The sequence below is a fragment of the Schistocerca nitens genome, chromosome 1 (genome assembly GCF_023898315.1).
Source record: "Schistocerca nitens isolate TAMUIC-IGC-003100 chromosome 1, iqSchNite1.1, whole genome shotgun sequence".
Classification (NCBI taxonomy): domain Eukaryota; kingdom Metazoa; phylum Arthropoda; class Insecta; order Orthoptera; family Acrididae; genus Schistocerca; species Schistocerca nitens.
Genome location: NC_064614.1, coordinates 188,044,507 through 188,116,595, shown reverse-complemented (window position 1 = coordinate 188,116,595; position 72,089 = coordinate 188,044,507). Strand labels below are relative to the sequence as shown.

The following is a 72,089-nucleotide window of genomic DNA, read 5'->3' as shown; positions in this document are numbered from 1 at the left end:
TAGGAAATTTGTTTCTCGTATGTTACCGAATAAATATGTCGAATAACACTAACAATTGAGTAGCTCATGTTACTTATCAACGAAAACATGTTACCAATTACTTAATACTAATTATCAAGTAGCATCCACTACTTTTTACATTTTCACATTTCACATTATAGTTTTAAATGAGTTAATTTTCTTATCTGTTCGCCTTATTCAGATTGATTCTCTCTCTCTCTCTCTCTCTCTCTCTCTGTGTGTGTGTGTGTGTGTGTATGTGTGAGTGTGTGTGTGTGTGTGTGTGTGTGTGTTTGTGTGGGGCGCACGCGTGCGTGTTCTGTGTGCCTGGCTTGTGCGTCACACGTCATGAACGTCCTTGTTTGCGTAAGACTGAGTGTTTATGTCCGTATATTTCAAAATTCAATTGAAACATTATTTATTTGACGGGTTCCGCACGTCATCACCTCCAGGACTGTCGTTTCAGAGAGCTCACTACTACTGCTAGTAAGCTTGCTCGAAGGAGACAGAATTAGAGGCGTATGAATTAGAGTCTTATAAGCGACAGACCGTTTTATGCGACAAATATTATTTATGAAGCAAGACTGTCCCTAGATCAGTTGGATGTTAATTATGTAAGTTCACGCTATAGACAGTGACTTACCTTCAGCATGGACCTTTTCTGCAGTCGGCAAGTGTTATAATCTCTGGTTCATGTGTTGTATATCTGGAATCACTGCACGGACTGAAAGGACATGTAAATATTATAAAAGTACACAGTCTAGCATCAAAAATATTTTAAATTATTAAACATATTGTAGCAAAATTAATTAACTAGAAAACTGACAACCATTGATGCCTATGTAAATATAATGCTTTAGCAATAATTTGGTAACATCGTCTTCGTGTTACACAATACCTTAGCGCTCGCTACTTCACTCGCTTTTGCGTTGTAATTACTACTAAAATATTTTTATAAACACATATAAGGCCAATTGAAAAATTAATGTATTAAAGAGCCGTTTCCTTTTCTATGCAATTCTGACAAAGCCGATTTGTCCTGGCGACTGTTAAACAGCTTTCTTTTATTTAGTTCGCAAAGTGTAACACCTTCTAAACCTTTCACACTAATTAAGGCCATAGAAGCACGGTCTTTTCTGAATGCTGTAGTTGGAGGTTTTAAATAATCCTGCCTTTTGAGTTCTTGTGGAGATGTTTCCATCGAAAGCTTCATTCCAAACACATATTTCTTTATTTCTAAACGAGAAGTAAAGTACCTATAGATTTACTTTAAAAATTTGTAATATAACGAGATACGAGGGGAGTTCAAAATAAGTACTGCAACACTTTTTTTGTGGCCAGCTTCGGTTGAAAAAATGCAGAATTTGTTGTGAGACGTGGTGGAATATTTCGGCTTCACCCTAGATAGTTTCATGAAGTTCCGACAAGTGGCGATGCTATACGTAACCTACAAAATGGCATCTGTAACGGAAATGTGCTTCAAGGAGAAGGCTGTCATTCTGTTTCTCTTGGCGCGAAACTAGAGCATCTCAGACATTCATAGCCATTTGCAGAATTTTTTCGCAGATCTGGCCGTGAACAAACGTATGGAGAGTCGTTGGGCGGGACGTCTGTCATCACTGTAACAAGATCGCGCAAACCTGTCCAACCTCCCGCGTGCCAGCCGGCCGCACACAGCTGTGACTACTGCAGTGTTGGAACGTGCGGACACTCTCATTCGAGGTGGTAGACAGATCGCAATCAACTGGACGCCTCTGTGGGTAGTGGTGACACACTCGTCGACCAGCTGGGGTACTCAAAGGTATGTGCTGATGGGTTCGGTGATTCCTAACCAGCAGACCATAAACAGCAATGTAGTACACTCTGTGGGGAATTACTTGCACATTACGAGGTTTATCGTAACAATTTTTTGTCGAATATGGTCACAAACACGGCTTCATAATTTCGAAGCGGAAACAAAACGACAATCCATTGAGTGGCGTCACACCACCTCTCCTCCGAAGAAAAAGTTTAAAGCCGCACCCTCTTCCGGAAAAGTCATGACGTTCTTTTGGGAGATTGAAGGGGTTATTCTGTTTGATGACCTGCCTCATAGTACAACGATCAACTCAGGAAATCGAAAAAACGAGTTCAGCGTGTTCGTCGCCACAGAAATACACTACTGGCCATGAAAATTGCTACACCTAGAAGAAATGCAGATGATAAACGGGTATAAATTGGACAAATATATTATACTAGAACTGACATGTGATTGCATTTTCACGCAACTTGGGTGCATAGATCCTGAGAAATAAGTACCCAGAACAACCACCTCTGGCCATAATAACGGCCTTGATACGCCTGGGCATTGAGTCAAACAGAGCTTGGATGGCGTGTACAGGTACAGCTGCCCATGCAGCCTCAACACGATACCACAGTTCATCAAGAGTAGTGACTGGCATATTGTGACGAGCCAGTTGCTCGGCCACCATTGACCAGACGTTTTCAATTGGTGAGAGAACTGGAGAATGTGCAGGCAAGGGCAGCAGTCGAACATTTTCTGTATCCAGAAAGGCCCGTACAGGACCTGCAACATGCGGTCGTGCATTATCCTGCTGAAATGTGGGGTTTCGCAGGGATCGAATGAAGGGTAGAGCCACGGGTCGTAACACATCTGAAATGCAACGTCCACTGTTCAAAGTGCCGTCAATGCGAACAAGAGGTCACCGATACATGTAACCAATACACCCCATACCATCACGCCGGGTGACACGCCAGTATGGCGATGACGAGGACAAGCTTCCAATGTGCGTTGACCGCGATGTCACCAAAGACGGATGCGAGCATCATGATGCTGTAAACAGAACGTGGATTTATCCGAAAAAATGACGTTTTGCCATTCATGCACCCAGGTTCGTCGCTGAGTACACCATCGCAAGCGCTCCTGTCTGTGATGCAGCGTCAAGGGTAACCGCATCCATGGTCTCCGAGCTGCTGCAAACGTCGTCGAACTGTTCGTGCAGATGGTTGTTGCCTTACAAACGTCCCCATCTGTTAACTCAGGGATCGAGACGTGGCTGCACGATCCGTTACAGCCATGTTGATAAGATGCCTGTCATCTCGACTGATAGTGATACGAGGCCGTTGGGATCCAGCACGGCGATCCGTATTACCCTCCTGAACCCACGATTCCATATTGTGCTAACAGTAATTGGATCTCGACCAACGCGAGTAGCAATGTCGCGATACGATAAACCACAATCGCGATAGGCTACAATCCGACCTTTATCAAAGTCGGAGACGTGATGGTACGCATTTCTCCTTCTTACACGTGCATCACAACAACGTTTCACCAGGCAACGCCGGTCAACTGCTGTTTGTGTGTGAGAAATCGGTTGGAAACTTTTCTCATGTCAGCACGTTGTAGGTGTCGCCACCGGCGCCAACCTTGTGTGAACGCTCTGAAAAGCAAATCATTTGCACATCACAGCACCTTCTTCCTGTCGGTTAAATTTTGCATCTGCAGCACGTCATCTTAGCGGTGTAGCAATTTTAATGGCCAGTAATGTACAACTGAACGTCTACTTCTCCATGACAACGCAAGGCCTCACACAAGTCTGCGCTCGCGAGAGGAACTCACAAGACTTCACTGGACTGTTCTTCCTGAGTCTGGAACTCTCATCTTCCGACCTCCATCGGTTTGGCCCAATGAAAGATGTACTCCGCGGGAAGCAGTACGTGGATAATGCGGGGAGGTTACTGATGCAGCAAGTCGTTGGCTCCGACGTCGACCTGTAGACTAGTACCATGCGGACATACTACCACTCCCAGTGCGGTTGCGCAATGCGTCGCATTGAACTGAGATTATGTTGAAAACTGCGATTTTTGTCGTCAAAAGAGTGAGGAATAATATGGTCTATTTCAATCCTGAATAAAAGTAACCTGGTTTCATGAAAATATAGTGTTGCTTTACTTACTGAATGGCCTTCGTATTTTCATAGACATTTTCATCCTCTCACTCCCTTAAAAGTTAAATTACCAAAAAGACTAGAACACCTATTTTTTCAATTTCAAACCGAGAAGGTAAATACAAATTTTCATGGATTTAGCTCTAGGAATGCTTTCATAATGAAATATTTCCATAAAAACTTTCATCCCTTATTTCACCTCTTTATGAGTTGAATTTCCATGAGAGCTGAATCTTTTTTTTTTTTTATTTAGGACTGAGAAGCCAAATACAAATTTTCACAGATTTAGCTTTAAAAATACTTTCATAATGTAATATTTCCATAAAAACTTTCATGCCTTATTTCACCGCGTTAGGAGTTAAATTTCCAAAAACACTGAAATACGTATTTTTTATTTAGAACTGAGAAGCCAAACACAAGTTTTCTTAGATTCATCTTTAAAAATAATTTTATATTGAAATATTTTCATAAAAATTTTAATCCCCTATTTGACTCTCCCTTAAGGTTGAATTTCCACAAACACCGTAACACATATTTTTGTTATTTCTAAACGAGAAGTTAAATACCACTTTTCATAGACGTTGCTTTAAAAAGGCTTCAGTAGTTCTTTCATAATGGTTTAGTAAAAAATACTTTCACCCGCTATTTCACCTCCTTAGAGGTTTTATTTCCAGAAACGCTGAAACACGTAATTTCTTTTTTTTATTTCTTACCAAATACCAGTTTTCGTAGTTCTAGATTCAAAACTGAATTAATAGTTACGTATTTTCAAACAAACTTTTTTACCCCTATTTTACCAACCTATGGGTGGAATTTTGAAAAATCCCTTCTTAATCGATCCCTACAGTACAAAATCCACATCCTCTCAAAGTTTCAAGTTTGTATCGTTAGCATTTTGGGCTAGGCGATGATGAGTCAGTGAGTCAATCAGGACATTAACTTTCATATATAGAGAAGATTACCAACGGCCTTTCCGCAGTGGTAACACCGGTTCCCGTCAGTTCACGGAAGTTAAGCGCTGTCGGGCTGGGCTAGTACTTGGATGGGTGAGCATCCGGTCTACCGATCGCTGTTGGCAGTCGGGGTGCACTCAGCCCTTGTGAGGAAAACTGAGGAGCTAATTGATTGAGAAGTAGCGGCTCCGGTCTCGGAAACTGACATTCGGCCGGGAGAGCGGTGTGCTGACCACATGCCCCTCCATATCCGCATCCAGTGACGCCTATGGGCTGAGGATGACACGACGGCCAGTTGGTACCGTTAGATCTTCATGGCCTGTTCGGGAGGAGTTTAGTTTTTAGTTTTATATAGAGAAGATTACATTCACGTTAACCGCCTGAAATCATGTAGCTTACTTAATATAGCAGAAATTTCTGGTAAGTTTCAATCTAATTTAGAACGAATATTACATGACATTTCATTAGTGTTTGTTTTTTAAAGCTTTCAGTGGTGAAATGACGAATGACTGCGCGTCTGGCAAACAGCAGGTACATTGTGGGTTTGGCTCTCGATACTCTTACTGTCTCGTCTCAATGAAGGTGCTGACAAAATACTCCATCATTAAGTAAGGCCTACATACCTCAGCACCAGGGCAACACTACTTCTAAAATCTATGGCTGTATATCAGAACCAAACTGAATTTATTTCGATACTCATCTGGTAAGATACGTGAATGGATTCAAATACTCTAATGTTTTAACAGGTAATAGAACTATTCACAGTTGTATGTGTAGTTATTGCAGTATGTTACTAAGACTGGCCTGTGCTCCATGAATGATACTCACAGTCCTATGTTGCAGGGGGTTCTTTGTTCTTCACTGCTGTCGCTGACAACGCCGGGAGCGGCACCTGTGGACAGACTTGCACGTCACACTGAACGGTCGGAAGGACTTAAACTCTGCTTCATAGCCGTGCACACTAAAGTAGCCACCATAAACAAAACATAGTTTACAGTTCGCGAACAAAAGCGATGTCATATGTTGTGATCTTACGGATTGCGCAGCGATACTGAAAAGGAATGTGAAGGTGAAGGAGTAACAGTGGAGCATAAAAGAAGAAGAGAACGATAAGATAATGGACAAATCAATCACACTCACACCAACAGAAAACCTCATCAATGCATGTTGAGATACTAGTTTTACTAAGTAGTCAACTTCAAATTTGATTTCTACACCAAGCAGTGGTCTTACTGTGGGAGATATGCCTCTTTTTTGTGCGTTTAACGTGGTCTAGAGGGAGCTGAAAAGAGTAAAAACTGTAGAGGAAGACAGAGATGGGATACACCCAGCAAATGATTGAGCATGCAGGTTGTAAGTGCTACTCTGAGATTTGAAAATCTGTGCTAAGTTCCTATGGGACCAAACTACTGAGGTCGTCGGTCCCTAGGTTTACACACGACTTAATGTAACTTAAACTAACTTACGCTAAGGGCAACACACACACACACACACGCATACACACACACACACACACACACACACACACACACATGCCGAAGTGAGGACTCGAATCTCCGAAGGGGTGAGCCGCGCGAACCGTGGCAAGGGGCCCTAGACCGCACGGCTGCTACTCTGGGGTGAAAGGGATGGCATAATAGCGGAATTTGTGGCGGGCCTCATCAAACCAGTCAGAAGAAAAAAAAAGTTAGGATAATTATCGTGACCGGCACCCACCGTTTCCCTGAATACTTCGGTTTACTCAGTCTTTAAAATTTTTACTGTTAGCTGGATGGCTCTGTTTCCTATACTCACTTGTCTCACCGATACACTATTTACTTGCAATTCCTTTCTAAGATTGGAACTTTTATTCATTTACGTTCATTATCCTGCTTTTTACGTGTCCTGTTCCGATTTGGCTATTATTTATTTTGCCGTTGAAAACGTTGCCTGCCTAGCAAACAAATTTCTTCTTCGTCCTTCGTCTACTGGATACCAGAAAACATATATTCGAGGAAGAAGAACTAGTTCAAGAAAGGCTTGGAAGGTCACGTTGTATTTATTAAAATTTTAGTGTTAGCTGAAATGTAAATGTCGAAAACACAGAAAAGGAGAGGGGAAAAGGGAAGGAACGGGTTTACCAGGTAGGGAAGAATCCAACTTTAAGTACAAATAGCAGCTCGTTGTCAATAATCTTCACATATAAAACTTTTTTTAGCGACATGAACACTACTAGGTGCTATATACAAAAACAAATCGTTAAACTTGCTGGCCAAAGAATAAATTTTACGTTAATGATTTTTGGGTAAGGACCCTCCGTATGCAACTGAATAAAGGCAGTTTTTGTTTTGTCAGATGCCTTTCTGCCTCAATTTTTAAGACGTCATCAGTGGCCTGAAATACATACATTTTCATTTGGATGCAGCACTTTCAATTTAGATATTCCGGAATTGAGAATTAAGTTACAAACAGTTCTCACCTGGACACCTTTCGCTCAGTACCAGTGTATATGTCATATGTAAATACGTGGGCGTATTGATATTGTTCTACATGTGCTCTTTTTGTACTGTTGGTGAATCTGTTATACAGCCTGAAGCATTAAAAACAATTTTCAGCATAGAACATAAACTACACACACGCGCGCGCACACACACACACACACACACACACACACACACACACACACACACACACAATGCTAACCTGTTTTGCTACGTAACGTTGCCATTTGTAGAATGTCTACGTTCCAGTTTTGTTACACATTGTTATCCACTGTGTGACGTCTATGGTGAAAAATAATATTTGTGTGTGCGTGTGCGTGTGTGTGTGTGTGTGTGTGTGTGTGTGTGTGTGTGAGTGTGTGTGTGTCAGCTCTTTTGTCGTTTTGCAGTTGCATACAAACGGTCATAATTATAATTACCATTTAATTATATCATTAATATAATATTAACAGCAACTGGTGACTGACAGTTCAACAACATGATAGAAGTTATCAATGATGTCAGGAAAAACTCATAAATCATTCCCTTAACAATTTATTTATATTGCTTTTTGCGGGTGCTATACTAAGACGTTTCTGTTGCGAAATTCCCGTGTTAGGCAGTTTATTTATCACTTATTTCGCCTGTTTCTCCATTTCTACGTGCTTCTGTGTAAATTTCATGTTATGTAACAACAGATACGAGATGCTTGTCCCCACATCTGTGTTCCCCTTATAAGAATTAATCATGAAATCAAAATTAAAAGACAATTTGTGCAATTGAAATGAATTTGCCCTTTCCCTCAGTATTACGACACGTTTGATCACCAAACAATAAGTAAGAATCACAAGTGTTCTTCACCACTAAATCTATGAATATCATAGCCTGAAGAAAGCAACAAATAGAATTTACATGGAGCAACGGCAATGACGCAGCATAAGGAAAACATCCTCGAAATTTGACGCCAGGGAAAACTAAATAAAGTAGTTTCCACATGAAAATTCAAGTAATAATCCAGTTCACAATGTGAATACTTGCACTAACAGACTTGGAAGGAAGGGCAAGGGTCATCGTAAAGGATCAATCGCTAATTCATCGGAGAAGTACACTCATCGTGTAAAACATTTCAGCTCTCCAAAAGTTCTCCGAATTTATTTACAGATCTAAACTTTAGCTAGAAGGTAAATGGACTGGAGATCACCGACACTGGAAAGAATTTCTTTTGTGAAATGCAAAATGAAAAATTCATACAAGCTGCGATAACGAAAGTAGAATCATAAACAAAATTACCTCTCAATGTTACAAAATGGCACGAAATGTTTTCGCTCTGTTGCAAGGACGCAGACTTCTTACTTGCAAAATTGCGAGGAAGAACACAGTGTTCACATGTACATATACAAAGCTGGGAAGTTCGTACATATGAATGTGTATGATGTTAAGACATAATCATGATTATTACGCGGAGGCTAAAAAATTTCATAAACTTGTGTCACTCTACGAATTTCACATAAATCAGATACACATGGTTTTCTTATTTTTATATACCAGATACATCTCTCTGTAGGAAACTTTTAATATGAGAAGCACAAGGCAAAAAAGTGACTACGGAATAAACACTTTGCAGCCGGGGATTTCGATCTGTGTTTCTTTTGCTACAATGATTCGCATTGTATTGGAAAAGGTTGGTTTAAATGAAAGACATATTGGTTTATCCTTAAAAACAAATACTTTTGTCTTATCGCTAAGCTGTAGCCGGATCCGTGAGTGAAACAGGGACACTGAGCGTGGGTCACATAAAATTTCAGCAGTACTCGCTACAGACATACATACATAAAACTAGGATCCTCACGCGCTTACCAGCAAGAGTGAAGAGCAGGCTACACAGAACCACAAACAGCGTCCTCAGAAGAAACTTCATGTCGATGGGTGTAAACGGCTTCTGAGCCTACCGATGGACGGCCGAGCTTTTATCGATAATGGATGGCATCCGGGAAGAATCCCCGATGACGTCACAGACTCTAATGCAGTATGTCCTCGTGGCCGTCTGGGATTCACCGCAGCGACCTTGTCTCAAGTGCATAGTAAGAAACGTCTGGCGGCAAAACAAAACAAAGAGATCTTTAACACCATAAACAAAGCACAATACAATTTCTTCTGTCCGATACTGCTGCAAATGACAAGTGAAGAAAGGAAATCAATATTCTACTGCTGACATGGGCTGTTGCATAACAGATATACTCTTACCAGGTCTGTTTCCATGTGCCCAGCGGGTGTATTCATTTCAAGTGGCAAAGGGTGGAGCTACCAGTAGCAACGACCGATTGCTTTCCCCTTTAGAACTTGCGATGTCCTCTTTCCACTGTGTCGAAACACGTTGAGGCAGCTGAAATCTTCAGAAATCTGTATCGATAGTATAGACCAAGAACTTCACTTGACCGACTAGAACTAGAACTAGGCGGACTCTTTAACCTAGCTGTGTTGTTCACCGTGTCGGGAGATAGAGTTAGTAATTGTTATGCTTCTCGATTACACCAGCAATCTGGTTGAAATGGCTCTGAGCACTATGGGAATTAACATCTGAGATCATCAGTCCCCTAGAACTTAGAACTACTTAAATCTAATTAGAACTACTTAAATCTAATTAGAACTACTTAAATCTAACCTAGAACCTAGAACTTAGAACTACTTAAATCTAACCTAAGGACATCACACACATCCATGCCCGAGGCAGGATTCGAACCTGCGACCGTAGCGGTCGCGCGGTTCCAGACTGAAGCGCCTAGAACCGCTCGGCCACACCGGCAGGCACAAGCAATCTCCTCTATCACTTCTACAACAATCAACTACACTGTCTGACAAAAAAAGTGAAATACCCAGAAGGGGATGAGAAAACGCAATGAAACTTCACGGTTTCAAAATGAATGTGATGTTATTCCAGTGATTATAAAATCGAGTCAAATTTACAAAGAACTAGGCGGTATGCTCCCACTGAGCTATATGACGTTGCACTCATTCTGTTGGAAAAGGTGTCATAAAAGAGTTGAAACTTCTCCTGAGTTGGCCCACAACTTTTGTAACTGGACCCTGATATTCTGTGCACCACCATTGGGACAGGGTTGACGTCCGAGCTGGTCCTATACATGTCCTATCGGGGATTGATCTGGGGATCTTGCTAGTCGCAGGGGTACCTCAAAATCAGGCAGACAGTTCATGGAAACGAGCTTCATATGTGGACGACCACTGTTCTGTTGAAAAAGCACTTTGAATAAAATACAGTGACGACAAGGAGGTATGCGACATAAATATAAACATAGTAGGAGTATTTCTACATCTGAAAATTGCTATCTACACTACTTCCCGTTAAAACTGCTGCAGCAAGAAGTAATGCAGATGATAAACGGGTATTCATTGGACAAATATATTATACTAGAACTGACATGTGATTATATTTTCACGCAGTTTGGGTGCATAGATCCTGAGAAGTAAGTACCCAGAACAACCACCTCTGGCAGTAGTAACGGCCTTGATACGCCTAGGCATTGAATCAAACAGAGCTTGGATGGTGTGTACAGGTACAGCTGCCCATGCAGCTTCAACACGATACCACAGTTCATGAAGAGTAGTGACTCGTGTATTGTGACGAGCCAGTTGCTCGGCCACCATTGACCAGAAGTTTTCAGTTGGTGAGAGATCTGGAGATTGTGCTGGCCAGGGCAGTAGTCGCACGTTTTCTGTATCCAGAAAGGCCCGTATAGGACCTGCAACATGCGGTCGTGCATTATCCTGGTGAAATGTAGGGTTTCGCACGGTTCGAATGAAGGGTAGAGCCACGGGTCGTAACACATCTGAAATGTAACGTCCACTGTTCAAAGTGCCGTCAATGCGAACAAGAGGTGACCGAGACGAGCAACCAATGGCACCCCATACCATCACGCTGGGTGATACGCCAGTATGGCGATGACGAATACACGCTTCCAATGTACGTTCACCGCAATGTCGCCAAACACGGATACGACCATCATGATGCTGTAAACAAAACATGGATACATCCGAAAAAATGACGTTTAGACATTCGTGCACCCAGGTTCATCGTTGAGTACACCATCGCAGGCGCTCCAGTCTGTGATGCAGCGTCAAGGATAACCGCAGCCATGGTCTCCGAGCTGATAGTCCATGGTGCTGCAAACGTCGTCGAACTGTTCGTGCAGATGGTTGTTGTCTTGCAAACGTCCCCATCTGTTGACTCAGGGATCGAGACGTGACTGCACGATCCGTTACAGCTATGCGGATAAGATGCCTGTCATCTCGACTGCTAGTGATAAGAGGCCGTTGGGATCCAGCACGGCGCTCCGTATTACCCTCCTGAACCCACGATTCCATATTCTGCTAACAGTCATTGGATCTCGACCAACGCGAGTAGCAATGTCGCGATACGATAAACCGCAATCGCGATTACAATCCGACATTTATCAAAGTCGGAGACGTGATGGTACGCATTTCTCCTCCTTACACGAGGCATCACAACAACGTTTCACCAGGCAACGCCGGTAAACTGTGTTTGTGTATGAGAAATCAGTTGGAAACTTTCCTCATGTCAGCACGTTGTAGGTGTTGCCACCGGCGCCAACCTTGTGTGAATGCTCTGAAAAGCTAATCATTTGCATATCACAGCATCTTCTTCGTGTCGGTTAAATTTCGCGTCTGTAGCAGGTCATCTTCGTGGTTTAACAATTTTAAAGGTCAGTAGTGTATTCAAATTTCGTGCCAGTCGCGTAAGAGAGGCGTTAATGTGCCACTGTGAGGATGCAAATCAGATTTGCTTTAAATACACGCTGTTACGGTCGTGAGCGTTCACGACCTGTGAGACTGGACATGCTGAGTTGATATTAGTCAAGAATGCCTTTAAGGCGACAGTGAGTTTGAACAAGGTTGTGCAATAGGGCTACGAGAAGCCGGATTTTCCTTCTGTGATATTGCAGAGAGATTTGACAAGCATGCTGTACATGATTGCTGGCAGCGGTGGTCACGAGAATGTACGGTCGTAAGAAGACCGGGTTCCAGACGGCCACGAGGTACTACCGAGAGGGAGGACCATTGCGTTCGATATATGACTCTGGACCATCGTACTGAATCTGCAGTAACAATCTGAGCAGCAGTTGTCACCAGCGTGACATAGCGAACTGTTACAAATCAGTTCCTTCAAGGTCAGCTCCGTGCGTGACGCCCTATAGCTTCTATTCCACCGACCCCAAACCACCGCCATTTGCGACTTCAGTGGTGTCAGGAGTGAGCTTATTGGGTGGCAGAATGGAGGTCTGTTGTGTTTTCTATTGCGCTTCTGCGTTGGTGCCAGTAATGGCCATGTGTTGGCTAGAAGGAGGCCAGTCGAGGATCTGTAGTCAACCTGTAATCATGCTAGACGCACTGGACCTGGAGCTATAGTCTGAAGTGAGGTTTTGTATGACAGTTGGAACACTCTCGTAGCTATCCCATACACCCTGACTGCAAAATTGTATATCACTCTCGTGATTGGACCTGTTGTGCTGCCATTCATGAACAGAATTCCAGGAGGTGTTTTCCAGCAGGATAACGCTGGCTCACATATCGCTGTTGTAAGCCAACTTGCACAACAGTGTGTCTACATGTTACCATGACCTGATCGATCATCAGTTCTGCCCCCACTCGAGAACATATGGGACAACATCGAACGACAACTCCACGAAGAGTATTAACAGTCCCTGCGTTGACCGACCAAATGCAACAGGCATGGAACTCCATCCCAAAAACCGACATCTGGCACCTGTACAACACAATGAGTGCACTTTTGCGTTCTTTCATTCAACATTCTGGCGGTTATACCGGCTATTGACGTAACTGCAGTTCAAATTTGCAGTGGTTTATCTCGTGCTTACATTAACTGGTGATCTTGCAATATTAACCACTTTACTGGGTTACACAGACAGATGCACTCCCGAAATTTAATTACTCTAAATTAATTATTTTTTGATATTGCGATTTTTTTCAGTCATTCTATGTTGAAGATGTTTCTATTGTTTCGACCTACGATGAACAACTAAATCAAGACATATTTACGGACCCAAGCATGTAGACGGTACGCTGGTATAAAATTTCTAACACATTATTTCTGCAAACTGGACCGCAGTTCGATTTCGGACCTTTTCTTTTCGCGTTCAACGCTTTAACAACTTCAGCCTCACGAACTCAGATCTATTGTTTGAATATAGCAACCTTCCGTTCTACTATTGCTCACTGCACTGTTATCCGGCACACGAAGCCTGGTGTCAGAGTAAGTATCAATGGGCAGCAATCACTAAACTATAGGATTCACCCAATAAAGCGGAACATTTCCGGATTGGAAAGGAAGCTAGCGGTTACTTATTGTCACTACACCGTACGTAAAAGAAAACTGTCCAGTTATGTCTGACAAGGGTTTCTCTGTTCTCCGTGAAGGAATAAAAGCCTGTAAGAATAAAATCAAGTTATAAAAAAAAATAAAAACATGGAAATTCATAAGGCCTTCAGCGTCAAATTACACTTCTACAAATAGTAACGTGATACCTAACTGTTTTTTATGCTCTGCAATTACTTTAGAGTCCATTGGTAAAGTATTCTGGAAAATTGAAATGTAATACTGTTCCACGTTCCTTAATGTTTACGGTGACCTTCAGCCACGGACTGCAAGTGCGAACAATCCTTGACGAATTATGGTAATATAATACACTCCCGGATACCTGTCAGAAGTCTGTGACATCGATTGAAACGAACCATGAGGATTTCTCTGCAGCACTAGTAGAAGGCAGAGTATGTCCCGATAAGTGAATTTTTGGTATCACTGACAGATAACATGGTTTCACAGCTCCCTAATGTTTCCCCTTCACTGATATTTTAAACAGAATAGCGCAGTGATAAAGGCAGTGGTTTCTATTCGGAATGACTAGAGTTCAGTTCCTACTCGTCTGTCCTAACTTCAGATTTCCATAGTTTCCTTATAGTATCCCGCATGGCAGTACGGTGTTTTCTAAAAAGCAAAGAACAATTTCCTCACTATCCAACATCAACTCCAACCAGTCAACTTAGTCTTCCGTGTCTGTTGGCCTCAATGTCTAAACCATGGAACGTTCTTTTTAAAAATAAAATCTTTAAGATTACGTTGAATAAATGTCTGAACTGTGGGATGGATATCGTATAGCGTGTTGTAACTGCAAGTGGTGTACTTACGCTGTGTTATTGTTAGCAAAACTTTACACGAATTGATTAGGCAATGCAACTCCCAATACCAATAAATAAATACAGTCATTGCGAAGCACATTTAGCCCCTTAAGGAGTGCTGTTCAAAACTGTTAACTTTGGTCCCTGTGCACATAACAAATAAATTAAATTGTCTTACCTCTAAAGCAGCAACGGAGTAATGCGATACATTCTGGTCTCTCGTGAAAAGCAAAAATATGCTAGCTACGGGCTCAGCAGTGTGCAGTGCTGCCCATAATACTTGAAATGCACATGAAATTCTTTTGGCTGATAAACGAGAACTTCTTTAAAAAGTACATGACCTGGACAGGGAGGTGATACTGATTATGGTGAATTACTAACACTGAGGTTTTTTGGCAAAATCATACTGCAAGTTTGGCTTTTCAAAAACATCTGGCAATTGAAGTTACATTACTCACAATTGATTCACAAATAATGAGACTTAAACAGCAAGTATTATCTAATCTCATTAAACCAGTATAAATGCAAATCACCAAATTACGTATAGCTCTGTCAACAAATCTTTAAAAATTACTAAAATGAAATACCTAACTAGCCTTTTTATCAAATCAGTTTACATACACTCTGAGGTTACTCAACAATTACAAATTATCAGCCAACTCATCTGTACTAACAAGTTGGCAAAAACAGATTTTATAATTGTTTAACATCTTTACCTTGCTTGCATGAAGACTTCTGCTTCCAAGTTCAATGATATTGACATATCTAAATTAATCAAACTGTTGGTGCCTGCACACAGCACACCACAAAAACTGCCTCCTCCATCGTCTTTCCCTTGCAGACAGCTACCTATAACTGGGCGCCGAGCGCTCTTTTACTCCGACGCTATAATAATCTCAGACCAGCAGCAATATCTCTGGGTCTGCTGTCTTATTCAAATGTGCCCCAGTATACTCTTTCAAGCTAAATACGTCTCTTCTCCATCTTCCCAGAAATCTCACGTGCTGAATGTACGAACTAGAACATATGCCATTTTAGTCATCTGTGAACTTTCCACTGCATGACCATTCCCCTTATATGTGGCTAGAAGGGCTCTCACGAAGTTACGCACCTCAAGGTCACATCCGCTGCCTACTGTTTACAGGCGCTAAGCCCCAAGATTCGGCAGCCTCATAGCTTTGTTGCCACCTACACACCGTTAACAGAGCTTTAAGTCAGCACCAGCAGTGCGATATTGTGCGTTCACGTGTGGTTTCACTCTTCCGTGGAGCAACGCACTGACGTGTCTTTGGTAATGAGTGAAATGCAGGATTGGTGGCCTACGTATAGTGGTGTTCAGTCGGAGCGCAAAAGGGCGACAAGACGTTTGAAATCAAACTAAAATTATCGCATCGAATACAACGAAGTTTCTTTACTGAAGTGGCGAACAGGAATATATAGATTTTGTAGAAGTTCACTACATCTACATCTACATGGTTAGTCCGCAATTCACACTTAAGTGCCGGGCAGACGGTTCATCGAACCATTTTCATACTACTTCTCTACTATTCCACTCTCGAATGGCGCGTGGGAAAAAGGAACACCTAAATCTTTCTGTTCGAGCTCTGATTTCTCTTATTTTATTATGATGATATTTCTCCCTATATAGGTGGGCTTCAACAAACTATTTTCGCATTCGGAAGAGAAAGATGGTGATTGATATTTCGAAAATAGATTTCACCGCACAGAAAACCGCCCTTGTTTCAGTGACTACCACCCCAACTCACGAATCATATCAGTGACACTCTCACCCCTATTGCGCGATAACACGAAACGAGCTGCCCTTCTTTGCATTCCCTCGATGTCCTCCGTCAATCGTACTTGACAAGGATCCCACATCGCGCAGCAGTATTCTAGCAGAGGACGGACAAGCGTAATGTAGGCTGTCTCTTGGGTGGGTTTGTCGCATCTTCTAAGTGTTCTGCCAACAAAGCGCAGTCTTTGTTTCGCCTTCCCCACAATATTATCTATGTGGTCTTTCCAATTTAAGTTGCTCGTAATTGTAATTCTAGTTATTTAGTCGAACTGACAGCCCTTAGGTTTGTGTGCTGTATCGTATACCCAAAATTTATCCCGTTCCTTTTAGTACCCATGAGGATGACCTCGCACTTTTCTTTGTTTAGTGCCATTTGACAATTTTCGCACTATACAGAAATTCTCTCTAGATCATTTTGTAATTGGAATTGATCGTCTGATGACTTTACTAGACGGTAAATTACAGCGTCATCTGCAGTCTAAGGGGGCTTATCAGATTATCACTTACATCATTTATATAAATCAGGAACAGCAGGGGCCCCACGACACTACCCTGCAGAACGCCAGATATCACTTCTGTTCTACTCGATGATGTGCCGTCTATCACTACGAACTGTGGCCTCTCTCAGAGGAAATCACGAGTCCAGTCGCACAACTGAGACGATACTCCATATGCACGCAATTTGATTAATAGTGGTTTGTGAGGAACGGTATCAAAAGCCTTCTGGAAATCTAGGAATATGGAATCCATCTGAGACCCCTTTTCGACAGCACTCATTACTTCATCGGAGTAAAGATCTAGCTGTGTTGCACAAGAATGATATTTTCTGAATCCGAGTTGGTTATGTGAAAACAAAACCTTGTGATATTTCGTAATCGATTGTATTCCACATTAACTATGCAGTGACATAGTGAGAATCTCTAGATATCAGCATGTGTTTAGTTTCTCCAAGAAAGGAATATAAATAAATGGCAATCTACGGAACTGGACGATTGTGACAAAAAGATTGTGCATAGAACTGTGCTTCGACATTACGGCAGAAGAGAGTATCCAACGGCTATAGAAACACAGTTTGAAAAAATTAAGTATTCTGGGTCAGATATCTCCGTTCTTTGTCTTCTTCACTCACTTGGTATTTTATTCAGAAAGTGTAACGGCGGACTAAAATTTTTAATGGAATGCAGGGACATTGCTGCAGCAAGAACGACGTTTTACGTGCTGACAACAGTCTTGTAGTAAGCTTCGACAAAACGTGAGTTTCACAAAAAAAAAAAAAAAAAAAAAAAAGCCGTACGCACAAATTTATTTTGCTCGACTTCAACGGAAATATTGGGACGAAAGTACCTACAGTTACTTTTGTATAAAGTACACTGGCGATTTAGTTGATGAGTGCACTCACAGAGGGTCAGTAAGAGCTGCAGACAAAAATTTTCGGGTGGCAGGGAGTAGTCTCGGTCGTATTAACGAACTAAAATCCTGGCGGCGGCAAGCAGGTGCTCGTGAGTTGTTGCGCACGGAGTCTCTCGCAAATGAAATGCTTTCGTAAGTGACACTATCCAATAATGACATCTGTGACGTCACTGAAATTAATTTTACTGTTTTCTTACGAACCTTCTCGTTGGAAGCTTCCGCAAGGTCCAACAGAACGCATATTCATCAGCGACGACATTTTCAGTTACACAGTTTCACACCACTTACGGCATTTTATTTTTTGTCTCCGAATATTTCTGTTTTCGCCATAAAACTTGAATAACACGCATCTATAAACTTTCAGAATGTTGATTTTTTCATTTCAAACCTGTCAGTGGTTCTGATTTTTCAACAGGCTGAAGTGAAAAATTATTTTTGTACAAACTTTCTTCCAACGTTAATTTATAACTTTGTTTCATAGCAGTTGTATAGAACTTTCTTTTAGAGATTACTCTGTCATATTCTAAACTAAAATTAGATATGTTTAATATTTTTTTCGGAATTTTTACTAACATTTGAAATTATAACTAATTAGCAATGCTGTTAGACGGCGAGTAGACTTTGAGGTGCTTATCTTCGTGACGACCGCTATAGTCAGTATTTCGAAGAACGAGTTGATAGATTAGGTGCCATCAACGCAGAGGTCTTTGAAAACATAGCACAAGCTTGGATTTGGAAAGGATGGGGGAGGATACCCGCTGTGTCCTTTCAAAGGAACCATCCCAGCGTTCCCCTTAAACACTACAGGAAACTATGGATAGCTAGACAGGAATGGAAAACGTCGTCTCCTTCAAACGAGTCCAATGTCTTTCCACTGGGCTACCTCGCTCGGTGATGACTTCGAAGGAGCTAGCACGAGGGGATCATTTGGTATGAGTTTATTTACTTCCAATATTTATGTGATATTCCTCAGAGTTCCTCCTCATGAACCATGGACCTTGGCGTTGATGGGGAGGCTTGCGTGCCTCAGCGATACAGATAGCCATACCGTGGGTGCAGCCACAACGGAGGGGTATCTATTGAGAGGCCAGACAAGCGTGTGGTTCCTGAAGAGGGGCAGCAGCCTTTTCAGTAGTTGCAGGGGCAATAGTCTGGATGATTGACTGATCTGGCCTTGTAACACTAACCAAAACGGCCTTGCTGTTGTGGTACTGCGAACGTCTGAAAGCAATGGGAAATTACAGACGTAATTTTTCACGAGAGCATGCAGCTTTACTGTATGGTTAAATGATGATGGCGTCCTCTTGGGTAAAATATTCCTGAGATAAAGTAGTCCCCCATTAGGATCTCCGGGCGGGACTCAGGAGGACGTCGTTATCAGGAGAGAGAAAGCTGGCGTTCTACGGATCGGAGCATGGAATGTCAGATCCCTTAATCGGGCAGGTAGGTTAGAAAATTTAAAAATGGAAATGGATAGGTTAAATTTAGATACAGTGGGAACTAGTGAAGGTCGGTGGCAGGAGGAACAAGACTACGGGTAGGTGACTACAGGTTTATAAATACAAAATCAAATAGGGGTAATGCAGGAGTAGGTTTAATAATGATAGCGAAGAGATTGATGAAATGTATGAGGAGATAAAAGAAGTTATTCAGATAGTGAAGGGAGACGAAAATTTAATAGTCATTGGCGACTGGAAATCGATAGTAGGAAAAGGAAGAGATGGAAACGTAATAGGTGAATATAGAATGGGAGTAAGGAATAAAAGAGTAGGCCGCCTGGTAGAATTTTGCACAGAGCATAAATTAATCATAGCTAACACTTCGTTCAAGACTCATAAACGAAGGTTGTATACATGGAAGAGGCCTGCAGATACTGTAAGGTTTCAGATAGATTATATAATGGTAAGACAGAGATTTAGGAACCAGGTTTTAAATTGTAAGACATTTCCAGGGGCAGATGTGGACTCTGACCACAATCTACTGGTTATGAACTGTAGATTAAAACTGAAGAAACTGCAAAAAAGCAGGAATTTAAGGAGATGGCACCTGGATAAACTGACAAAACCAAAGGTTGTAGAGAGTTTCAGTTATTGCTTTAGGGAACGATTGACAGGAATGGGGAAAACAAATAAATTTGATGAAGAATGGGTAGCTTTGAGAGATGAAATACTGAAGGCAGCAGAGGATCAAGTAGGTAAAAAGACGAGGGCTAGCAGAAATCCTTGGGTGACAGAAGATATATTGAAGTTAATTGATGAAAGCAGAAAATACAAAAATGCAGTAAATGAAGCAGACAAAAATGAATATAAACGTCTCAAATCAGATCGAAAGGAAGTGCAAAATGGCTAAGCAGTGATGGCTAGAGGACCAATGTAAGGATGTAGAGGCGTACATCACAATAGGTAAGATAGATACCGCCTACAGGAAAATTAAAGAGACCTCTGGAGAAAAGAGAACCACTTGTATGAATATCAAGAGCTCAGATGGAAACCCAGTTCTAAGCAAAGAAGGGAAAGCAGAAAGGTGGAAGGAGTATATAGAAGGTCTATACAAGGGCGATGTACTTGAGGTCAATATTATGCAAATGGAAGAGCACATAGACAAAGATGAAATGGGAAATATGATATTGCGTGAAGAGTTTGACACAGCACTAAAAGACCTAAGTCGAAACAAGGCCCCGGTAGTAGACGATATTCCATTAGAACTACTGATAGCCTTGGGAGAGCCAGCCCTGAGAAAACTCTGCCATCTGGTGAGCAAGATGTATGAGACAGGCGAAATACCCTCAGACTTCAAGAAGAATATAATAATTCCAATCCCAAAGAAAGCAGGTGTTGACAGATGTGAAAATTACCGAACTATCAGTTTAATAAGTCACGGCTGCAAACTACTAACACGAATTCTTTACAGACGAATTAAAAAACTGGTAGAAGCCGATCTTGGGGAAGATCAGTTTGGAATCCGTAGAATGTTGGATCACGTGAGGCAATACTGACCCTACGACTTACCTTAGAAGAAAGATTAAGGAGAGGCAAACCTACGTTTGTAGCATTTGTAGACTTAGAGAAAGCTTTTACCAATGTTGACTGGAATACTCTCTTTCAAATACTGAAAGTGGCAGGGGTAAATTACAGGGAGCGAAAGGCTATTTACAATTTGTACAGAAACCAGATGGCAGTTACATGAGTCGAGGGGAATGAAAAGGAAGCAGTGGTTGGGAATGGAGTGAGACAGGGTTTAGCCTATCCCCAATGTTAATCAGTCAGTGTATTGAGCAATCAGTAAAGGAAAAAAATGAAAAATTCGGAGTACGAATAAAATTCATGGAGAAGAAATATAAACTTTGAGGTTCGCCAATGACGTATTTCTGTCAGAGTCAGCAAAGGACCTGGAAGAGCAGTTGAACGGAATGGACAGTGTCTTGAAAGGAGGATATAAGATGAACATCAACAAAAGCAAAACGAGGGTAATGGAATGCAGTCAAATTAAATCGGGAGATGCTGAGGGAATTAGATTAGGATATGAGACACTTAAAGTAGTAGATGAGTTTTGCTATCTGTGGAGGAAAATAACTGATGATGGTCGAAGTAGAGAGGATATACAATGTAGACTGGCAATGGCAAGGAAAGCGTTTCTGAAGAAGAGAAATTTGTTAACATCGAGTATAGATTCAAGTGTCAGGAGGTCGTTTCTGAAAGTATTTGTATGGAGTGTAGCCATGAATGGAAGTGAAACATGGACGATAAATAGTTTAGACAAGAAGAGAATAGAAGCTTTCGAAATGTGGTGCTACAGAAAAATGCTGAAGATTAGATGGGTAGATCACGTAACTAATGAGGAGGTATTGAATAGGATTGGGGAGAAGAGAAGTTTGTGGCACAACTTGACTAGAAGAAGGGATCGGCATCAAGGGATCACAAATTTAGCATTGGAGGGCAGCGTGGAGGGTAAAAATCGTAGAGGGAGACCAAGAGATGAATACACTAAGCAGATTCAGAAGGATGTAGGTTGCAGTAGGTACTGGGAGATGAAGGAACTTGCACAGGATAGATTAGCATGGAGAGCTGCATCAAACCAGTCTCAGGACTGAAGACCACAACAACAACAACACCTGTGATCAGTTGAGATGTTATATATCAATATGTTACAGGAAAAAATTAACGAGTATTCAGTTTTTTAAATTTATTTAATAGAATAAGCGAACAGATAAGTAGCTACCTACTCCTAAAACCCAGTAAAATTATGCAGAAAACAAAAGTGCATCGAGGAAATGTACAAATATAGTTGATATGTCGAGTGTATAATTTTGATAAATGAATATATGAATAGCGCTATTATTTCCACAAAATATGAATACGTCTGATATACAAATTTATTTTCGTCGCTTCTACTCCTAAAAGTTCACGTTGAAGTCTCTCATCAGGAGGGTATCTCCCCTACTGTACTGCAAAACATTCCGTGGGCATATCCATGGGTACGACTGTTAGCTCTTTTTTCTCGCCCGTCAGGTTATTTAAAAACAGCTCTCGAAGCTGTTATGTAATGCTCTCTTTTTCCCCATGCTAAAAGACACATACCTGAAAGCGTTCTTCCATTACGGTGAGTTACAGTTTGTGAAGTGCCTGCAGGTCTGGTCGACGTGTGCATTTGTTGGATATATCTTTGTAAAACACCTTTATTCTGCAGAAACTCTGCATCCTTGTACCTATCCGAAACAAGGGCTACGTGCGCTGCTGTAACATCTGCTCAGACAATGACTGAAATGAAAAATTCGGAGTACGAATAAAATTCATGGAGAAGAAATATAAACTTTGAGGTTCGCCAATGACGTATTTCTGTCAGAGTCAGCAAAGGACCTGGAAGAGCAGTTGAACGGAATGGACAGTGTCTTGAAAGGAGGATATAAGATGAACATCAACAAAAGCAAAACGAGGGTAATGGAATGCAGTCAAATTAAATCGGGAGATGCTGAGGGAATTAGATTAGGATATGAGACACTTAAAGTGGTAAAGGAGTTTTGCTATTTGGGGAGCAAAATAACTGATGATGGTCGAAGTAGAGAGGATATAAAATGTAGACTGGCAATGGCAAGAAGAGCGTTTCTGAAGAAGAGAAATTTGTTAACATCGAGTATAGATTTAAATGTCATGAAGTCGTTTCTGAAAGTATTTTTGTGGAGTGTAGCCATGTATGGAAGTGGAACATGGACGATAAATAGTTTAGACAAGAAGAGAATAGAAGCTTTCGAAATGTGGTGCTACAGAAGAATGCTGAAGATTAGATGAATAGACCACATAACTGATGGGGAGGTATTGAACAGAACTGGGGAGAAGAGAGATTTGTGGCACAATTTGACTATAAGAAGGAATCGGTTGGTAGGACATGTTTTGAGGCATCAAGGGAGCACCAGTTTAGTAGTATTGGAGGGCAGCGTGGAGGGTAAAAATGATAGAGGGAGACCAAGAGATGAATACACTAAGGAATTCAGAAGGATGTCGGTTACAGTAGGTACTGGGTGATGAAGAAGCTTGCACAGGATAGAGTATCATGTAGAGCTGCATCAAATCAGTCTCTGGACTAAAGACCACAACAACAACAACAACAACCTCAGAGTTTCAGTATCCCAGGATGCTTTCTTTGCAGCATACAATTTATTCTACACAAGCATTATACGCAGTAGTTTACAACATTTACTCTTTTTTTATCACATAAATTTAAAATGAGCCGAATGTTGGTTTGTATACCACAGTGCTTCAGTGTACGTGGCTCTATTGAAGATGGTATACAGCTGACGTTCTCTAATACCTGAACTGACTTCACAAATCTCTTACAGGGGAAATTCGTTTTAATTTAAAATTCGAATAATGGTCAAGTTGTTATCTTTCATAGAAACAAACGGTGACAGAGTGCAGACTGGGGGAGTTGACTGGGGAAGCCATGCATGGCCTTTAGATCTGCAAACTCGCATTTAGCCACTTTTTCAGTGACAATGAAAATTGTCTTTTGCACATGAAGAATCTCTGACAAAGTGTTAACTGGAGACACTTAAGCACTCTCCATTTTATGGTGAAATTTGTCATTTTTTACAGAACAAGCATTGGCAAAGGGCTGACTGGGGACAAAAGGTGTGGCCTTTGGATCCACAGATTGGCACTTAAACAATCTTCAGTTTAGAGTGCATTGTTTTTCATACATACAAACCTTGGCTGATGGCTGACTTGGGACCAAATCTGTGGCTGCTCTTTCCATAGACTTGCACTTAACCATTCTCTAAATGTCGGTGCAAGTTGTCATTTTTCGCACGAACAAACATTGGCAGGAGGCTAACTGGGGATCAGAGTTGTGGCCACTGGATCCATAGATTGTCATTTAAGGACTTTTCAGTGCGTCATTTTTCACATCAACAACCATGGGCAGCGGGGTGACTGAGTACTAAAGCTGTAGTTTTGGATCCTTAGAGTGCCACTTAACTACTAAGCCAATGAGAGTTGATTCATGCCCCAATATATACAATTTCAGTTACTTCAATTTTGTGTGAGAGACTTTAACAAAATTCAACAGATTCCTTCCTTCTACAAACATCCTGCGAAATTGCAATGAAGATAAAATTATAGAGAGCCAAACTTGTACTGAGGCTCTCAAGAGGCCTTCATTCTGCGCACCATTAGCGACCTTGTGGCGGTGAAAACCCCCGTTACTAGATGAATAGGTGTATTATGCAAGTATTGCTTTGTGGAGAGCGAGCGCGCAACATGGTGCGCCATTCGTGGAAGCGCGTGGCACGCCCGCGCGAGATTTGTAGCGGTCGGCGGGGTACCTCCGCTGCCGGGCGGCCACGTGGCCCACAGCTTGGGGTACTGTTTGGTTTTTCGCGCATTACGCGAAAACTATGTAACTTACGGTGAAGAGCGATGCGGCAGTGGATTGTGGTCAGCAACATGCATCTTCTGAAAGATCGATCTTTATTTCAATTCATGAGTCACAAAATTTATAGTAACCTCAAAATCGGTTAATATCACGAATACTGAAAGATTAATAAAAACAGTAAATAACAACTTACAGGGATGAGCGAGCACTCATTAAAAACGTTTCGTCATAGCGGATCGAGTGCGGTTGTCATATGTTAAGATTCATAAATAATTAAGCATGTAAAGGGCAATAAACAAAGTCTGATGGAAAATTGTTCATAAAATTCAACAGAAAATTCATGACGTAAAGAACGGCACTATATAATATTTTGGGTGGCATCACACATATTGTAAACTAGTTAAGTTATACTATACACTTAACTTGCAATAGTTTTCATTGTATGCAAATTATTATTAATATTTGTCGCCTATAATTAATTAATTATTATAGATATGAAGATTTTTAGCAGCGCAATGTGCAGATCGCTATAGATTACGTCAAAAAACGGTGTTATATGCAGCACTATGTTAAAACTCTCCAGCACAGACGTAAACAAACAAATTTGCGCTAAGTGGTGAAATTTTGGAAAAACTAAAACTTGATTTACGGGCGATAGAATAATCCTAGAAATTAATGTAACGTAGTGAACAAGATGTACTTCTTAGCGCGGTTCCGATGGTGTACTTATTTCTGTCGAGCGATGTATGTATCAAAATCTGTGATCTTAACTGGTGAGATTGGTACTTGCATGACCTGGGGGGTAGACATCCGAGCCTACGAGCGGCCGTCTTGGCCAATGGGCAGTCGTTGGTCTGTCTTTCGGCAGTCGGGAAGTCGGTGGGTGGCGAGCAAGTCCCACTTTTGGGTGGACCATGTGGTCGTTTGAGTAAGAACTTTGTTTTCGCGCCGATTTATTTCGACAAAGAGTATTGTTTAATAGTCCAAGTGTGCATGCATATATTGCTTTCAGTGCGTACCAACTTGCACCGAGCCACGCTCAGGCTATTTTCCTCCGTCCTTCGACTGTGAAGTTACAGTGGTCCAGCGCGCACGCTAATCCCTATTACTGAAATGACATGTGCACTGACCTGCTGCTGCTCTTCTGTCTCTCCTCCCTGCCTCTGCTGTGTGCGACATGCTCTGACCTACAGAGATCCACTACTGCGCTCTGGTTCTGCTAAATGTATTGTGAGCTGACCTGCAGAGGCCCTGCTGCTTTGCTGTGCCTCATCTCTGCCTCTGCTGCGTGCATGTGTGCTGATCTGCACATATTCTGGTGTGTCTCTGTCTCTACTGCGTGCAGTGTTCGCTGAGCCACAGAGTCCCTGATGCTCTGCTGCATACATACTCTGCCTCTGCTTGTGTAGTGTATGTTTACCTGCAGAGACCCTGTTGGATCGCTGCTCTGCCTCTACAGCATCCAGTGTGCACTGACATGCAGAGGCCCAGCTGCTGTGCAATACCTCAGCTCTGCCTGTAGAGGCACTGCTGTTCTTCTCTGTCTCTGCAGCGACAGTGTGTGGTGACCTACAGAGGCCCTGCTCGTCTGTTGCATCTCCTCTCTACCTTAGCTGCGTGTAGTGTATGCTCAATATTGGAGGCCTGCTTCTCTGCCCTGCCTGTGTTGTATGCCATGTTTGGTTAGCCTCCAGCTCCGAGGTTGTGCAGCAAGTCAGCTTTTCACTTCCCTCTGCGCACCTACACTCATGCTCATATATCAAGGATAATGCTGATACATGGTGAAACAACGCTCTGGTGCGCGGTTTGCAGGTTTAAATGGTTCAAATGGCTCTGAGCACTATGGGACTTAACATCTTAGGTCATCAGTCCCCTAGAAAGAACTACTTAAACCTAACTAACCTAAGGACATCACATACATCCATGCCCGAGGCAGGATTCGAACCTGCGACCGTAGCAGTCCCGCGGTTCCGGACTGGAGCGCCCAGAACCGCACGGACACCGCGGCCGGCAGGTTTAAATCACCTTGGGGCACGACCATGCAATGACTCAAGTGACAAAGGTTGAATTGTTATCGAAAACAAACCAGCCGTGAAAGTGTACGTCATGGATAAAATACACTCATGCTCATAAATTAAGGATAATGCTGATACAAGGTGAAACAAGTCTCTGGTGGGCGGTTTGCGGGTTTAAATCACCTCGGGGTATGGCCAAGCGTTGCATTTGACCTGCAGTCGTCGCACGCTGACGCCGGCAGCAGTCCACATACGCAGGTGTTGATACATGTCAGAGTACGGTGCAGCGAGTAAGTGTGCAGACGTTTTCAGACGTGCTAATGGTGACTGTGTGTTGGTTCAAATGGTTCAAATGGCTCTGAGCACTATGGGACTCAACTGCTGTGGTCATAAGTCCCCTAGAACTTAGAACTACTTAAACCTAACTAACCTAAGGACATCACACACATCCATGCCCGAGGCAGGATTCGAACCTGCGACCGTTGCGGTCGTGCGGTTCCAGACTGTAGCGCCTTTAACCGCTCGGCCACTCCGGCCGGCACTGTGTGTTGAAAATGGCTCAAAGAACGCATATTGATGACATTATGAGGGGTAGAATACTAGGGCGACTGGAGGCTGATCAAACACAGCAGGTCGTAGCACATGCCCTCCGTGTGTCACAAAGTGTGGTCTCAAGGTTATAACAACGATTCCAGCAGACAGGAAACGCGTCCAGGCGCTGCATTGCGGGACGTCCACAGTGTACAACCACAAGAAGACCGATATCTCACCATCAGTGCCCGCAGACGGCGAAGGAGTACTGCAGGTAGCCTTGCTCGTGACCTTATCGTAGCCACTGCAACAGTTGTCTCCAGACACACAGTGTACAGACGACTGAACAGACAAATGGCTCTGAGCACTATGGGACTAAACATCTGAGCTCATCAGTCCCCTAGAACTTATAAATACTTAAACCTAACTAACCTAAGGACATCACACACATCCATGCCCTAGCCAGGATTCGAACCTGCGACCGTAGCAGTCGCGCAGTTCCGGACTGAAGCGCCTAGAACTGCTCGGCCACAGCGGCCGGGATATGTTGTGCCGGATAGTGTTCATACATTAGGCACAGTTTGGCAACTGATTTTGTTTAAGTGCTGATATGTTAGATAGCCACATAAATGAGGTTAGTACCGGGGGACGACAAGAGGAAATGTTTTAACGACATGGAGCATACTCAGAAGAGTAAGGAAGATGCGTCCCACGAGAAGCAGATTCACATTCCTCATGGAACAGTCTGGTGAAAGCGTAGACGATATGGAGAGAGGAGCACCAGATTACAGGTACTTGGATGAATCAAATCACGTAAAAGAAAATGGAGACGCAGCCGATTTTCGACACATTGATACCGTGGTAAAAATATGGAACGTTCTAGTAGGGGATTCTGATAGGTTGACCATCACACCGAACTCCGTTCCCACAAAACTGATAAGCGCTTTGACACCAGAATCTATGACAGAAGAATTACGCAGATGGACACTGACCTAGAATTCGTAAACAATCAGAAAAAGAAGAGGCAGAAAGAAACTAAGAACTTAGAGGAGACAGAAGGAAACTAAAGATTTAGAAAAGAGGTTGACAGGATACCTGAACAAAATCAAAGACAAGGTGACAGATATTAGGGAGACGACAGCTGGGTCGAAACTAGTAGTGAAGAAACATGTAAATCCAGCAAAGAATGCATGGAGTCGGAATATGAAAGTTCTGACCACACTGCAAGCACGTCAAAGGATAGCAGAGAAAACTCATGAAAAAATGAGATATCGGGTAGAGCAGATGGAAACTCAAGTAAAAAATGTTCAAAGAGAACGACAACCCTCTAAAATGTGTGGAACAGGAAATAGGAAAAGAAGGATGCCAATCCAGTGTAACAAAACCGATGTGTACGGTAGTCCCCAGTAGGCAGTATGTCAATCTGTACAAGCATGTCCTGCACCAGTCAACGCATCACAAGCCATGAGCAGCAACACAGAAAGCGATCTGTCACACAATAGTGTCCCAGTCAGGAAATGTGGAGTAGGTGACAACGAGGTCATTAGAGACAGGGCACAATCTCAGATTCTGGAAGGATGGAGAAGGAAGTCAGCTGTGTCCTTTGAAAGGAACCATCCGGGGATTTGCCTTAAACGATTTCGGAAAATCACGAAAACCTAACTCAGGATGGCCGGACACAGGTTTGAACCCTCTTCCAGTGGAATGCGAGTCCAGTGTACTAACCATTGCACTACCTCTTTCGGTTAGGAAATGTGACATGCACATTAACTATGAAAATAATGGAGGACAAAGCAGCAGCCACTTACATCACGATGTTATATATCATCTGGAGGAAATCTGGGAATAAGGACGAAGACAAGAGAAGTCATGGAATGTGACTACCAACATTTTATGTCAGTGCTGAACTTCCAAAATTATCGAAGTAGTGGAAATATACTACATCCAAAAGCTTGGATCACTCAGTTCCATAGGCCAATACCATCATCGTGGCCACTGGAATATAAATTAGAGTTTATTTGTGGACACGTGGAATGGCTACTAGTATGTAAGGGACTCTGGCCAACAACACGTGGGCAGACCGTTGGTCACCGTGGAGGGCGTTACCGTCTGCCCACGTGTTGTTGGCCGTTATTTAAGCTCATGCAGAGAACCAACCATGCATAGTTACCAACCGTGCACAGGCAGGGTGACGACTCCAGCGACCGACCAAATGGGTATAAAAATATGTTTATTTATGTAACTTTGACTAATTGCTTGTAGATTACGTACATGATCATTTACAATATTATAACTTTACAGTGTAAATTGCCCTGAAGATGACCCCATCGCTGGTTAAAACCGGTTGGTGGCAAAATAAATAATGCGATTTTGACTGTCATTTTGAATAATTGATTAATTGTGAAGGTGGTTCGATGAACCCTCTGCCAGGCACTTAAATGTGATTTGTAGAGTACCCATGTAGATGTAGATGTGTGCGGTATACTGCACGAACAGTGCGAGGCATTGTGAGAAGCAACTCCACCGGTGGATCTGTTTTTCTGTATTATTTACATTGAACATCATATTCCATACACGTTTCTGTTGTAACAGATCAGTTGTTTCAATGACTACTCTTTCTTACTTCAGTAGAGAACATACTTTGTACATTGAACAATATTTTTTGTTAGGGATATTTTATGTCTGTTGTTGCTTTATCGCAACTTACCAACTTAGGGTTCCCTGCTAGTGCCAGATAACATTAATAAGCGTTCAGAAAACCCGTAGCGTGCAGATTTCACTAGTATTCCTCAAGAATGGTTCTGTGTCGGGAGTCATTTCAGAAATTAAATATATCTAATTCCCACACACCATACAATCGGGCATCTTGTAGTTTATGATGCTTAGCTGAACCTTCCACCAAAATTACCGTCAGTAACATTTTAAGAAATACTCGACATCCCCGAAAGATCGCCTGTCAGCTTCGATTATTTTGTTTTTAGACTGCCGTTATGGGAACTGAATAACTGTTGCAGTTAATTAAGCTTAGTTTGTGGGTAAATCAAGATATCCTGTTAGTTCTGTTTCATGGTGACGGTTCCCTAAGTAATAAGTGTAAGGTATGTTTGACAGGCATCTAATAAACTATGCGGAGTTGGTCCTGTTATTCCGTAGTCTGTCATTCTGTGTAAACGTGATGGCTGACTGTGCTCATGAATGTAAAAACTCTACCGCAAATTATGAAGAAAATTTTTATGATGCAATAAACAGAAGCGCCGGTTACAGAGTAAACAGCAAATTACGGAGATTTTCATTGTCATGGGAAGAGGTGTTGAATGCAAGAAACCGTTTGTTACCTGTAAAACCAAAGAGTGAATTTAAATAGCTGCTAAAGTAGTATAAGTTAGTTTCTCATAGACAAAAAACGTCATTCAGATATAGTGTCTAATTTTTTATGTTCCAGGCAGTTAAAGAGCTTAGCGCACCTTATCACAAAGGAACTTATCATCTAGCATCCAATAACACCTTAGCGATAAACTCTTTGAGAGTAAGAATATGATTTAAATTATTGAAGTATTGACTTTCGCGTCTCATCGGAAACAGTCAGTCTTATTGCGCCGTCAATTGTAATATTCCATCAGGATATATTACGTAATATACTAAGCCTGTGGCGGATAGTCACGATTGTCCGGCTTTTTAGTTCCATCGAATATCGTTTAACCACGAACCGTTTATCTAAACATCGCTATTTGTTTCGTCCACAGGTTTCTTTCCCTTTTGAAAATTCTTTATTTTTAACCATTTTTTAGACTAGGTGCGAAGAAAGAGAATTCGCTTTTGGAACACAAAGTGAGTGTATTTTCAAGCCTGAGAAAAAGTTGGGTATTTCTTTCTCGGATAAATACAACATTACACTCTTACAAAATGGTGCTAAAGGGAGTTTGTGAGAACGTGTGTTCTTCTGCAGAAGAAACTTAGCTCTACCAAATTCACGGCTACGGCGCATAGTTTACAGAACCTAGTGATGCTTAGACATTCCGTTTTTCTACCAATCTGGGCTTCAAAACACGACTATTCACATTCTTTGGTTTATTCGACATTAGAGCGTTTAAAAACTTTCAATGTTCTAAATTTCACCACTGAAGATTGTAGCTCTCAGCTTCCGCCCGCGCAGGCATACGTTCAATCAGGGGCTGGAAGGTTTCCTGGAGAATGACAGCACATTCTTAATGAAGTGCTGCACTGAGGAGAAGTATCGATGTCGGTCGGTGAGGCCTGGCACGAAGTTGGCGTTCCAAAACATCCTAAAGGTGTTCTATAGGATTCAGGTCAGGACTCTGTGCAGGCCAGTCCGTTACAGGGATGTTATAGTCGTGTAACCACTCCGCCAAGGGCCGTGCATTATAAACAGGTGCTCGATTGTGTTGAAAGGTTCAATCGACATCCCCGAAGTGCTCTTCAACAGTGTAAACCAAGAAGTTACTTAAAAAATCAATGTAGGCCTTTGCTGTGATGGTGGCATGCAAAACAAGAAGGGGTGCAAGCCTCCTCCATGAGAAACACGACCACACCATAACACTACCGCCTCCGAATTTTCTATACACGCTGGAAGAAGACTTTCATCGGGCATTCGCCATACGCACGCCCTACCATCGGATTGCCACATTGTGTACCGTGATTCGACACTCCACACAACGTTTTTCCTCTGTTCAATCGTCCATTGTTTACGCTCCTTACATCAAGCGAGGCGTCGCTTGGCATTTACCGGCGTGATGTGTGGCTTATGAGGAGCCGCTCGACCATGAAATTCAAGTTTTCTCACATTTCGCGTAACTGTCATAGTACTTGAAGTGGATCCTGATGCAATTTGGAATTCGTGGATGATGGTCTGAATAGATATCTGCCTATTACACATTACGACCCTCTTCAACTGTCGGCGGCCTCCGTCAGTCAACAGATGAGGCCTGCCTGTACGCTTTCGTGCTTTACGTGTCCCTTCACATTTCCACTTCACTATCACATCGAAAGTGGACCTAGGGATGTTTAGGAGTGTGGAAATTTCGCATGCAGACGTATGACATTAGTGACACCCTATCATCTGACCACGTTCGAAGTCTGTGAGTTCCGCGGAGCGCCCAATTCTGCTCTCTCACGATGTCTAATGACTACTGAGGTCGCTGGTACGGAGTACCTGGCAGTAGGTGGCAGCACAATGTACGTAATATTAAAAACTTATGTTTTTGGGGGTTTCCGGATAATTTTGATCACATAGTGTACATTGCAGAGAAGAGTGGTTCATGCTTTTAGTTTGATACTAATTCAGTCGTAGGCTTTCTAGAGTGAAGACGCTCATTCGAGAGTGCTACTGATTTTAAAAGCCTACCATCGTCTTGAAAAATTAATTAAGCTAATTGTTCCATTAATAATTTGAAACAGTTTTACTCTGATTTTCATCAATTTTCGCGCAAGATTCCCTTGTATTGCAATCCAGCTTGGAAATTTCAATGACAATGATAGTGCTCTTACAATTGCAACGGGAACGTCATTGTAAACTTTCTGAAGGAAACAGATCAGTAAATCATAACCAGGAACCCTCTTGCCTGAAAGATTAGACGTGGAACGATCTTCATACTGTAGGCGAAACGCTTGTAAGATAAAAGAATTTGACATCTGTACGATCTGAAACCAATCATCCAGGGCAAGGACTTTCTAATGACAAAATTTATGTAGTGAAACTGATCTGATGACCTCGCTGCTCCGAACGGCGTACATCAGCAAACTGCGTCACGTCGACTTACCTGATAGCTGTAGATATATTATGAAAGACAGAAGAGTGCGTGTTGAAGAAAGACAAATGCATTTCTCATTAAGCAGGACTATTAAATGGTAAAAGGTGCCTGAAGGACCTAGTATTCATGTTTATGTATAATGCCTCATTTTTGTATCTTCAAAAAAAGGAAACCTTTTAATGCAACGAAAAGAAGAACGTAGATTGGTGTAGAAAGACATTTTAATGTTCAAAACGGTAAATTACATAATAGGAAGCCTCTTGCGGGCGATTTAAATTAACCTCAAGTCCCACAAAATCATCAGTAGTGTAGTTATTTAATAAGACCAAAAAATAATACAATGAAAACATTCTTTTTATTTTCAGTTGAAAGAGAGAAACTTAGAATACCACCGGCACTCACGAATTCGTTAAAGACTAATGGACATATTCTTCTGCTTGGAGACCTGCTTCTGGACTGATCACATATGAATACAGATTTTGTCCTGTACTGTATTTGAACAAATACAGGACCCTAGAATTTAGTCTGTATAAAGATGGCTCGAAAGCGATACCATCCTGCAGAAATACAAGTAATACAGACGTAAAATGCAGACATCAAACCGGGATCCTGCAGCGATGTTACCCAAATACATGCGGCAACATGCTGGAACGGTTGGTTACATCGTCTTCCGTACCATGCGAAACCTAGCACCAGAGCGGCTTCCTGTTGCAACCACGAACTGCGAGGAGCAGTCCGAAGTCGCTGAGCTCCGCAAGACATACCAGACTAGGCAGCTCAGAGATGGTCGCGGCAGTCAACCAGACATATCAGTCTACGCATCTTCAGAGAAACAGTCGACTGCTGGCATATGGCTCACTTGTGCACTTGTGAAACTGTATTTCTCCCTGTGCAGGAAGCTTAGAGAACTGTCAATGACGTTTCCTAAGCGTGGTTGTGAAGTGCTCAACAGTTTTTTGTTTTCGGTATGAGACAGTTGCCATTTAGAGATTGTGTACATCCTCAGTGGGCAAAGTCTTCAAATTACGTAGGGCGTTCAGTAAATAAAGCCAACAGTTTTTCTCTGAAAGCAGGCTGCCTTTATTTAGAATTCCAAAATACCATATTATTCCCCACTCATTCGACTACAGAATCCTATTTTTCAACACAATCTACGTCCAGTGGGACAGCCTTACACCACCTTAGCGAGACGGCCTGTGTGCCTGCATGATAACGCTCTACGGGTCGTCGTTGGAGTCAGCGTCTCGATGCATCAATAACCTCCCCATCATCCGCGTGCTGCTTCCCGCGGGGTGCATCCTTCAATAGACCAAACAGATGGCCTTTCGTTGCTCTTTACGGTCTTCTGTTAGGCAAAAAGAAACCCAATGGGTACACACTTTTGAGTATACCAACTGGTGGACGAATTTGTCAGCACTACCAGTAGAGACGTACAGTTGCTTGTGAACCGTCGATTACCTCGAAAGAGAGTATTCGTACATTCCACACTGCAGGGGTCACAGCTATGTGCTGCTTGCCAGCACGCGGAGATTCGACAGGCTTGTGCAACCTTTTTGCAATGATGACAGACGCCTCGCCCAGCGACTCACCGTGATTTTGTTCACTGCCAGGTCTCCATAGACATTCTACAAGCTCCTATGAATATCTGCGATACTCTGGTTTCCTGTCAAAAGAAATTCAATTACAGCTCTCTACTTGGAATTCAGCTCCATTACAGACGCCATTTTAAAGGCTACGTATAGCGCCGCCACCTATCGGAGCTTCATGAAAATAAAGGAACTAAAGCGGGAATATTCCACGGTGTCCGACAGCAAACTCCGAATTTTCTCTGTCGAAGCTCGCAGAGGAAAAAAAATTGTTGCATTACATATTGAACACTCCTCGTAAGTTGTCACGCCAAAAAGTTAGGTGGACAGATGGTGTTGCAGTAAATGACTTTAAATTGTATTCTTGATCTGCTGTAACGGATATTATAGATGGAAGCTGCTAGAAGGCAGGTGGAGGCGGTGAATTAAAGAAGTTAGTTGGACAGATGGTGTTACAGTAAACCATGCCAACTTGGCGTGATTTCACAGAATCCAATAAATTGTTTCAGTGGAAAATCAAGTGTGACTTTAAATTGTATTCTTGATCTGCTGTAACGGATATTATAGATGGAAGCTGCTAGAAGGCAGGTGGAGGCGGTGAATTAAATTGTTAGTGGTGAACACACTCCGAGCCAGTGGATGAATCTTGGAATCTTTCTGAAAGTGGTAAGAGTTTTGGTTGTTGGCGTTGGAGTAGTGAATAGTTTAACCTTGTCTTGTGGGTCAAGGCGAGGCTGACAACACTTACTGAGACTGATCTGATATGGTAGCAGAGCAGGAACCTAATACGTGTCCGCCCATAGACGTCTACGATTAAGCTGTAGGCCACGTAACGTTGCTTGCCGCGCGCCAAGCACACAAAGCGATAGATTTAAGGTTAGGTTAGTGTTGTTTAACGTCCCGTCGACAACGAGGTCATTAGAGACGGAGCGCAAGCTCGGGTTAGGGAAGGATGGGGAAGGAAATCGGCCGTGCCCTTTCAAAGGAACCATCCCGGCATTTGCCTGAAACGATTTAGGGAAATCACGGAAAACCTAAATCAGGATGGCTGGAGACGGGATTGAACCGTCGTCCTCCCGAATGCGAGTCCAGTGTGCTAACCACTGCGCCACCTCGCTCGGTGATAGATTTAAGGCCGCAACCGTGAGCATCAGCTCGAGCGGCACTCCTGCAGCTCCTAGGTACAAGCAATAGGAACGTTTCGACGTAGCTGGCCAATCAAGAGGGAAAAAATGGAAGAATCAGCTATTGCCGGCCCCTGTGGCCTAGCGGCTCTAGGCGCTTCAGTCCGGAACCGCGCTGCATGTCTCGGGCATGGATGTGTGTGATGTCCTTAGGTTAGTAAGGTTTAAGTAGTTATACGTCTAGGGGACTGATGATCTCAGATGTTAAGTCCCGTAGTGCTTAGAGCAATTTGAGTCAGTTAGCGCATAAATACAAGGTGACCCAAAAGCTCGTTAACGTTTGAAAATGCACCAATTCAAGGAATAATGCAGACAGAGAGATAAAACTTGACACACATGCCTGAAATGATATGGGCTTCTATTGAAACCACAACGGAGTGCAGAAAGTTACCAGTACATGGCACTGGACAGCAACATTTCAGTGACGCCGCATGAGAATCTTGTATAAAAGGAGCTGTAGTGAGAGAGGGCGTCAGATGCGCCAACAGTCTTGTCATGTTCACCTTACCAGAAAAAGCCCCGTTAGTGAGACTTTACTATCAGACTGGGGAATCCACTATTGCAGATTTACGGTTCTATCGCCATAAGAAGGGTTTGCGAACGGGTAAAGGTCCTGTGACAAGCGGTGCTGTGAGGAAAATGACTGCGAAGTTCGAAGCTACAGGTTATTTATAGGATCGGCCCCGTAATGGACGACCGGACGACAGTGTTGCTGCTGCTCGGACATTTCAGGAAGAAATGTAGACTTTAGCTGGATCATCCCGCACGCTGCACCGGCATTCCACACTCTGTTTCTTGGAGAGCACTAAGGCGTACTCCCGACTGCTCTCCGTACAAAATTCTGCGACATTGTGAACTGTTAGCTAACAGTTTCGTGTGCGGAGAGCATCTGCGGTGTGGGTACTTAAAAAAATGGAGGAAGATCATAATTAGTTGTCTGTCTTGTGAACCGGTGAAGCCCGTTTCACGCTCCGAGGGTATTTTAACACACACAATTTGGGGTACCAAAAATACTAGAACTGTCTTTGAAACCCCGTTACATGACGAGAATGTCACGGTGTGGTGTGGATTTGCCACATCAGTCGTGATCAGAACCTTACCCTTCGAGGAAATGAGGGGTTCCGCTTTTCAAACTGTGGTGGGTGCGAGGTACGCTGATATGTTACAGAATCGCATAATCCCATGCCTGATAAACACATACTGAAAGGTACATTTTATGGAGGACGGAGCTCCACCCCCTATTGCGACACCTGTGAAAGATCTCTTGCGCACATAGTTTGGCGAGGATGGCGTGCTTCGTTGCCCCTTCCGACATGGTTGGCCTCCCAGATCCCTAGACCTGAATTCGTGCGATTATTGGTTGTGGAATTACCTGAGGTCTACCACGATCGTCCGACTTCATTAGGGGAGCTAAAAGGCAGCATCCGGCGACAGTTTCTCGTCATAGCTACTGATATGCCATAGAGTGCTTTTCACAACATTGGTCCTCGACAACAGGTATTATTGATGAATGACGGCTGACATGTTGAGCATTTGTTATAAAGAAAACCGTCTTTGTTAAAAATCAATTGTTATTCTAATTATTGTTTTTGTAACATATGTAGCTCCATCTGTTGGCCCTTTTGTGCACTTTTTTCGTTTCAGTAAAAGTCCATGTCATTTCAAGCATGTGTGTCTACTTTTACCTCTCTACTTACATTATTCTGTGAAATATTGAATTTTCAGATGTTAACTGATTTTTGTGTGATCCTGTATATTAAATTCTTTTATGTTAAAGCTTTGTCAGACGTAACAGGTATTGTTAAAAATAGTACCAGATTTGTCTCATCGCTACCTAAAATAGAGGAAAGATCAAGTGGTCAAGAGAGCAACACTTCACACATCTGTGTTCGATAGCCACACAGTCTCACCAATATGTTCTTCTAATGAATTGTACTTTTAAGAATAACTGTAGCCGATTGCAGAGAGGCTTGCTATGGGCCAGCGGTTCGTGCTAGGAGAGATGAAACTGAGGGAGCCAATTAAAAGGCTGTATTGTGGGTGATCAAACACATCCCATCGAAAAGATGCAGGACCATCTTCACTGCTGCCGAGAACTGAAGGAAAGGCATGATAGTTATGGTACGCGGGCTGCACGACGTAAGGCGAAATCTCTCACCAGGCCTCATACTTGGTGGGAGACACTATTTAGCTAGACATCTTTACGTGCTCACTGTGCACTCAGAACTGAAAAGCGTGTCGCGACGCGATCAGCGGGCGTACTGGAGACACCGCCCAACACATCTGCGCAAAGCTTCATCGCATTTTCGCTTTCACTTCGCACCCGATCGCACCTTACTTTCCAAATAGACCCCGAAGATATCAATACAAAGAAGAACGTTTCAGGAAGCTTCTTGCGATTTATTTCGAAAGAAGGCATAACGCACAGTACCACATCACTATGTTTACATCTTCTACACGATTCCTTTTGTTTTTTGTTTTTTGCTGCACATGAAGGATTTCCTTACAGGTCCGTGATGTGTTACGATTCAATGGTGCCTTTTTCGAAACGGGACGTCCGAGAGTGGTCTGTGGATCAATGAAAAATGGTGTCTCCTGATCGGATGAGGCACGCCTCTCGTTACAACAGGTCTACAGCCATGTCTGGATACGCCGTCATCCACGCGACCAGCTGCTCTCAACGTGCGGCGCACCTCGGCCTGAGGTCGACGGGGGCAATCTTATGCTACAGAGGACAGTAACCGGGGCTTCCGTGGGAACTTTGGTAGTAGTCGAAGGAACTATGGCAGCTGTGGACTACCTGAAGATTACTGCATACAACCTGCTTGTATCCCCCGAAGAGTGATGGAATTCGTATCACAAGGCCAGAATCGTGCCAGAGTGGTTTGAAGACCATGTCAATAAACTCACGTTGATGTATTGGCCACCGAATTCGCCTGAACTGAATCCAATGGAACATATCTTGCCCACAAACCAACACCCACATAGCAGTGGTTCAAAAAATGGTTCAAATGGCTCTGAGCACTATGGGACTTAACATCTGAGGTCATCGGTCCCCTAGAACTTATTTGAACCTAACTAACCTAAGGACATCACACACATCCATGCCCGAGGATGGATTCGAATCTGCGACTGTAGCAGTCGCACGGTTCCGGTCTGAAGCGCCTAGAACCGCTCGGCCACAGCGGCCGGCTATAACAGTGGTATTTGTATGAGCAGTGCGTAAACACCTGGTGTTACATACCCTCGGAAACCTACCAATTATTTGTCGGATCCATTCACGCAGTTGTGTTCCATATTTGACTAACAAGCAGTTAAGCAGATATTCCTAACGATTTGGCTCATCACTGTAAATTATCTGAATATCAGTCATTGACAGTTATTGAGCTCATTACACATCAGAGTTCGTTACTAGTAGTCTCACTTCTTCCAGACTCCGAAAAACTATAATTCTGCTTATTCACTACAATCCAGCTTCCAGAAGCGTCACGCTACAAGTTACTCGCATATCATATACAGACCTTACGTAATGGAAATCAGCAACACATCGCTTTCTTTGGCAAGTGACACACAGATGGTAAAGTCTAATAAACGTATATTAACTATATGAAATTCAATTGGCGAAACATATTCATATCCACGTTTATAAATTAGCATATCTGCTCTCATGACTCACGTTATCCTCTTTGGCTGTGTTGGTAGAGCCTTATTTTCAAATTTGTGTGGTACTGGTGTTCCTCGATATTTTAATTTCGTGTAAATTGGTCGATGACTTTCAGTAACGTAACTGTTGCTGAAGCGAAAATCTCTGAACCCCTCTTTAGTATAATAGTTCACAAGTGGTTTCTTCGGTGCCCCTTGGGCCGCGTATTGCGTTATTCTCATTCTCTTATTTGTTCCTTATGTTTTTAAAAATTTTACGTTTAATCATTACTTCTTACTCGTTTGAGTTGCAGACATAATGCGACGTCCACGCATGTAGCTTAAATTCTTAACCACAAATTGTTATGTTGAGTTCATAAATGTCGCACGTTACTTGAAGGTCGTAGATGCTCATTCTCATTTTTAACGTCACACTTTCTTTGAAACTACATATACATAACAAAATTAAAAAAGAAGACAGTAATGAACTGATAGTTAACAGATTTAAAGAAGGTACATAAAATTTATGTGTAACGATGGTCGGTGTTTTGATGTACGTTTACAACGAACTGATAATTAACAGATTTAAAGGAGGAATATAAAACCTTAACACATAACGATGGTAAGTGTTCATTTTTCCCCCTATATTGTATAGGGGTATTACCCTGAATACGCAGGTCACTCACGTCTTTAGCGTATGTACACAATTATAGCATTCGGTGGAGCCTACTATTTGCGTCCCAGAAGTTGTACTTCTTCGTTAAACTACGCTCATACAGCTCTGTATAATTTTTTTATTCATCCATAACAGAACTTTGGTAGCAGGATAGTGAGATGAAATAATGTTTTGCAGCACTCACAATCAGCAAAAAACTGGATCAAATTGTGTCTTACTATTTGTTCGTGAAACATAGCTTCAGCCAAACGGTTTCTGTTTTTATAATCTTTTGTACCAGTCATTTTGATCGCAACAATAAAGCTTGCAATAAAGGACAGCAACTGCTGCCTGAGATCATCACAAGCGGTGGTGTTGAGTTGCATCTGAAACTAATTCAGTAAATTGCTTCATGTATTTTCGCTGCTGCATCCATTTCTTTTCTTTCCTAGCACAAAGCCTCACTTCGAATGCCCAGATCCTTAGTGACAATACGCTGTTAGATGACAAGTTCATCTCACAAATTAAATGGGAAGAGCTGTCAACAGTATGAGTGACACATAATGTCCCATGTAGCGAACAATTAATTTTAAAAAAAAAGGAAAAAACATATACTCCACCGAATTGACGATACCCTATTTCCAAGTGACCAACACTTTCAGCAGTATTTGTGCTATTATCTGGGCGATGAAAAATACGCACCTGTGAAGTATCCGTCGAGCACCATTCTGATGTTCCTTTGTTTGAGAACTCTCGATATGTATGAAACTGGTATAGTTGTATAATTGTAACAAAATTTCACTGGCAATTCCAATAGATATTCATTTTCAGTTTGAACTGCTGTTGCAAATACGATTTTCCATGTTTGAGGAACTCTTGTTGATCACATTTGACATTTGAAAAATGGCTTTTATTGTTAAATTACAAGGTGAACATCATTTTTTTGGAATAATTCAATTTACATCTGAGTATAATTTATAGTTCCTGAGTACTGAGCACACTTGCTCTATGCTTAGGGTAACATCATACACACTAGGTATAACATTCTTCAGGTAATCATCGACCATTGTCCATACTCTAACTTTATAATTTTGGAAAGTACGTTGTTTTGATAAAGCACTAAACAAAGTCAGTGTAAAAGGTTCTGAATGTTCTAATAAAAAACATCACTCAAGAAAATACTCTTTTTTTTCCTAATTTTTTCCAAGATTTTCTTGGCATTACGTAAAAACTACGGCTCTTGTTCAAACAAAATTTCAGTACGGATAATTCTATATCAAATAACATGAAGTTTATGTACACTGAATTTATTTTCTTGAAAAATTACACAAGTTCACTGGGAAGATGGTAGCAGGAAATTAAATATTATGGATTTCTGCTCTCACTTCCCGTAGCCACCATGGCCGCTGAAACAAAACAGACGAATATAACTTTTTAACATATGATCATTAGCGTATTGGATATAGCACTTGCATGTCTATAACAAGATAATTGGTAAATTACAGCTAATACAGTTACATGAATTTTTTTGTCCGAGCTCAAAAAAAATCAGTCCTGTTTAATTAAAGGAGTACCGGTATTCGTAAAAGCGCTTCAATATTTTTCATACCAGTTACAGCTGTTCTCAGTAAATTTGATCATCGTCAGCTGACAAAGAATTTACTGTTTAAGAATCTACTATGAGCAATGTCGTCCTAAGAGCAATGTAATAACAGAACACTACTTGGACAATGACAAAGCGAAACTGAAAGCTTCATGTTTCTACAACTGCGGTACAATTGCACGAGGTGTTGAGTAGTTTATTTTATTGCTGTGTTTTCACTGAAAAATAATTCGTCAGTCTTCCGATGCGAAGATGGTCTGTATAATTTGTAACTATTTGACATTACAAGATGGCTCTGAAGAGGAATAAAAGTATCGGTGTCCAAATGTTTTGGAACTTATTAAAGATAAGACATGTCGTTTAGGCGAGATGTGAGAAACACTGCAAAATCCACATCTATGTACACATTCTGAAAGGCGCTGTGAAAGAGGGTGCTTCCCACGTAGGTGCCGGCCGGGGTGGGCGAGTGGTTCTAGGCGCTACTGGCTGGAACCGCGCGACCGCTACGGTCGCAGGCTCGAATCCTGCCTCGGGCATGGATATGTGTGATGTCCTTACGTTAGTTAGGTTTAAGTGGAGTTCTAGGCGACTGATTCCCTCAAAAGCTAAGTCCCATAGAGCTCAGAGCCATTTGAACCATTTGAACCCACGTAGGTATTAGGGTTCCTTCTTGGGTTAGCGTATTGAGCGCGGGATGAGTCACCAATAAACTGCCTCTGTGCGCGCTTTAAATAGTCTAATCTTGTGTCTGAGGCTACTACGGGAGCGATACATACGGTACTGTGGTGTTTACAGACTACTCGTAATAATAACTTTTGAAACGTTGTTAAGTAGAGTTCTGCTGCGGTGTTGGCAGCTATCTTCAAGGCTTTACCCATTCAGGTTTTCAGCATGTTAAGTGCCACCCTCCCGAGACTGAAACTATACTGTGACTATTAATAGTATTGTAGTCATAGGATACTGTGTCGTTGTGCATAATTTTATATTTCTTAGCGTATGAAGCATGTTGCGAGTCTTTGTGCGACTTTCGGCCCTGACGATATTTATGATGATTTTTTATGGGTAACTGCATCATCTGACAAATTTCTTAGCTTACTACAAGGGCTGTTCTGAAAGTAAGGTCCGACCGGGCGCGAAATGGAAACCACAGTGAAAAACCGATGAAACGTTGCACAGATGTGTTTCTCTATTATGTCCGTCGATCGCGTCACGTTGCCCTTTTCAGTTCTGAGCGCACAGTGAGGACTTAAAGATACCTAGAAAGTAGTGTCTCCTGCCAAGCATGGGTGTCTGCGGTGAGATTTCGCCTGCTTTCAAGCAGTCCTCATAGCGTAACTATCGTGCATTTCCTTCTTCATGAAAATTGTCGGCAGCGCACTGGAGGGGCAATGAGGGCGCACCTGCAGCGTTTTCGGTGGGAAGTCTTTTGGTCGCCTACCATTCAGATTCAACATGGTTCCCTCTGATTTTCATCTACATCTACATCTACACTCATACTCCGCAAGCCACCTGACGGTGTGTGGCGGAGGGTACTTTGAGTACCTCTATCGGTTCTCCCTTCTATTCCAGTCTCGTATTGTTCGTGGACAGGAAGACTGTCGGTATGCCTCTGTGTGGGCTCTAATCTCTCTGATTTTATCCTCATGGCCGCTTCGCGACATATACGTAGGAGGGAGCAATATACTGCTTGAATCCTCGGTGACGGTATGTTCTCGAAAGTTCAACTAAAGCCCGTACAGAGCTACTGAGCGTCTCTTCTGCAGAGTCTACCACTGGAGTTTATCTATCTCCTCCGTAGCGCTTTCGCGATTACTAAATGATCCTGTAACGAAGCGCGCTGCTCTCCGTTGGATCTTTTCTATCTCTTCTATCAACCCTATCTGGCACGGATCCCACACTGGTGAGCAATATTCAAGCAGTAGGCGAACAAGTGTACTGTAACCTACTTCCTTTGTTATCAGATTGCATTTACTTAGGATTCTTCCAATTTAATCTCAGTCTGGCTTCTGCTTTACCGACGATCAACTTTATATGAACATTCCATTTTAAATCACTCCTAATGCCTACTCACAGATAATTTATGGAATTAACTGCTTCCAGTTGCTGACCTTCTATATTGTTTCTGCTCACATGAACCTCGCCGGCCGAAGTGGCCGTGCGGTTAAAGGCGCTGCAGTCTGGAACCGCAAGACCGCTACGGTCGCAGGTTCGAATCCTGCCTCGGGCATGGATGTTTGTGATGTCCTTAGGTTAGTTAGGTTTAAGTAGTTCTAAGTTCTAGGGGACTAATGACCTCAGCAGTTGAGTCCCATAGTGCTCAGAGCCATTTGAACATGAACCTCTGGCTATGAAGACAACATTTTAACACAGACAACGAGCTGCGAACCAGCGTAGAGAACCAGTGGAGAACACAGGCGGCTGCCTTCTATGGACTGAAAAGTTGGTGCAACGCTACGACAGATGTCTTCAGTTGAAACGACAACTATGTAGACATGAAGCTGGAAGAAGCAGCTAACTGTTGCAAATAAAAGATTTTTTTTTTTTATTTTCACAGCGATTTCCATTTCGCAACCGATCGGACGTCGTATAAAAATTAAAATCAGAAAAAGAAAACAACCTGTCACTTCATTCGGTAGACAGAAGACAAAAATTTGTGCTTGTATTCATTAGAAAGCTTAGTGGATGGAGCTAATGTAGATACATTCCTTTATTGAAATCGAAGGTCCATAAAGTTTTTTTAGCGAAGCAACCACCCACTGTCAATAAGAATGCCAGAAATAGACCATGCACCAGCTGCATTATTATCCCATTGGATGCATTACGTTGCACTTCCTCTATTGGTGCATGTAGAAAAATTGCACACGATATTCTTTCGTTACGTTCAGATACTTAGATGGAAATAAATACTGATAGATACTGATTTATATGTGTCACACGTCGTCTTAAATACTCTACTGATACTCTACTCTACTGATAGATACTGATTTATATGTGTCACACGTCGTCTGAAATACTCTATCATTTCATCAGTGTATGAATACTCTGATACACTTGATGATTTTCATCACCTCTCACAGTACATATGTGTGTGCGTGCATGTGATTGTGTGTGTGTGTGTGTGTGTGTGTGTGTGTGTGTGTGTGTGTTGTTTATAGGTCAATAACAGCAAGTTTATCAGTGCCCTTACCAGAAGAATTAGAAACGAATGTAGTTAAAATGTCTAAAGGATTAAAAAAGAGACAAAATATAATCTTAATTAATATTTCTCTCTCTCTCTCTCTCTCTATCTATCTATCTATCTATCTGTCTATCACACACACACACACACACAGACACACACACACACACACACACACACACATACACCACGTCTCACTCACGTTCATCCGCACAATGAGACCATCACGAAGCCTTTACGATACTGTAAATTTAGTCAAATGTCCTAAGATTTTCTACTAAAACATCGGTAACACAAGAAGGAGGTTCAAATGGTTCAAATGGCTCTAACCACTATGGGACTTAACATCTGAGGTCATCAGTCCCCTAGACTTAGAACTACTTAAACCTAACTAACCTAAGCACATCACACACATCCATACCCGAGGCAGGATTCGAACCTGCGACCGTAGCAGTAGCGCGGTTCCGGACTGAAGCGCCTAGAACCGCTCGGCCACAGCGGTCGGCTCAAGACGGAGGCTAAAAGAAACGACACAGGAATGTGTCGCTGGCAGATCGCTTTCAAAGGCGTTCAAGTGTCAGCCAAGCATGAAAACACATTAAACACTCCTTCCTAATATTTTAGGGAGCAACTATTCGTTTCATAGGATCTCAAGAGTCGTCACACATTCGCCGCTTTGTTGTCTAAAATAGAGAGCGCTTTTGCAGATAAATTAACGGCTGCACTCCTGTCTGAATATAAAACAGTCAAATAAAATGTTGCGCACTATCAGCGGTACACCAAAAGCACCAAACATTGGAGGGTTCCCTCGATAGCCTTGCTGCATCGGGCTGTGTCCCTCACAAAGACGAGTGACTAGTACCCCACTTCTTCTGTACGGATGGAGAGAAGCAAGTGATGGCCGCGCTGTTGACTTTACAAGCTGCAGTGTGCTCTCTGTAACTCCAGGCCGTCTCTGCCCCATCTTCGCATGACTCTGCAGCTCAGCATCAAGGTGAGACCATATAGAGATATGACGCACCGAACCGTCTGATTTTCGCTACACACCTCGCCGGTTGCTACATCTGCTAATACGTGTCTTCGAAAATCTTAAACTTGACTGTGGAACAGCAACTGTGTAAATCTGTATTCTCTGGTACCCACCTGCTTCCCCACACTGTGACGCAAAGGAAGGGAGTCCCGGATTTTCTATACGCTTTTACCTCCTGGATACAAATGTTGTAGAGACTAAAGCGCATTGTGGAAGTAGGAGCATGTGGGGAATTTTGCAGTTTGAGCACAGCTCAGCTGATCCAGTGCGCTCAAGATCGTTTATAATTCAGCCTCGCATACATTGAATTCTGTGGGTAGTCGCATCTTGACGAGACGATCAGAGCAGCAAAGGCAGTCCACTTGTTTATCTTTAAATACAACATCTTGGTGGCGCACGTTTAAAATTTCGTTCACGTTTAAAATTTCATAAAAAATCGTGGAAACATACACAGTTGTGCAGTCTCTCCTATACAACTACTTTGGACTTTCTCAGCAACCACGGCGCCAGGAAAAGGGCTAGGGTTTGTGCTTTCCCCACAGGACGTGACTACGGCTCATTCTCTACGAGGAATCCAAAAAGAAGTTATGTACTTCCTGCAATATGTGTTTTCCCCGATTTCTTAAGTTTTTCATACACTAAATTACTACGAACACACTAAATTTCTACGAATTCGCCAACGCGCCGTGGTCAAGTGTGGAAGAATGTTACCAGTTGCCAATTTACAAGTCACACCAGGAACACTGTTTTTCTTAGCAGAACTAACAGTTGAGTATAGGTATTACTGATAACATAAAATGAGTGTTACGTAAAATTTTACTTCTGTACATATTCAATGCAATAATGTGATCAATGAAGATAAATACTGTAAACTAATTGTATCTACAATAGCTGAAGAGTTATAGCAGGTCCTCAACATATTTAACTTTCGGAAAGTTGCTTATTACCTCTAAAATAAACATATTTTTAAAATTTTTTGAGTTATTTCACATCCATGAGGACCATTTCACTTGGAAACTGCGGTAGAGACATTAGCTATCGATTTTCTTTTCTTTATTGCAAATTTTTTTTATGTATTATGTATTAATTTTTTGACATGTTCTAAATCTTTGAGACTCTCCTCACTGAGGATCTATGGAACAAAAAGGACATCAGTTTAATTGAATTAGAAGACCAGAGGAAATGTTTACTCACAACCCTCCGAGTCCACCAGAGAAACTGGAGCTGGAAGCCTGGGAGCTGCTCTTTGAGAAGGTGCCCCCTCCGCCGCCGCTGTGGCCTCCGCCGCCACAGGTATTGCAACCGCCTCCTCCTCCTCCGATTCCAGGGTAGCCACCCCCGCCGTAGCCTCCGTCACCTCCACCGCCTAAGCCGCCACCTCCGTATCCACCGTGTCCACCTCCGCCTAAGCCGCCTCCGTCGTAGCCTCCACCTCCACCTAAGCTGCCTCCTCCGTAGCCTCCGCCTCCACCCAAATTGCCTCCACCATAGCCACCGTGCCCACCTCCGCCTAAGCCGCCTCCACCGTAGCCTCCACCTCCGCCTAAGCCACCTCCTCCAAAGCCCCCGTGGCCTCCGCCGCCGCCTAAGCCACCTCCGCCGATGCCTCCATGTCCAGCGCCACTCAAGCCGCCTCCACCGTAGCCTCCGCCGCCTCCTAAGCCGCCGCCTCCGAATCCTCCATGGCCGAGGCCGCCGAAGCCGCCTCCGCCGCCACCACCTCCACCGCCACCGCCGCCGCCATACCCACCATAACCACCGCCACGCTTGACACGTGACACGGCAGCATCTGCAGAAGAGGTTAACCCTGTCACTTGTCCATCCATACCACAATGAAAACTGCTTTCAAAATTTTCTGGAAACACTACTTCTTTCATATAAGCAAGCAAGCACATTTCTCTCGTCATTTAAAGTAATTCACATTAAATAATCAACATAGGGTTACTAGATGGCAGTCTTCAAAAAAGAGGACGTTTCTAGATTCGTACAAAAATTCGCAAGGATGTTATAGTTTACTCAACATTTACCTAACTGTCATTAAGATAAATTACAGTTTTTACAACTATAGTCTTATAATATGAAACTGTTTATACCACATATATTGCACTGAATGATTTGCAAATGAAACATGTATAATAGGTAGTATTCCATATAAATTTATTAAATCCTAGAACAGTATAATAATTTGTGGCAAATTTTAATACAAACTATAAAAAAATCATCATTTGTAAACAAGGCATCTTCATCTATATCATTATTTCCGAGGTATTCCACTGAATTTATGAAATTAATTTCCCGTTTTTCAACAAATAACCATAAAACTATATACAGGAAATTCTTATAACTATGTTGCACGGTTCAGCACTAAGTGTATTTCGATCTTTGCACCACAGACTGTAAATTACTGAACATATTTCCTATACTAGTATAGGAAGAAAAACTCTGCAATTTCAGTAGCACTGACACACAAGCAACATTCTTTCTCTCTTGTAAATATTTGTGGCAGATATCATTTGACAACAACTGACCTCCTGCATTAGCATTTGCCTTGTTCGTCAAAAACCTCTAAAAATGTAGAACCGGTCAAAGTACTTTATATCATCGATTTCAATATTAAACTTATCATTGAAATACAGAACTGTATGTTCCATGTCTTCCCACTTTGGAAAATTCTTCAAACCAACCCACATAAACGCTAAAAACTCTTGACACAAAATCAACCACTTTTTGAGCTATTTAATTGTTGCATCGTACACATGTGCTGTTTCTCCTTCTAGCCCATCACATTCTGAACGATAAACTTCATCCCTTTTTATCCTCAAAATTTCTTTTACTTTCATAGATTTGAAAATCTGCATTTGTGATTCTTGAAGAACATTCAACACTGTCTGAAAACTACATATCATTTCTCAAAGTGAATTTTTCTCTTTTTCAAGGGCTAAATATTATTCTGAAATAATGACAAACCATAATGGTGCTTCGCTAAGCTTACCTTGAAAAAAATAGTGAAATATGAGTCCAGTGCAGGATACATTTATATTAGTCTTATAAATAAGGGAAAAGAGACAGCCACCTAGTCTTAGAATGACTCAATGTATTGTACATTTACAAATTCATAAAAGTCCTTATGACTCTTTATATGAGAAAGAACAAGAACATAACTTCGACGGCCAAAGGAACTAGAGCAACCCAGAATGCTACAGGCCCACTTGCAACTCTATTCTCGTACACAAGTAAGTGTGAAAACGTGAAACACGGACGCTGGCTATCTGAAACTAACAAGATAATGGGTGCCTGTTAGTCTAATTAAGATAGAGGATGACGTGAATCTGCCTGGTGAAGGTCAGTACAATTAACTGCAGCTCCGTCTTGTTAGTTTGCAACATTATTCAGGTAAAATCCAGAATGAATACGAAACAAGGGTACAAAGAGCGAGTCCGTATCTGAGGAGAGGGGGAGAAGTGAGGGGACCCATTGTGTATGTACATAGTGTTCTGTTCACCCTTGGGCAGTGCATGGGGTCCTTTCAAACGTTTCAGAAGGTTTTCGATGTTTTCTAACTGTTTTACGAAACAAAAGCGAGAGAAAAAAGGAAGATTTGTGTTTATTCTTAATAAACTACTACACAGGGAAGGATGGGGTTAAAAAATTGGCCCAGATCATGTCAGTGAAGCCATCACAATAGTTACATTAGTCTGGAAGGGTCGGACGGAAATTGGAACCTCCTTCCCGCAAATTAGAACCCAACATGTTAACGACTGCGCCATTTCACTCGGTCGGGAAAAAGAGAAGTAACAGAAATAGTAGAATATGGATTCCGCTGTAAAATTTGGTAACGTTTTCAATCTAGTTTAGTTATTTACATATCTATTTGTTTTACTGATGAGCAGCAGACATTTACTTTTCCTCCAGGATCCACATAAACGCATCAGCCGCATGTATGCATTGTTGGTAAGCTATCACTTCTAACTTAAAGCGAGTTTAACTCAGTATCTGAAGATCAGTTGGAGAAGTATATTATGTATTGAATTGAAATTATGTTAATTCAGATAATATAAGCGATTAGTGTACTAATTATTTTTCCTAAAACACTTTAACATCGTCGTTTTGTTTTCCCCTAGTTCGATGTGTGGCACAGCATTACTTGTTTCACATCAACACTTTGTTTTAAATTTAATTACACGGAATTGAAACGAAATAAATGGGGAAAGAACAAAGATTTGTTTTTAAAGTGTTATCTGTGCACTGGACTCAATGAGAGATAATTTTGCTGAGTTACTGAGTTTTCATTTTGAGCCTTGTGGTAACTACGTACTGATAGTTATTTGAGTGGGCAGCTTTCAATTTTATTTTCGGTATTTATCATTTTATAACTGGCTACAGAGTTCCAGTGATTGCGAGCTCTTTTTTATGCAAAAATTACAATTTCAATGCTACTCGGTAAATGGTTGAAACATTACACCTCGTCATCACAAACTGGCAAAGTTTTATATGATTTCTTAGAATTAAAGTTAACCCAGTTAACTATCACCAGAGTCAGTACCTACTACCTTATAAGACTCTGCGTGATGTAAATATAGTAGAAGATTGGTCTTAAGGCCGTAATAAAAGTCTCTCTCTTCGTGATTGTACATTTATGAGGCTAATAAATTTGTCTGAAATCAAGTAAGAAGTTCACTACCATTCCCCAAGCGATGAAGGGCAGTTGTTAAAACAGTAGACTCAAATCTGGAAGCTGTAGGATTCAAATCCCCTTGCTCTCATCTTCGTTTAACAGATCGGAATGGTTCTTTTAACAAGGACATAGCCATATACTATTGGTACTCAGATGGTAGTGACCTGCATGACGACGATGGTCCGTTATACTCTTCCTTTACTCTTACAGTGCTGAAATGAAGATGAGGTCAGAGTTTAACGTCACACCGATATCTAAGTCAATGGTCCCCAATTTGGGGGTCCTTACCCCCTGAGGAGTAAAATGAAATTTTGTAAGGAGTATAAACAAAGAAGATTTCATTGTGTTTCAGTCATGAAACTAAATTATTTTTAAAAGATCTTACTATTATCACGATTTCGCAAGACTCTAATGTATCAGTAATTTTTTTTTCTCAATTACTAGCAATGATGTGTGACACTATACGGTGCAGGTTACAGGTTCCTCACACAGTCCTTCCAGTACACAAACACTATGTTAGTAGCGCAAGTCGATGACGGTAAAAGTGAAATACACACGTAACAAACGCTACATATCTCATTAAAATGTCTTCACCAAGTTATAAACAGCTCTTGCAATACACCAAAAATTGCTTAATTACTCAGAAACAGATAAATGAACTATTGACAGGATGGCACCATAGTAACTTGGTAAGGACCAGTATAGCGCTGAACACATTATTATTATCATTATTATTATTATTAGAGCCTTCAGACACATAGCACTAACGGCCTGAATACTTCCAATTTCTGCCATTTCAGAATTAAGGAGCCAACAATCAAGTGATTTTCAAACAATAAGTATAGTGCACACATTTTAACTGGGTTATTTTTTAAATGGGGGTGCAGCTGAAGTAAGTGTCGCTAGAGAGAGGATTGGTACAGATGAACAGTGTTTTGTAACAAACGCCTATATTTACTATGGATAGTCAGCGTTCTTATATGAAAAGGAGTTGTGGGACCACTCAAATATAAAAAAAGATTACTAGACATAAGTAATACCGACTGTCTCCTTGACTGTTAACACACCGACGACAACCAAATATCATTCATCATTTAAAAAATAAACGTGGTAAAAGAAACTTCTATATCATTCTAACGTTCATTTGGACCGTAAGTTAGTGATGATGAGAGCAATGGAAAAGGGAGGGGTGGGGGTACTAGCTAATATCCGATTACACTCGGGGGTAATGGTCTAGGTCATTAAGGACTAAGCATCAGCTTAGTTGGGTGAGGTTAGGAGAGGAAATTAACGCGGCCTTGCTGAAAGCCCCGACATTTCTCTCCAGTTATTTAGGGAATCTATGAGAAAGTTAAATCGAGGCTGTTCAACTTACCGGCTAGGAGTGTTAGCGCGAGGAAGACGGCCGCGCACAGCGCTGTATTGTGCGCCATGGTCCGCTGCAGCTGCGGAGGCGGCGTACTTTCGCTTCTACGGCCGGCTGCCCGCTCGCCGTCTTTTATTAGCACGTCTCGGCCGACCGGTAACATTATGTGCAAAACATCGCGCCCTGCGGTGAACCCCCTCCCCACACACGTCTCCCCACACCGAAGAGGTCCAATGATTTGCAGTTCTGACACGGCGAGCGGCCTTGACAATAAGGCCCAGTTCCTGAGAACACCAGCTCAACATTGCGGAAGTAGGCCTCATTAAGAACACAACAAAGGGCGCCATTGGCTGTAAATGTTAAGGAGAACGTCCACACACAATTACACACAATAACTACACATATTTTCGGGAGATTTGCACTGTAGTTGGGAGCGTTACTTTCCTCTGAAACGCAATGGCTTGTCCCATTCGGTATCCACTTAGATACCGAAATACAGGGTGCGTCAGAAAAAATGTATACACACTTTGAAGCGTCATAGAAAATTTATTTCCCGTTCTACAATGTTAAATTTCTGGAAATGGAAAGCTTAAAGTCCAATTGGAAAAATAAATGTACTTTGAAAATGTGATTAATGTTCAAACTGGTGGCCTTCAGCATCAATACATTTCTGAGTACGAGTCACCACTGATTCCGTAAATCGTAACAAAGTGTCCAATGAGATTTCTGCGCACACCGCCTGAATCTCATTCCAAAGTGTCTCCAGGTTACGCGGTTTACGTTTGTACACCTCATCTTTTACTGTGCCCCATAAGAAGAAATCCAGAGGCGTGAGGTCTGGAGAGCGTGCAGGAAACTCGACTGGTCCCCTGCGTTCTATCCATTGGCCTGGCACATTGTGATCCAGGTATGCTCGTACGTCCCTATGATGGTGCGGCGGGTCGCCATCTTGTTGGAAATAGAACTCATCATTACCGTATAATGCACGAATGGCAGGGAATATGGAGTCAGCAAGCGTTGTAAGGCCCAATGAGTCCCCTTGCAGACAAACCACACCACACATTTACACCAGACAAATTCACAGCATTTTCAACTGTAATGTGCGGATTATCTTTAGCCCAGTACACACAATTGTGCCTATTGACAGTTCCATTGAGTTTGAATTGGGCTTCATCCGACCAAATTATGCTACGCATAAATCCCGGTTCACGTCTCACCATCTCCTGAACCCATTCACAAAATACTAACCTTCGATCTGGATCGTCGTCACTTAGCTGTTGCAGCAGCCTTGGAATGTACACACGAAATCTGCCTTTCTTCAGAATGTGTAGCACACTACTAGCACTTACATTACTCTCACGTGCCTCTTACCTTGAAGAGTTTTGAGGCGAACGCTGAAACAGTGTACGAGGTCGCCCTGATCGACCTTTATGCACATCGCACACTTTTCCATGAATTTCGAATTTGTCTCGTAGACGTGTAATTGTTAACCTTGAAGGAGGTTCTGTACCATACTCACTTCTCCACTGTCTTCGAACCGCAGCTACATTCTCAAACTTCCTGTACAACTTAATTATCTGCTTCCGCGCTTCAAAGCTCAAACGCACGTCCGCTATGTTGCAGTTACTTCCTTGCCACTGCTTCCACCTGTTGAAGAAACATAACGTTACTTTCTCACAGATATTTAACCTTTTAGAACGGGAAATAAATTGTCTATGACAGTTCAAAGTGTGTATACATTTTTTTGACGCACCCTGTATAAAATTCTGTTTATTGCGTGAAATAGATCAACGATGAAACACATTACGTCTGCGCACAAACGGAAGTACGAGGGGTAGTCGTAAGGGTGTAAGTATCACCTGGAAAAACTCAGTCATCAAGAGAACCACAGGATCATCACATTCAGTCTTCGACACAGCCGTCAATAACGTTCCCCTCCACGACGGAAGGAGCCATTCGCTATTAATGTTAAGGCAGAACGTCCACAAAATTACCCGCAATAACTACACAGATTTACGGGAGACCTGTACTGTATATGGAAGCGTTACTTTCCTTTGAAACGCAATGGCTTCTCCTATTCGGTACCCAATCATACACAGAAATACAAATGTTGTTTACGGCGCACACAGATCGACTATGACACACACTTCGTGTGCGCGCAAGTCGACTTACTGTGGGTAGTCATAATGTTGTAATTATCACCTGGAGAGAATCAATAAGCTAGAGAACCTGCAGGATCATCACATTCAGCGTTTGCTTTGCTGTCAGGAACGTACCTCCTTCACGTCGTGACGCTTGAAGTACCACTAGCTCACCAACACCCACTGCAAACACATTCTTCCACAACCTCTAGTGGTAGCAAGAAATCGAAAGCGACAGCTCACGACGAACTGAGGAACACAACCACCTTCTCAATAACTTTTTGGTTACGACCGTAGATATGTTTTACTGAATTTGATACAATAACATAACCAAAACGAAAATCTTTGCTGAAGCATTGTCGCGTTCGTAAATTCGAAAATATCAAAATAAGAGTAGTCGGATCAGACCCACTTTGTTCAACAGAATGGTGACAAGTGGTAGCGTTACATACTGTCTAACTACACTCCTGCAAATTGAAATAAGAACACCGTGAATTCATTGTCCCAGGAAGGGGAAACTTTATTGACACATTCCTGGGGTCAGATACATCACATGATCACACTGACAGAACCACAGGCACATAGACACAGGCAACAGAGCATGCACAATGTCGGCACTAGTACAGTGTATATCCACCTTTCGCAGCAATGCAGGCTACTATTCTCCCATGGAGACGAACGTAGAGATGCTGGATGTAGTCCTGTGGAACGGCTTGCCATGCCATTTCCACCTGGCGCCTCAGTTGGACCAGCGTTCGTGCTGGACGTGCAGACCGCGTGAGACGACGCTTCATCCAGTCCCAAACATGCTCAATGGGGGACAGATCCGGAGATCTTGCTGGCCAGGGTAGTTGACTTACACCTTCTAGAGCACGTTGGGTGGCACGGGATACATGCGGACGTGCATTGTCCTGTTGGAACAGCAAGTTCCCTTGCCGGTCTAGGAATGGTAGAACGATGGGTTCGATGACGGTTTGGATGTACCGTGCACTATTCAGTGTCCCCTCGACGATCACCAGTGGTGTACGACCAGTGTAGGAGATCGCTCCCCACACCATGATGCCGGGTGTTGGCCCTGTGTGCCTCGGTCGTATGCGGTCCTGATTGTGGCGCTCACCTGCACGGCGCCAAACACGCATACGACCATCATTGGCACCAAGGCAGAAGCGACTCTCATCGCTGAAGACGACACGTCTCCATTCGTCCCTCCATTCACGCCTGTCGCGACACCACTGGAGGCGGGCTGCACGATGTTGGGGCGTGAGCGGAAGACGGCCTAACGGTGTGCGGGACCGTAGCCCAGCTTCATGGAGACGGTTGCGAATGGTCCTCGCCGATACCCCAAGAGCAACAGTGTCCCTAATTTGCTGGGAAGTGGCGGTGCGGTCCCCTACGGCACTGCGTAGGATCCTACGGTCTTGGCGTGCATCCGTGCGTCGCTGCGGTCCGGTCCCAGGTCGACGGGCACGTGCACCTTCCGCGGACCACTGGCGACAACATCGATGTACTGTGGAGACCTCACGCCCCACGTGTTGAGCAATTCGGCGGTACGTCCACCCGGCCTCCCGCATGCCCACTATATGCCCTCGCTCAAAGTCCGTCAACTGCACATACGGTTCACGTCCACGCTGTCGCGGCATGCTACCAGTGTTAAAGACTGCGATGGAGCTCCGTATGCCACGGCAATCTGGCTGACACTGACGGCGGCGGTGCACAAATGCTGCGCAGCTAGCGCCATTCGACGGCCAACACCGCGGTTCCTGGTGTGTCCGCTGTGCCGTGCGTGTGATCATTGCTTGTACAGCCCTCTCGCAGTGTCCGGAGCAAGTATGGTGGGTCTGACACACCGGTGTCAATGTGTTCTTTTTTCCATTTCCAGGAGTGTATTTGTATCCGTTGGTACATCAATAGCAATATGCAGATGGCATATAGCTTATCAAGACAAATCACCATCTCATCGCTTCTGAATTGTGTCAGAATAGTTTCAGGAGTGTTCAGAACCCATCGTGTTTGCGGAAGTCTCCAGACCAGATGTCAGCCCTAAGGATTACTTTGAGATCTCATCAACAGAGATATGTGCACCTAGGCCTGGCCAGTCTCCATCTGTTGTGGACGGCAGTTTAAAGGAAATGAGCAGGATAAATTCCAACGCTTTCAAAATTCATGAAATTCGTTCAGCGTTCTGAATGTCAGACGATAGTGATCCGGAACCGGATAGAATCTGCACATCGACGTGTTCACAGTTGTGGCGTAGCCGCCAGTTGTACTGCGATTTTAGGTGGTTTTCTATTCTTGGGACCGACCCTAATTTCCATCTCACAAAACACGAGACACGAACAGTTAAAATATGATACCATACAGGACAAAGTTAACGCTATTCGCAAATCAATGGCTTACACGTTTTTCCTCCTTTTCGTTGGTTGACGACTGTGTTATAAGTATTTAGTCGTATTATTAAGAATCGATAATAATTGAGACACAAAATCAGTAATACAGAAGAAGGGAAGGATAGCTGCCCTCATAGATCCGGAAGGAGATGCAAGACGTTGTTGGCTAGATGTCTTAGTGCCTCTAAAGAAACTACTAACGAGGAATAAGTTCCTGAAATACTACACACGAAGAGTCAGTTGAAAAGATGCAGGTAAATAGATTTCAAAAATTTTTGTTGCGTTAATACTATTTGGTGTTGATTCGCACTCCGTGAACTCAAAACTTTAGTCGGTTTATTTGCTAGTATTTATCGTGTAGCTTACATCAAGAATTACTGAACCACAGAATAAGATTACTAAACTCCTACACATTTCAACACATCTCTCTTGCACAATACAACACAAATGAATTAAAAAATTTTCTTTCAAAAATTCAGTCTTGATCACACCGCGTATGCTTCAAGAATATAGGTGACCGGTTTCGGTCATGTCACATGACCATCATCAGACCCATGGCAACCTTCGAAGATGGTAAGTGGAGAACTCTTCTCAGCTGCCGTTATGTCAGCTGGTTAAGTTGACCTCACAGCAGCTGAGAAGAATGCTCCACCTACCATCTTCGAAGGTTGCCATGGGTCTGATGATGGTCATGTGATATGACCGAAACCGGTCACCTATGTTCTTGAAGACTGAATTTTTGAAAGAAAAAATTTTAAAAATTTTTGATCACTGCTCCAAAAATGTTTATTAAAATTGGACAAATGAATTAGTTATACGCGACTATTAAGGTCTTTTATATCGTATATTGCACCACTCCTCACAGCCAGGAAGTCCTTGAAGGGACCCGTGCAGGTAGGTAACGGACATATCGATACACGAGCAACTGTCTGTCGTTCCACTCCATAGTACAAGATGATAATTAATTAAGATCCCCTCTTATGGAGGGTGTCTGCACATCCACTATGGCCCGTTCACCTTAGATTCAGTGTAGTCCAAACTGTCCAAGACTGGTCAAAGCGATGGGATTTCTCCCGGATGCCGGACAGTTCCAGGCATTTTAGAGAAAAGTTCTGTTTCCAACAGCGTTTCTATTCATCGGTGGCACTGAATTAATTTTCGGTACGAATTCTAGCTGTCTTGATCTTAAACTTTCTTGCTCCAAAACAAATATATCGTTCAGTATTGGAAGATCAGAGTTATCAACAATCTTCTGGTATTCACGTAGAAGCACACTCTTCCATCTGATAACAGGAGGTGGAATGTGACTCAAGATAGGTAACCAGTATGTGGGGATAGATCGTAATGACCCGCTAACAATGTGCATAGATTCGTTAAGTTGTAGCTCTATCTGTTTCACGTATGGACTATCAAGCCAGGCAGACGCTGTTGAGAACACCAGTCAGAGTGCTGATATCTAGTGCGACAGAGCGTATGGGGAATGTCATCTCTGTTTTCAGAGCTTAACAGACGTTGTGTTGTGTTGTGTTCCTTAAAAGGAAGTGTTCTGTCTAACTGAATCACAGGATATTTTGGATGTATCTTGAGGCGAAGTTTATCTCCCTCAGACATCAAGTGTCCTACACTCCTGGAAATGGAAAAAAGAACACATTGACACCGGTGTGTCAGACCCACCATACTTGCTCCGGACACTGCGAGAGGGCTGTACAAGCAATGATCACACGCACGGCACAGCGGACACACCAGGAACCGCGGTGTTGGCCGTCGAATGGCGCTAGCTGCGCAGCATTTGTGCACCGCCGCCGTCAGTGTCAGCCAGTTTGCCGTGACATACGGAGCTCCATCGCAGTCTTTAACACTGGTAGCATGCCGCGACAGCGTGGACGTGAACCGTATGTGCAGTTGACGGACTTTGAGCGAGGGCGTATAGTGGGCATGCGGGAGGCCGGGTGGACGTACCGCCGAATTGCTCAACACGTGGGGCGTGAGGTCTCCACAGTACATCGATGTTGTCGCCAGTGGTCGGCGGAAGGTGCACGTGCCCGTCGACCTGGGACCGGACTGCAGCGACGCACGGATGCACGCCAAGACCGTAGGATCCTACGCAGTGCCGTAGGGGACCGCACCGCCACTTCCCAGCAAATTAGGGACACTGTTGCTCTTGGGGTATCGGCGAGGACCATTCGCAACCGTCTCCATGAAGCTGGGCTACGGTCCCGCACACCGTTAGGCCGTCTTCCGCTCACGCCCCAACATCGTGCAGCCCGCCTCCAGTGGTGTCGCGACAAGCGTGAATGGAGGGACGAATGGAGACGTGTCGTCTTCAGCGATGAGAGTCGCTTCTGCCTTGGTGCCAATGATGGTCGTATGCGTGTTTGGCGCCGTGCAGGTGAGCGCCACAATCAGGACTGCATACGACCGAGGCACACAGGGCCAACACCCGGCATCATGGTGTGGGGAGCGATCTCCTACACTGGCCGTACACCACTGGTGATCGTCGAGGGGACACTGAATAGTGCACGGTACATCCAAACCGTCATCGAACCCATCGTTCTACCATTCCTAGACCGGCAAGGGAACTTGCTGTTCCAACAGGACAATGCACGTCCGCATGTATCCCGTGCCACCCAACGTGCTCTAGAAGGTGTAAGTCAACTACCCTGGCCAGCAAGATCTCCGGATCTGTCCCCCATTGAGCATGTTTGGGACTGGATGAAGCGTCGTCTCACGCGGTCTGCACGTCCAGCACGAACGCTGGTCCAACTGAGGCGCCAGGTGGAAATGGCATGGCAAGCCGTTCCACAGGACTACATCCAGCATCTCTACGATCGTCTGCATGGGAGAATAGCAGCCTGCATTGCTGCGAAAGGTGGATATACACTGTACTAGTGCCGACATTGTGCATGCTCTGTTGCCTGTGTCTATGTGCCTGTGGTTCTGTCAGTGTGATCATGTGATGTATCTGACCCCAGGAATGTGTCAATAAAGTTTCCCCTTCCTGGGACAATGAATTCACGGTGTTCTTATTTCAATTTCCAGGAGTGTATATGCCGCTTTATTGGGCAGATGAAGACATGTAACGTCTTTTTTATTTTAGTTACGTTGTATCTTCCATTTACGGAAATATTGGCTTAAGACGTCTCGATCAAAAGTTAGAATTTCTTCAGTTGTTTCAAAGGGCACCTATAGTCAGTTTGATGACTCCTAAGTAGATCGTCAGTTAAAAAACAAATCGTCTACAATATTTGAAGGCAACGCATTTCATAAACGCAGTTCATCGTTTGCCTTTAACAGTATTAGTTTCTGACATGCTTATGACATAAGTGATTGCTCAGTGATAGCAGACAGATGAAAGTTTAAGAAGTCAAAACAAGACAAGCCATAAACTAAGTAAATTATAAATTATTACCATTCGGTAATCGGTACAGATCTCTAAGTAATCAATTGTTGCTGTTTCGACTAACATACGCTCAATGCTAATAAAGTTATGAAACGATTTTGAACATTACCTGGGTTGATGACATTAATAGTCATCATTCAGCGCCACTATCGTAATTTTAGGATGAAAATTATGATTAACGGCGTACTTACAGTCTGTTTCACTCCTCTGGACGAGGGATACTGCGTTTGTAAATTCACATGAACAACAAATAATCGTACGACTATCGTAACACGCAATCTCGTCGTCCCCAACCAGTTCGAAGAAATAAAGTTGTCCTTGTAAATATTTTTGTAACCATCGCAAGCAGACGAAGTGCTGCATCATCTTCATGACCTTTCTCCACAAAACACTCCTCCTGTTTATTCTGTAGAGTCATGTTTCCAAATAAGATGACTCGATGTCCAAGCTTACTTTAATAACATGTACTACAATGCGGACAACCTTTATCGCGGGTAAACTACAACTCTCTCTCTCTCTCTCTCTCTCTCTCTCTCTCTCTCTCTCTCTCCCCCTCAATAAACCTGACTCTTAATAAGACACTGGAAAAGCCATTGTCGAAAAACCTGTCCCCAAGCTCATTCTGTTGTATGTGCACCTAACAATTTGTTAAGTGCGGTTCAGGTGCTCCGTATCGAAGTTACAGAGAGTGAAAAATTCAGTATTTCCAAAATTTCCAAGCACAAAGTATACTCAATTCAGATATAAGGTCATCGTCATTGTCCACATGAATGGTGTACGATCAAGCATTGCGTCTGCTAGGAAGAAACAGGACAATTAGAGTTAAGTTTTACAAACTACTAGGCCATTAGAGACTCACCTCCAGCTAGAATTGAACAAGATGTACAAAGTCTGCCATTTCTTTCCAAAGTAATCATTCCGTCATTTACCTTAATCGATAAAGTAATCATAGAGATCATACTATTGGGGGACGGGACGGGGCACTGAATAGCGATCAACCCAATTGCAAATCTAATGTCTTTAACTGTAGGGCCACCATGCTCGGTTTTACGTCTGCATCAGAACATCAACACTCTCCCTCCAGCATACACACACACACACACACACACACACACACACACACACACATATACACACATCATCACATAAGGCATATAGACACCAACTATGAGCGACGCTCAATAAGTAAGGCAACACTTTTTTTTAAAAAGAGGTTAGTTTTATTCAGGATTCCAATATACCATATTATTTCCCACGCTTTTAGGTTCAAAACGCTATTTTTCAACTTAATCTCCGTTCACTGCGACGGCTTTACGCCACCTTACTGGAAGGGCCTGTGTGTCCGCGTAGTACAACTCTACTGGTCGAGGTCGGAGCCAAAGTCTTACTGCATCAATAGCCCCACTATCATCCACGTACTGCTTTCAGCAGAGTGCATCCTTTATTGGGTCGAGCAGACGGAATTCGAAAGATGCGAGATGCGGGCTGTAAGTTGGACGAGGAGAAACACTTTAATGTATTTTTGTGAGCTCCTCTCGGGTGCGCAGTGTAATCTTCCCCCTCCTTCCTGTCCACACTAGTCTTTCATGAAGATATGAGAGGAGCTAAGATTACAATAAACTTTCCAGTTTACTTACCTTTTCACGTAGAGTTGGCTCCAGTTCTTCTTGACTAGGGGTCTGATTCTTGAAGCTGAAATTCTCACATTTTAGGTCGTCATGGTTGAACTGATTCAAATACAATTGAAGATTGTGCCCAGAATGAGATTTTCACTCTGCAGCGGAGTATGCGCTGATATGAAACTTCCTGGCAGATTAAAACTGTGTGCCGGACCGAGACTCGAACGTGGGACCTTTGCCTTTCGCGGGCAAGTGCTCTACCAACTGAGCTCCCCAAGCACGACTCATGCCCCGTCCTCACAGCTCTACTTCTGCCATTATCTCGTCTGCTACCTTCCAAACGTTACAGTAGCTCTCCTGCGAACCTTGCAGAACTAACACTCCTGAAAGAAAGGCTACGCGGAGACATGGCTTAGCCACAGCCTGGGGGATGTTTCCAGAATGATATTTTCAGTCTGCAGCAGAGCGTGCGCTGATATGAAACTTTCTGGCAGATTAAAAATGTGTGCCGGACCGAGACTCACAGGAGAGCTTCTGTAAAGTTTGGAAGGTAGGAGACGATATACTGGCAGAAGTTGAGCTGTGAGGACGGGGCATGAGTCGTGCTTGGGTAGCTCAGTTGAAGATTGTTATTGCAGAATTTTTGCTGTTAATTTAATATATTTTGTCACATTTTAGTATATCACACATTCTTTTTATTTTTGACATTAACAAAGTCGAAATTATATTGTTCACACAAAATACAAAAATACTTCCGATCACATTACAGACGCGCTTACTACTGTCTCACTCAGTGGAAATAACAAAATTCCAAAGATTTTACAATTTTCCTTGACAAATGAATTTCCATTAGTTTCGATTATTATTTCATAAATGAATCCAGAAGTAAACATATTAAACAGTACTAGATTGCGTAATTAATAATAGAAATTTTAATTGTGCCAAATAATACGTAATTACAAATGTTTCTAAAAAAATAATTTTAACTGTCCATTAAGAACTAGTAGTTATAACATCCAAAATAAAGTAATTCCTTTTCGTGAATTTCAGCTTGAAATATAACATATTGTGTATAAAATTACATGAAAGTTTTCAGAAAAGCAGCTGAGACAATACTGACCTGTTCAAAATCCGAAAACTAATACTGGTATCGACAACTACCGTAGAGAAAAAGAAATGCTAGAGGCTGTCCTGTTACAGCACACCCTGCGCTGTCAAGAGAAACAGAGATTTGTTTGATTTTTTGTGGCGGCGAACACGCAGAAGTCGTTACTTCAATTTCCTGAGGGTAGCACGAAACACTTCAGAGTTGATCGTTGCACCACGAGAGTCCCAGAAGACCGTAGCCATGACTTTACTGGCTCAAGCTGTGACTGAAGGCGTGAGGAGAGATGGTTGGTGTCACTCCATGAGTTGCCCTTTTGTTCGAGTTTCGAAGTGAGGAAGTCATGTTTCATCACCTGTGATGACGTTTGACAAAATATTGTCACGACCAGCCTCGTAATGCTCAGGTATTGTAATCCGTAGATGTGTGCGACCGGCTGGCACACGGGAGAACACGAGACAGACACCGCACCCCACGACTCACCGTGCTTTTGTTCACTGACAGATCTCCGTAGATGTTCTACAAGCGCCCACGAATATCTTCGATGTGCTGGTTGCCCACCAAAAGGAAGTCAATGATAGCCCAATTCTTGGAACGCACCTCCGTTGCAGACGCTATTTTGAAGGCTACATATAGCGCTGCCACCTGTCGCACATTCATGAAACTATGGGGGCTGAAGAAGGAATATTCCACTGTGCAGGATTTTTCGTCGTTAGGAGTGGAGGACTAGGTTAATTACACTACTGCCCATTAAAATTGCTACACCAAGAAATAATGCAGATGATAAACCGGTATTCATTGGACAAATATATCATACTGGAACTGACATGTGATTACATTTTCACGTAATTTGGGTGCATAGATCCTGAGAAATCAGTACCCAGAACAACCACCTCTTGCCGTAATAACGCATGGGCATTGAGTCAAACAGAGCTTGGATGGCGTGTACAGGTACACCTAGCTGCCAATGCAGCTTCAACACGATACCGCAGTTCATCAAAAGTAGTGACTGGGGTATTCTGACGAACCAGTTGCTCGGCCACCATTGACCAGACGTCTTCAATTGGTGAGACATCTGGAGAAAGTGCTGGCCAGGGCAGCAGTCGAACGTTTTCTGTATCCAGAAAGGCCCGTGAAGGACCTGCAACATGCGGTCGTACATTATCCTGCTGAAACGTAGGGTTTCGCAGGGATCGAATGAAGGGTAGAGCTACGGGTCGCAACACACCTGAAATGTAACGTCCACTGTTCAAAGTGCCGTCAATGCGAACAAGAGGTGACCGAGACGTGTAACCAATGGCATCTCATACCATCACGCCTGGTGATACGCCAGTATGGCGATGACGAATACACGCTTCCAATGTGCGTTCACCGCGATGTCGCCAAACACGGATGCGACCATCATGATGCTGTAAACAGAACCTGGATTCATCCGAAAAAATTACGTTTTGCCATTCGTGCACCCAGGTTCGTCGTTGAGTACACCATCGCAAGCGCTCCTGTCTGTGATGCAGCGTCAAGGGTAACCGCAGCCATGGTCTCCGAGCTGATAGTCCATGCTGCTGCAAACATCGTCGAACTGTTCGTGCATATGGTTGTTGTCTTGCAGACGTCCCCATCTGTTGACTCAGGGATCGAGACGTGGCTGCACGATCCGTTACAGCCATGTGGATAAGATGCCTGTCATCTCGACTGCTAGTTGGGATCCAGCACGGCGTTCCGTTTACCCTCCTGAACCCACCAATTCCATATTCTGCTAATAGTCATTGGATCTCGACCAACGCGAGCAACAATGTCGCGATACGAAAACCGCAATCGCGATAGGCTACAATCCGACCTTTATCAAAGTCGGAAACGTGATGGTACGCATTTCTCCTCCTTACACGAGGCATCACAACAACGTTTCACCAGGCAGCGCCTGTCGACTGCTGTCTGTGTATGAGAAATCGGTTGGAAACTTTCCTCATGTCAGCACGTTGTAGGTGTCGCCACCGGTGCCAACCTTGTGTGAATGCTCTGAAAAGCTAATCATTTGCATATGACAGCATGTTCTTCCAGTCGGTTAAATTTCGCGTCTGTAGCACGTCATCTTCGTGGTGTAGCAATTTTAATGGCCGCTAGTGTAGCTGACGAGACTGAGCTGAATACCATTTGTTAACAAGAACATTCCTCGGATGAGGCTGGTACTCTTGGCTGGCTACAGTGTTGCCGGCTTCGCGGTTACAGGACCATCAGCTCAGGGGGACGTAGTGGCCACCTCGGTTTCTCAAGTCAGAGGCACCGATTTCAACCTGCAGCTGAGACAGCCGTAAGGCAACGGCACACAATGTTCCCAGAGCCTTTAACCACAATCAACAGTAGTTAATCCAACATTGATACAGACAGACTATCAGATTACTGCGGGTAGTTGAAATTGAAATCAGATAACAAAAGCAATTTTATTTCCTTCAAGCTCACAATGACTTATATAAAAAATTTAATAATATTTATCCCGCCAGACTGATTACTATACTGCTACTACTGCTACTACTACTTCTACTACTATTACTACTAATATCTGAGTTTAATTACTTTGGCCCCGTGAACAAGAATCACTCATAATACACGTAAACAAAATACGACGGACATACACTCACACTGGACATCCTCCACTACAAAACACACACGTACAATAATAACGCCCACTGCACCGGCTTATCATTCAGCACAGCGCTTTAACTAATTACTGCCCAAACACCTCACCCCCCCACACAAATCACGCACTGGTATCTGATGGATGAGAGCAGCTCAAGATAAAATTATACAGAGAATTCTTGCTTAATATCCTTCCTTCTGATTTATATTATCTTATTTCCAAAATAGTGAACACAATAACTTAAATTACCGTGGTGCACCACTTCTAAAATTAGAGATGTGACCCTTCGAGACACCAGCGATTCTAAATCTATTTTTTTTTTCATTTTTTTAGAATCTGAATACACACTGACCAGCAGTGAAACAGCACGCTGGCATAGCGCACCTTCACGCCTTGGTTTTCCTTAAAATCGTGCGGGACACCTCTAACACACCCTTAATATTTAATCCCTATAATCTTTGGCATATGACACCTTAACCAATGTTACGATTACACGGAAAACTTTCACTGCATCGCCAAATTCCTCAATGATTTAGCAAAATTGCATCGCCCTTTACACAGACAACACAAAAAAATGGTTCAAATGGCTCTGAGCACTATGGGACTTAACTTCTGAGGTCATCAGACCCCTAGAACTTAGAACTACTTAAACCTAACTGACCTATGGACACCACACACATCCATGCCCGAGGCAGGATTCGAACCTGCGACCGTAGTGGTCGCGCGTTTCCAGACTGAAGCGCCTAGAACCGCTCGGCCACCCCGGCCGGCACAGACAACACACATTGCGAAGACGTGTATAGACACATCCCCATGTAAGGTGTAAAGCAACACCGCCGGCCATTAACGCAGTGGGCAAAATAGAAAAAAAATGTACAAACCGCAACTTTCTGTAACTTTGGCAAACCAGATCAGTAGCAGCAGGTGGCACGACAACGACGGGACGGCTAAAAGGACCACACTTCCTTATACTACTTCGCATCAACCTCAAACAATACTTACGAGTACCTTGTTTCTTGCCGATCGGAGCTACACAAGACCCACAGCACCCAGCAGTGTTGGTTCTGTAGTGTCGACCGTCCAGCAGTTTACGCAGTTCTCAACGTTGGATGTCGGTAATACAATCAGATCATCTTGCACTACCGATTCCGATTCTGCATCAAAAGTGAACACTCGGAGACACAGTGAAACTAAAGACTGCAATAACGGGTCACAATGTAGTAAATACATCAGCATGCATCACCCAATATCACAGAAGGCGTGCCTGAGCAAATCCGACCGACTGCTACAACGACGTTAAGAACTCTCTCCGACAAACAGTATAAATCACCAGTCAACTATAACATTAAAAAGCAACGTTCTTTCAACAAGTAATGTCCGATTTTTCTTTATCAATACCAAAGGCTTAATAAAACAATTTCTTCAGAAAGATAGTTCAGAGAACTAGGTGTACCTGCAGTTAACTATTTCCGGCCAACGCTGTATTCCCAAAAGAATAACATTTAATACTTCACACTACGACGCCGTACTACCGCACACCATATCGGCGGCTGAAAAACACGAGGTATTACGAAAAGTAATTTCCAGAGCCAACTGCCGCTATTTTCTTGCCCTTAGCACTCCACGCTCCTGATACCAGGCGCTCCGCCGACAACATAGAGGCGAATTGCAGGCCAGCGACATCCAAGCTCACGGTCGAGCGGAAGGGAGCGTGAATTCAAGCCGCCGGCACACCACGAAGTCCCACAACAAATTCCGCATTTTTTCAACAGAAATTGGCCGAGATAAAAAAGTGTTGCATTACTTATTGAACGCCCTTCGTGTATGGTGTGTTCCCACAAGCACTGCTGTTACTATTTTTCTGCGTCTGGTACATTACGAAATACATGTGACAAATTACATTTACGAAGTTAAAAAAAGGAGAAGGAAAGAGAAAAGACAATTCGGCTGAAAAAATGTACTTGAAATAAACGATGTGTTTATCAGATGAAAATCCGTTTGGGTGTACCGCCGCGTCATCTTATGTCCTATAAGGTAAATGGAAATGAGCGTTTGGCGTCACTGCCCGGGAGGCCCCTTACGGGACAGGTCCGGCCCTTTGGTGCAGGTCTTATTACATTCGACGCCACATTGGACGACCTGCGCGCGGGATGGGGATGAAATTATGATGAAGACAACACAACACCTAGTCCCTGAGCGGAGAAAATCCCCGACCCAGCCGGGAATCGAACCCGGGCCGCTTAGGACGGCAGTCCGTCACGCTACCCACTTTTTTTTTTTTTTTTCATTTTGTTCGTTGTGTTCGGTCGTTGCGGACGTTATATCACATCCGTTCAAATTCGTTTGTCGATCCTTCCACTCAGTTTTTTTACTACAGGGGGCAACCAGCTCTCTGACCGAACACGCTGGGCTACCGTGCCGGCTATCCATTCAGCTATTGGGGTGGACATACTAAAAGGTGATGCTGCAGTGTAGGCAAGGCTTTTAATGAGTTTAATATGAGTTTAATGAGACTGACACCACCCGCTGAAGTCTAAGTGTTTACAGAATGTGTTTGATTCACATTCAACACAGCAGCAAGGCTTTTTTTTAAGATTTTCTTCGGTACATATATTGCTTCTTTATTTAATTAGTTCTGCCACAAATTACTACAATCGATCTGTACCCGAAGCACAGCTCTGTAACTTTGCACGATTTACGCAATAACTATATGTCAAGCGCTGTCATATGCAAATCCTAAATATTTTCTTTCATGTAAGTTTCTCAACTCATTACGTTTGTTAATCGACCTTGCGTTATTTTTACTTTTAAGGGCTTCTCCATTCTCCATCAGTTGCATCGTAATACTATTCGCCAGCCTCCGCGGTCGTGGAAGTCTTCCTATTTCAAATCCCTCTTCCTCATCATTCCAATTAGTCCTGCTCAAAATCTCGACTGTCTACGCTTCCTCCTTTCTGGCGGTGGCCATTTCAGTATTGCTTTTGTCGATCGTCCGTGCTCCATTCGCCGTACGTGGTCATACCTTTGAAGAGCACTATTCTCAATTCTTTGCACAACTGGTTGACCCGTAACCATTATCTCACAAATTTCCTCATTTCTTCCCCGTTCTGTTCTGGATCACCTGGCTGCCCTTCTTATTCCATCCATCTCTACTGCTTACACCTTTCTTCTCTCCTGCTGCCCCAGGGCCCATTCTTCTGCACCGAATGTTACTATCTTTCCACTACTGTTTACAGAAGTCTTTTCTTTGCGTCTTTTGATTTTGCCCGACTCCAGAGAACTCCATTTAGCATTTTAATTGTTCCTCTTGCCTGCTAGATCCTGCGTTCCACATCTGCATCAGAGCTTCCCGAGAAGTGGATAATCGAACCTAAGTATTTAAAATGCTTTACAGCTTTAATAGTTCCTTGTGGTGATACTATATTCCCTCCGGCTCCTCCCACTGCCAGATATTCTGATTTGCTGCTACTTATTCTAATCCTACCATGTTCAAATGCCACTGTTAACCTCTTTATCATGTATCTGACATCCTCGCTGCTTTGTGCTGTCAGTAACTGATCATCGGCAGGTATTAAAGAGTCGATAGTATCATGCTGGAAAGAAAATCCCCTACCTCCACATGATTGATTCCACCTTTCCAATATATACTGGATATATATTTTAACCACGGACAGCGACATATTGCAGCCTTGTCTAAGCCCTTTCGATGTTTGGAATGTCTCACTCAACTTTCTCCCTACTTTAACTGCTCCGTACAATTGGTGGTATATTCATTGAATTAGGGGTATCTGTTGTGCTTCTATACCTACAGGGTGTTACAAAAAGGTACGGCCAAACTTTCAGGAAACATTCATCATACACAAAGAAAGAAAATACGTTATGTGGACATGTGTCCGGAAACGATTACTTTCCATGTTAGAGCTCATTTTATTACTTCTCTTCAAATCACATTAATCATGGAATGGAGACACACAGCAACAGAACGTACCAGCGTGACTTCAAACACTTTGTTACAGGAAATGTTCAAAATGTCCTCCGTTAGCTAGGATACATGCATCCACCCTCCGTCGCATGGAATCCCTGATGCGCTGATGCAGCCCTGGAGAATGGCGTATTGCATCACAGCCGTCCACAATACGAGCACGAAGAGTCTCTACATTTGGTACCAGGGTTGCATAGACAAGAGCTTTCAAATGCCCCCATAAATGAAAGTCAAGAAGGTTGAGTTCAGGAGAGCGTGGAGGCCATGGAATTGGTCCGCCTTTACCAATCCATCGGTCACCGAATCTGTTGTTGAGAAGCGTACGAACACTTCGACTGAAGTGTGCAGGAGCTCCATCGTGCATGAACCACATGTTGTGTCGTACTTGTAAAGGCACATGTTCTAGCAGCACAGGTAGAGTATCCCGTATGAAATCATGATAACGTGCTCCATTGAGCGTAGGTGGAAGAACATGGGGCCCAATCAAGACATCACCAACAATGCCTGCCCAAACGTTCACAAAAAATCTGTGTTGATGATGTGATTGCACAATTGCGTGCTTCAGCCCACACATGTTGATTGTGAAAATTTACAATTTGATCACGTTGGAATGAAGCCTCATCCGTAAAGAGAACATTTGCACTGAAATGAGGATTGACACATTGTTGGATGAACCATTCGCAGAAGTGTACCCGTGGAGGCCAATCAGCTGCTTACAGTGCCTGCACACGCTGTACATGGTACGGAAACAGCTGATTCTCCCGTAGCACTCTCCATACAGTGACGTGGTCAATACCTTGTACAGCAGCAACTTCTCTGACGCTGACATTAGGGTTATCGTCAACTGCACGAAGAATTGCCTCGTCCATTGCAGGTGTCCTCGTCGTTCTAGGTCTTCCCCAGTCGCGAGTCATAGGCTGGAATGTTCGGTGCTCCCTAAGACGCCGATCAATTGCTTCGAACGTCTTCCTGTCGGGACACCTTCGTTCTGGAAATCTGTCTCGATACAAACGTACCGCACCACGGCTATTGCCCCGTGCTAATCCATACATCAAATGGGCATCTGCCAACTCCGCATTTGTAAACATTGCACTGACTGCAAAACCACGTTCGTGATGAACACTAACTTGTTGGTGCTACGTACTGATGTGCATGATGCTAGTACTGTAGAGCAATGAGTCGCATGTCAACATAAGCACCGAAGTCAACATTACCTTCCTTCAATTGGGCCAACTGGCGGTGAATCGAGGAAGTACAGTACATACTGACGAAACTAGAATGTGCTCTAACATGGAAATTAAGCGTTTCCGGACACATGTCCACATAACATCTTTTCTTTATTTGTGTGTGAGGAATGTTTCCTGAAAGTTTGGCCGTACCTTTTTGTAACACGCTGTATATACTCCATCACTTCCTATAATCCGTTGATGGATACAGATTCAAATGCGTTTTCTAAATCCACAAATATTAGTTGTACTTCGTGACCCTTAGAATACACTTATTTGTCTAAGGCTGAAAATGCGATCCATACACGATCGTCCAACTCTAAAACCTGCCTGTCCCTCTTACATCCTTCCTCCAATCTCTTTCTTCAACCTGTTTTTCAGAACAGCGATAAAAAGTCTCCTTATAGAATCCATAATACAAATGCCCCTATAATTATTTGGGTGCTTCTTGTTTCCCTTTTTCTAGATAGCAGGTACTTATGATACATACCACTTTCTTGTTATTTCCTCTCCATCCACAATTAAAAAGAACAGTTTACATGTAAGGCTCACCATTTAAGAGGGCTCATATTTCCACAATTCCATCACAGCTCCCTCTGATCCACTTGCCTTTCCATTTCTTGTGCCTTTTTCAGTATCTCTTTTACGTTTTTTGCTAGTACAAGTTTTGTATTACCTAATGTACCGCTTTTTTTGTAGATTTTTATCACATGATCTCTCCTTTTTTCTACCAGAACTTTTTCAAAGTGTTTTTTCCGCTATCCAGTAGATATAATCTGTATTATGGGTGTGGGACTGTTAGCCATTTTCATCTTTCTAATCATCCTCCATGCCTCCGCCGATCTCCTATATCCATGCAAATGCTGTATTTCTGCACTGCAATAACACCTAAATCCCTTCATGGGATAACTACTGTTATCAGCAGAATGACATTCTACAACACTGAGAGCATATCTTAAAAAGGATAAATTGATGTATCCTATTTTTTAGCAATTTTAATATTGATGTATGTCGATAGTAATTATGAACTACTACTGTATTTTACTATATCTAGCGCGCTAGTTTAGCTGAGAGCGGTAATGCGCGCTTCCTAGACTCAGGTAGGCGCACCGACCCTGGATCGAATCCGCGCAGCGGATTAACGGCGAGGGCCAGTGCATCAGCCAGCGAGGATGTGGTTTTTACGCGGTTTTCCACATCCCACTAAGTGAATATCGGTCTGGTCCCCACGTCCCGCCTCTGTTACACGACTCGCAGACATCTGAACACGTTCGGACTATTTCTTGGCTTCCACTAGACACAGACAGCTGGGATACACTAATTTCCGTCCTGGGGGGTGGGGGGGGGGGGGCGGGGGCGCGGGGTGGTGGCAGGAAGGGCATCTGGCCACCCTCTGACACTAACATTGCCAAATCCATAATAAATGGCCGACCCCCCGCTGAAGTGGGACAAAGGCACTATTAAAATGATGATGGTGACTGTATTTTATTATAGTGTTGGTAATTAACCATTGTACTTAGATGTCAGTATTTACTAACATCATGAAGGTATAAATACTTTTATACATCACTTGTAAGTTAGCATTTATTGACTATTAAAGAAACTGGAGATATTCATTACGGTGTGTCATCTACGGTATACCCCAGATATGGTTGCGTTATTTGTAAATTACATATTCTCGTTGCTCATGTGCGAGATCC

At 43.0% G+C, this 72,089-nt stretch overlaps 1 protein-coding gene and 1 long non-coding RNA gene across 4 annotated transcripts in view; both read right to left on the bottom strand.

Moving 5' to 3' along the window:
* Nucleotides 1–9,336, bottom strand: part of LOC126245134 (uncharacterized) — a 12,675-nt gene extending 3,339 nt beyond the window's left edge. The window contains exons 1-3 of one of the 2 annotated variants that reach the window (XR_007545380.1): nt 9,217–9,336; nt 5,729–5,792; nt 644–724 (exon numbers count right to left, since the gene is read on the bottom strand). This is a non-coding gene — a long non-coding RNA (uncharacterized LOC126245134). The remainder of the gene's footprint in view (nt 1–643; nt 725–5,728; nt 5,793–9,216) is intronic. The other variant, XR_007545379.1, reaches the window with a different exon arrangement.
* Nucleotides 9,337–40,930: 31,594 nt separating this feature from the next.
* Nucleotides 40,931–52,045, bottom strand: LOC126245108 (acanthoscurrin-2-like). 2 transcript variants are annotated; one of them, XM_049948292.1, is made up of 4 exons: nt 51,904–52,045; nt 47,292–47,642; nt 47,048–47,258; nt 40,931–41,448 (listed from the first exon to the last, which is right to left on the bottom strand). In XM_049948292.1, the coding sequence occupies exons 1-4, from the start codon at nt 51,959–51,961 to the stop codon at nt 41,424–41,426; spliced, it is 645 nt and encodes a 214-aa protein (XP_049804249.1). In that variant the 5' UTR covers nt 51,962–52,045; the 3' UTR covers nt 40,931–41,423. The 2 variants fall into 2 exon arrangements, with proteins under 2 accessions (XP_049804249.1, XP_049804248.1); XM_049948291.1 differs by having other exon boundaries at nt 47,048–47,642.
* Nucleotides 52,046–72,089: the final 20,044 nt, after the last annotated feature.

Bases quoted from the DNA above. Each gene is read 5' to 3' on its own strand.
- LOC126245108 (XM_049948291.1), bottom strand. From the start codon at position 51,961: ATGGCGCACAATACAGCGCTGTGCGCGGCCGTCTTCCTCGCGCTAACA. The intron at 47,643-51,903 runs GTAAGTTGAACA...CCTCTTCTGCAG, and splicing joins CGCGCTAACACTCCTAGCCG to ATGCTGCCGTGTCACGTGTC. The intron at 41,449-47,047 runs GTGAGTAAACAT...GTTTTGTTTCAG, and splicing joins TCTGGTGGACTCGGAGGGTT to CGGCCATGGTGGCTACGGGA.